This window comes from Carya illinoinensis, chromosome 4 (genome assembly GCF_018687715.1).
Source record: "Carya illinoinensis cultivar Pawnee chromosome 4, C.illinoinensisPawnee_v1, whole genome shotgun sequence".
In the NCBI taxonomy this organism is placed as follows: Eukaryota; Viridiplantae; Streptophyta; class Magnoliopsida; order Fagales; family Juglandaceae; genus Carya; species Carya illinoinensis.
In genome coordinates, this window is record NC_056755.1 from 28,142,207 (window position 1) to 28,211,457 (window position 69,251).

Genomic DNA, 69,251 nt, shown 5'->3' on the forward strand with positions numbered 1-69,251 from the left:
ATTCCATTTGTATGTACTTGGAATTTTTTGAATCCCTTTCATCCTTTTTTTTCATATAACCCCAAAACCAAGCCACATTACAACCTTTTGTGTTGACCATTCTGATCCTAAATAAGCTGTTGGAAAGATTGATGGAAGTCTCATTTGTTAGTGTTCCTATCATAAGATCAATGTTTGCTTGTTGCTTGTACATAATTGCCTAATTTTCCATGAGTGTATATACACCCATTGTCAACTCCATAGAGAGAGCCCTTACACGAAACACTATTATACCTGTGAGTTATGGAGTTGAACCTTTTGCTTAAGATGTTCTTGATGTTGCATGTGTCAAGGTTAGTGGTACGATGGTTATGGCTTGGAGAATGCACACACACTCTGTGGATTGCTATAGGTGGATTGATCTTGATGGGTTATTGGATTCCTTAGATTGTTTTGATATGTGAATCTGGAAAGTGTGACTTGATGACCTTTATGTGTGATTTTCTTTGGTCTCTTTCGTTGTTTTGACATGAAAATTGCTAGGCACTAGCAATGAGTAAGTTGGGGGGTGTGATGAGTGTGCGAAAGTGTACTCTATATACCCTATTATTGGACTAAAATGCTAAAATATGAATAGAAATCATAGGAATTAATGTGTATTCTTAAATTGAATTTCTATTTACGTTGGGATACTCTTAAACAGTTTTTTTATGTCTAATTTCAGAGTTTATAAAAGAGCAAGTCAAGCCCAGTCAAATTCAAATGAGGACATTCATGGGGTTTGAGAGCAATTTGGAAGAAAAGAAAAAGAAAAAAAATCACAAAATGAAACCACAAGAAGTCCAAGTCCGAATTAGCTAGGAGACAGTCTGGATATACTTTAGTCTTTTGACTGTATCCTTTTACTGATATATCGGATTGATGCGATTCTTGATGCATTGGAAAGATATCTGAAAGGGCTATAACTTTGTCTCTAATAAGGATTTCCAAATTCGAACTCCTGAAGGCCGTACGTGGCTGCCAAGATAAGTCCTAAAATTTAGGCGATTTTTTTATGCGGAAATCAAGAGGACATTAGGGTTTCTTTCTTACCCTATATAAGCATATCATTAGCACGAAATGGAGGGGAGGAAGAGGCACAAGAGGCAGATCTAAAGAGAGGAGAAAATCACTTCCATGGCCACCGTTCGCTTCAGTTTTCTCTGGAGATTTTTGTTGTCCATTATATTTATGGGTAACTAAATTCTCAAGTAGGGGTAGGGATGAACTTGCACATTAGATGGTATTTCTAATTTATTGTTAACTCATGTATTTGATTTTCAATTGCTAAAACTCTTTTGTTTTATCATTCTCAATTCATCGTTGATATTTTCTTCTCCGAATAATCGTAGAATTTATTGTGTTTATGGATTCAGTCATGCTTTTTCTATTGAATGGATTAGTTCTTTGATTATGTTTGGATCAATTATTTATCTATATTGATTTAGTTTTTTGCTGCAATATCGCTTTCTGAGTATATTGTCGTCATTAGATTTTATCAATAGGGGTAGTAATTCACGTTTTTTAAAGGTGGTGAATGTTTTTTCAAAGGATTACATTTGATTTAAGTCTGGTTTATAAATTTATACCTTCCGATTGGGAATTGCTGGAATTGAGTTTCTAATTGAGTTATCCAATGAATTAAGAATAATTAAAATACCAGATTTGTGTAAGGGATTCTCGACGCTCTACTGTTTGTCAAATTTGAGTACTTTTTCTGTTAATCACTTTGCTTCACTTAAATTTATATTTAAAATTAATCTTTGTTCTCTATTACTTATTTAATATTTTTTCTTTAGTTTCTTTATTCCTCTTGCTATTCTTTTAATTTGTCTCCCTGTGGAATCGACACTCCAAAGCTGTGCTACAACTACCGCGTTATTCTTTGGGTGTAATCATCATACATCTACATTCAATGAATCCGTTGGCTAAAAATGTTAAAATACAAAAAACTCAATCATCCTTGGGAGGATGAACATGTGCATGTGTTTGTTGGGGAGGGGGGGTTGGCCGAACCTTCTCATTTCCCCAGAAGATCTCTTCCTCTTCCTAGACTTAGGTGGCATGTGGGTGTTGGTTCCCTAGGCAATATTTCCTCTTCTCTAGACTTGGGTGGTGTGCGGGTGTTGATTCCCTAGGCAAGTGACATGTGGCGTGTGGGTGTGGGGTGTGTGTGTGTTGCTGAATTTGGGGACTTTACCTAGTCCCATGGTACCCTTTCCACTTCTACTCATTTGTTCCTTCTAGCAACTCCCATCTCGAATACATGTGTGACACTTGGCAAATTGCATCTCACCTTGGTCGAAACCCTAATCCTCACGGGTTAAAACTTTGCCCCTTGAACTCCCTCATGCACCACTTCCCATGCAAATTCCTTGGAACTCTCATGCATTTGACAAGTGGTAAAATGGTTTCTAGCTCTTCATTGCTAAGGGAGTAATCCCCTTTGGCCGAATCCCTATAGCCTCTTAGAACCTTGTGCTTCTGATTTTGTACCTTCCCTAGGTGCCCCAAATCATTGCATTTTCTAGGAACTCACACACAAGTGAATGTGGCGTGTGAAAACCTCTCTCTCTCTCTCTCTCTCTCTCTCTCTCTCTCTTCTTCCACTTCCATGTACAGGTTCAATGTACCTGGGTGTTGATTTGCATGTTGGCCACATGGCATCAATGTGCTATCCAAGGTGCTTCTTCCCTAGGTTCGTAATGATGGGAACTCAAGTGAAAGCTAAAAGCTTTTTCCCTTCCAAGTAAATGCCTCCTATGCCAAAACCCTATTTGGGGTTTTTCCTAAGCCCAAGGCCCTTAGTGGCCAACTTTCACTAGCCTATGATTGGCCTCTTAGTGGGCTTAAGCACCTCTTCTCTAAGATAGGTAAGGCCCTTGATGCTTTCTATATTCTCTGTATGCCAAAACTTGGATAGGTAATGTGATGCCCCCAACCCCTGTTTGGAATTGGATGATGACTGAAGCGTTGGGACATATAACGCAAGACTACATACCCCTCGTAAATGACAAATAAGATGCAATGTACCTAATAATCCAGCAATATGTAGTAGATCGTAGTGGAAAAATTCTTTTAACTACATAAGACCGGTGGTAATATAATAACATGGTAGCGAAATGTAAGCATCCCAAAAGTTTGAACTTCATTAAATACTCCAAAATAAATAATGTTTTTCAAAAGTCTCCAAAAACAAAGGACCATCAAAACTAATTTCACAAAAATCCTTAAGAAGTTTTCTTTTCTTCCACTATCTCCATGGTCCCCTTTCAAAATACAATCTTGCAAGACCATCCTTACTCGGCCTTATCCTTGTTCAAAATTCTCCTCATCTTCTCGAAGAGCTGCAAAACTTCAATAATAAATTCATCGCCGGCTTTCAGCCTATCTATAAGGATGGCTTTGATGAGCTCTCACGGCTCTTCAGGGTCTTCTTGACTCTCTCGGGGGTTGGCCCCTTGCGCTTCCTCATGGTCGTCCCCTTGCAATCCTATAATAATTTCTACTATTCCAGGTTGGGAATGATAGTGCAAACTACCACAATGAGATTTCAAGAAATCTCAATATGTAAACAAGTAACATACAATAGATAATATAAGCATATAATAGCAAACATAATGAATGCATGGATATGAACTTTGACTTCTACAACATTGACTTTTACAAAAATAACATGTAATAGAAACCTTTTGACCTTTTTCATAAAACATCTTTTTATCTTTTCATCTTGGGTTCTTAAACATGTAACATATCATTTGAACTCAAGTTCTTGGCCATTCACACATCATTTCTTGAAGCTCAATGCCTTATTCATTTCGTATAACATATGGTTAGATACCTCACAGCTCCCCTATGCACTGTGTGTTTCCGGCTAGTTACCGCATCAACCAACGACCCACTTGATCGAGGTGACTACGTCATATTCTTTAACATATTTATTACGACAGTTTGCGTATTTTGAGTTCACCATATGGAACCCACTAGCTTTAAGTTCAATCCCGCTCCGGTGCCCTTTCGACAAGGATCCATTCAAGATCCGTCGACTGTACTTCATCAACTCAGAGGCTATTACTCTATTTTAAACACTCCAGAGTGGATGGAAGAGTTCCACTAAAGCATTCCCCTGATGCAATCCTCAACCGACACGCTTTGAGACCCAACAAACAATATTGGATTACTTGTCCAAGAAAGCTAAAATTCATATTTTTGATAGAAAACCCCGACCCAACATTTATAAATGACATGCAAACCGAAAGTATAAAGTAACAAACCTTGACCCAATCATTATAATTGAATCACTATAAAATTTGAATGCGACAAGGAAGAAACCTTGATAAGTTCACAAGTTCTCTGAAGAACAAATAGAAGAACCAAACCTCACTTTTTTTCTTTTTCTTTTTTTTCCATTCAATGTCCCTTTCATTATAATGAGTGCATGTTATTTATAAAAACATGGCTGAAAATAAGACTACAAAATATTAAAATTGATCAGCCCCTTTTTAGCCCTACATGCCCGCTATAAGGAAAAGGAAACTAACTTGGTTCCAAAATAAGAAAGTAGATAAAAAAAAAAGGACAAAAAAATAGAAGCCTAAAATTAACACTAATTTGGTCTAAAATTAGCAGCTCCTCCACACCAATAATAGATTGAAATGGGCAAGGAAATCACACCTAAGGAAGGTTTGAAATAAGCAAGTCAATCAACCAATTAATTGGTCAAAAATTAGAAAGTAATCAACCACTTTCTCCTCCTAATTCCACGCCCACTCAAGCCATAATCAGCCATTAATCCACGCCATTTCTAAGGAAATCAAAACCATTAATTCACACCATTGCTAAGGAAATTACACCCAATTAAGCAAGATCAGCCCCATCAATAGCTTGAATTAAGTTTATTACGCCTTCATCTTCCTTTGGGATAAGCATGGAATGCGCCATTTTGGAATCAGCCAGAATCTCGTGAATTAGCCCATTAAGTGCTTCTTTGATCTTCTTGGATCTTGGTCTAATAATAGGCCCAATTGGAACATGCAATGGATCCTTTAATGGTTCTTGTTGATTCTCATCATCCCCCGTCCTAGCATTTAGGGTCGTGACAAAATGTTTAGTGACTCTTTTCTTAAAACAGTGCACAAACTCAATGCATGTGATATAGACTTATGATACTTTGCTATTTTCATGAATCATATAATCATGTATATCGAGAATCATGCAAATCATATACCATGTAAACATATAAAAATATACATCCCGCGGTATGACTTAAAAGTATTAGAACATGCGAATACTTTAACTTACTCACACGAACAATGGCATTCAACATTCAAACAAGAGTAAACGAATTCACAACATCAATACTATGCATGGTCGAGACATACAAGTGCTTGTATACATGATTTTTCAACAATATCATAAACTTGGAACTTCTAGCAAATTCAGTAATGCATCATTAACCAACATGGCAATATAATCATATAGATCCAAACACAAGATGTATTACAAGATATTTTATGATAAAACCAAATAGCAAACAACATGATAATATTCAACAAGTAACATGGCAACATATATTTAGGTAAAACCGATTACATAACATGATAAGAGATTTCATCCAATAAAATAACAAGCAATTCAAGTTCACACGTCATATACACATATTATCCAATAGTAGGTTAAAGGTCTTCTTACTTCCAATGATTATAATTAGCAAGTTGAAAAAATGCATGTCAAGATTCACTAGACATGGTCATCCGAAACCCTAAATCTCATGTGTGAATGTGTGTTGTGTTCTTGGCTCATAAAACACATTCCAACGGCAAAAAAGACTCTAACATTTGGACTCCACTTCTCAAGTCCGAACCTCATGAAGAATAGAACTCTAACTTAACCAAGTGTAATGGTCGTGGCTTTCCTTCCTCTTAAAAATATCATACTTTCGTGCATAAGGAAAGTGGTGGTTCAGGTCTCCATCTCTTTCTTAAAGAGAGCCCCTAGCCTCCCTGAGGATGCTTGCGTGTGTGTGCACATGTACATGTGAAGAACTCATCAAATCCGAAACCCTCTTCTTGTTTTCTCTCTTTGGCCGTGTGTGTGTGTGTGTGTGTAAGGAATGAGTGGAGGGTGTTCTTACCTCTCATGGCATTACTGCTTGGATAGTGTCTATTCCTTGGTGTACTTAGAATGGTGGTTGGGAGAAGATGGTAAAGGCATGGGTGTTGTTTGGGTGGAGAGAAAGTAGTGAAAAGTGAGAAAGAATAGTGTAGCCACGTGACACAAGAAGAATTTCAAAATGACCAAAGGACTACACATTTTCTGCTCCTCCCCTTTTATAGGCATTCATTCCCACCTTGGAAAACCAAAGACCTTGGTGCATGGATGCCACTTGGCATCCTAGCCGTGTGCCATTTCCCCTTCTTCATGATGGATTGTGTTGGAAACCAAAGATTGCTTTTGGACAAGTGGTGTGTGGCTTACCAAAACCGAAACCCTTATTCCTTTTATGCCCTTCTCATGTGATTGGTTCTTGGTGGGTGGTGTGCACAATTCCCCTTGCCCTAGCCGTCCATCTCATTTTCTTCCCTTCACAAGATTTTTCTAGAAACCTAAAGGGGTGTGCATTGTCCATTCCCAAGCAAATATTTTCCTCTTCCCCATGGTTTTCTGTCCAGGGTTTGACAAGCAAGTGACAAGTGGCATTTGCTTGAGGGAAATTGGGTTGGCCAAAACCTAGGGACTAGGTTTTCACCTCTTTCCAATGCAACCCTTCGTCTTCTCAATCATTTCATGCTTCTAGAGAGTCATGCATGAATGACACTTGGCATTTCCCCTTTGAAACCAAAAATCCATCCTCTAGTGTGCCATGCCCTTCCCCTTTGAATTCCCCTAGGCGCCACTTCCCCATGGGATCCTCTTAGAACCCACACAATCTTGACAAATGATTTGAGAGGTTTGGTGAAGGTGCGTTGGCTGAGTGATATCTTTTGTGATGACCCGCTTTCGCGTGTATTTTCGCTGAAAGGTTGCTTTTATTTTAATTAATATATTAGTTTATTTATTTTAATTTATTGTGTTTTAAAAATTAATTTTTAATTTAATTGATGTTGTGTTTTATTTCTTTTAGTCGTTTACGATTTTTAATCTCGTTTCGGCGGTTTAGTTTTGTTTTCCCGGAATGAGGATTAGACCTCATCTTTTTCCTACATCTATTTTTTTTCCTTTTTCCTTTTTCTCTTTTTTCTTTTTTCTTTTTCTTCTTCTTTCTTTTTCTTTTTCTTTTTCTTCTTCTTCTCCTTCCTCCCGATCGGCCCGTCTCTCTCTCTCTCTCTCCTCTCCCACGCCGTGAAACACCAAACCCCCCGACCCACAGCCGTCCAGCCGCCGTGCGGCTCACCGCCCCCACTGTTCGACTCCCCTCCCTCCGGCGCACCTCCCCACCAATTTCCAATCCCATCCGGCCGACCGTTTGGCCGGAAAATCCCCTTAAAGCTCCCAAGATTTTTGCCTCAATCTGCCGTCGTCGCTCCACCTCCGGCCACCATTTCTTCACCACATCATCACCGGTCCCTTGCCGTCCTAACCCACCTATTTTAGGCCTCCAATGGTCACTGGAACAGCTCCCACGAGCTAGTTTTCCATTTTGGGAAATCCGGCCTCTCTCCGCCGTTTCTGCCGCCACCCACGGCCAACCACCACTTCCAATAGCTTCATAATCATCCCTAGACCATTCTCTATCAATCCCAAGCCCTGGTTTGTCCCCGTTCAAAAGTGGGTATTTTACAACCCAGGCCACAGTGAATTTTCACTGTAACGTTGCTTTTCCTCCGCCGTTTGCAACGCCGAGTGTTTTCTAAAATTACCGTATAGCGCTATAAGTATTTTCCAAACCCTATTTTCAGATTTAAAAATATATTGCTCATTCAATAATTTTATCTGCTAGTTGGTTGATTCTGGACTGAGTCCGAGGAGTTCGGAGGTCGGATGGATGGAGGACGGAGTTGCTTGTTTTATTGAATTATGTTGGTTGATTATTTTTGTGCATTGATATAGCATTTACATGGTGCATGCACGTGTGTTTTTTTTTTTGTGAAAAACCTGTTTATTGGCGTAAGTGGACTTACGGGTGCGTGTGTATCACGACCCCAAGCCGGGATGGGGTATTATCCCGATGGAGCTCCTCTGGTCACTCGGGAGCGGAATAAACTGAGTGATGTCCCCTGGGTTGTCGCTAGGCGACGACGGGAGCGGGGGCTAGGGGTTGCTTGGCTACAAACGCGCCGGGCGCGGAACCGGGCATCGCCCTACGCACCGACTCCGTGGCCCTTCGCTGGTGAGGGTTAGAGGATGCTTGGCTATGAACACGCGGGGCGTGGAACTGGACATCGCTCGTTAGGTGTCACATGTGTGGTGGTACTCTGCGGTGTGGCACTGGAGCCAGGGTGTGCGGATGACCCCTAGGGGAGGTCATTGTGCATACAGGTAAAAAATTGGATTTTGGTTTGAGACGGTTATAGAGGCCAAATGTGACTTTTGGCGTGGTTTTTGGAAAAGATGTATTTTTGGGTCAAATGGGATTTTTGGCGTGTGTGGAAAATTATGTTTTATGGGTTTTGTGCATTGGGCATGTTTCATGCATTTTGTTTGAGTTCTATGTGTTTTTATCTAGTGGTGTTTGGGTTTTACTTACCTGCGGTACCATTTTTGGTTCCGTAGCTTTTGGTGTAGGTTTTGAGGATGAGGAGAAGGAGGCTGAGCCCAAGGATGCGGCTCCGCCGGGTTGCTGATGTTATGCTTTATATTTGGTTTAAAACTATATTAGTGTTTTGTAATATTTTATGTGTGTTTTAAACAGCTTGTAATACGTTAAGAAAAATTCTAGTACTTAGTTATATGGCTTTCGTTATCCGCTGCGTGTTTCTTCGTGCACATATGTTGCCTTTGCACACACTTGGCACTCATCGTTAGGGTGGTGACCCGGGTTGTCACCATCCGGACGTCTCGATTTCCCCGCGTCCGTGTGTGGGGATTTGGGGGTGTCACATCTTTGACCTTCCTAATGTGTCTCATCATTTCCTTCCTCTAGAGAAGTCATCTAGGCTAGTGATAAGTGTCAAATGGGCAGTTGATTCAAATGAGGTCCTTTACATGAGTGACAAGTGGCAGAAGGTATGTGAGAAATCCATTGATAGGCGTGTGGGGCTCTTAGGTTACCAAACCCTAAAGTCTCTCACCCCGCTTTCCCTTTATCGTGTCCAAGTTCATTGCACCTAGTTTAGGACACAAGTAGAAGACAAGTGGCATTAATAAGTAATGAGTTGGGCATGTGCCCTAAAGTCCTCTAGGGCTTCTAAACCCTAAACCTATGTAGTGGCTGAAATGTACAGGCCTTGTGGGATTAGATGCCAAATGCATCTAGTCCATAACTTCCTAAGTATTTTCTACCTTCTTGCATGGCCCAACAACCATGCGTAGCCCAATAGCGAAATATGAATGAAGGCTTAGCTAAGTCTTGGTCATCACATATAATTAAGTGGGTTAAGACTAAACATAATAAAAGCAATAGATGAGAACTTGGCTAAGTCCGGGTTATCACAGAATCACATCATATGCATCTACGCTAGGGGTGAGTACGTCAAAATACTGAATGAAATTGTGGTTGGCACCATCAGATTTTGTGCCTGACTTCACTCCAAAAACCAGTTATTTAGGTCCCATTCGAAAGCTGTTGATCTTTACCTTGTCAATCCAAGAAATTTCACACTAATTTAAACACTTCAGCGTGAACAATGAAGTTCTAGTAGGGTAATACCCAATCTACTACTTGGGGTCATAATAAAATAAAGTTCTAGTAGGGTAACATTCCATTCGTGACATACTCTATACATATGACATGGTACGACATGTAATTAACCGTATGACATATGACATGGCATAATATGGTATGACATGGGATGTAGCATATAAACATGAAATTGAAATAAATGAATTGGCATGGCATATTAAAAAAATTTATAATAATCATAAGTGATAGAATATGGCAATAATAAACTTACCATCATACCTACATAAATACACTGGGAGTAACTTAGAAGCTAACTTATAGTGATTAAGCGTGACGTAAAAGTAGCGCGAATTGACATGAACTGAAATGAGATATTTCTAAGGATTAGAAAATTTTCACTAAACACTTAGAAACATAAGATTAACTGATTTATTTCAAAATTACCATTTCACCCATCTACTTGTGAGAAATGACTATTTTGCCCCTAAATAAAGGATTTTGCATCCTAACTTCAAATCTTACCAAAATTTAGATTCCTAATGTAAATTTTTTCCTATATCTAATCGGAAAAATTTAAAGCATATCACAACTTTATGAACTATGGTTGGGCGGATTCACATAAAAGGTCAACTCTTATTTTTGTTGCAATTCATCCAAACTTCAACTTTCATGCTTAAACCAATTTATGCAACACGTAAAAATCATATCCTATATTTTAAAATCATGCCAAAACATATACATTCCAAAAAAATCATAAATTCCTTATATCAATAAAAATGCCAAAACACCAAGTTTTGGTCAAATAGAACAAATCATTGATGTTCTTGGTCTAATATTTTTTAAATCAACTCCAAGGACTCCAAAAGTCCATAAACACACTCTTAAAATTTTTATAACTCAAACCTAATTAAGAAAATGCTTGAACAAATGTGACACCCAGGATTTTTCATAAGGAACCTTGTTTACATTTTTGTATGATGATGATTTTTGTCTTTGGATTTTTGATTATGTGTTGGGACTTTTCTATTTTTAGGTTGGATTTGGATCTTTTGGTGTATGGTTCTCTTGCCCACAAGAAGAAATAGAAGAAATAGGCCCAAGGGAATAGGCCCATGAGGGCATTTGCTTTAGAAGGCCCACAATTTAGCCATTGGACAAGGAAGAGGCACCAATTGGCATAAGAGGAAATGTTTTGGTCTTTTTAGATGAGAAATCATCAGTTGGAACTTTGGGAAGAAGCAAGAATGACACTTGTCAAGCATGCATTGGATTTCTAGAAGAAAAGTGGAATAAGCAAAATAAGGTTTCAGAATTTGGAAGAGTTTTAGGTGCCACTTTGCAAGACTCAAGCTTCTAAAATGGACACTTGTCAAGCTTAGAGCAAAAGAAACTTTTAGAGTTCCAAGATGTGTCATACTTGGGAAGATAAAAATGCATGTTTCTATAAAAATGCATGTTTCTAGAAGAGTTTTGGTGAAAAGAAAAGGGGTAGCCGATGGCAAAAAGGGGGGGAAAAGGGTTCAAGGGTCACCTAGGGAATGAACAAAAAGTTACCTCAAGTGACATGTCCATTTCGGCACCCAAGAACACACACCCTTGAGCCACTTGTCACCCATGTATTGGAAGAATATCTTAGGAAGATTCGGGTTTTTAGTAAAATGACCTATGGACCCCTAAGTACATTGAACCTGGACCAGGGAGGAAGGACAAAATGAGAAATGGAGGCATGAGAGGGTTTTGGTTTTGAGGAAGGAAGGCCACACGACATAAGCATCCTTTGGTCTTCCCCATGCGATCCCATCATGAGGGAAATGGAAGGAGGTTGTGACACTTGTCTTTCGTGCAATGGTTGGAGAAAACATGGAGAGACCCTATATAAGGAAATAGCCAAAATAGGGGAGGTCTTTTTGCTCAAAAGTCTTTTTGTCTCCCTTGTGTACTTCAGCCACCACACCCACTCTCTCTACAGTTTCCATTTTCTCTCATTTTCTCACTAGCCAAACACTTCCACAAACACCATCATTTTTGCATACTCTCAATATTTCGAGTAGGAGCTCAACACTTGGAAGTAAGGACCTTTCACTCTTTCATGTTGGGCATGCACAGTCAAAGTGAAGAAATCACCTCTTCATTTTCGGTTTTAGTTTTTTATCACACAACCACACACTCTCACTCTAGAAACTAGGGTTTTCTCTTCAAGGAAGATGGAACCCTAAGTGTTCTAAGTCTTTTAAACGTGAGAACTCGAGTTTTTAGAGGGATTTGTGTTTCAGTTTTTACTTGGAAAAGAAAACTAGGGTTTTGAATTTCAAGAAGTTTCGACCCTAGGGTTTTGGTTTAAAGGAAAAGATTTAGAAATACGCTTACACTCACATTCACTCAAATTTCGGAATCTTTGGTTTTTGTGTATTTGGTTTCTAATATGCTACATTGTAATTTCAGATTTTGCTATTATTATCATTGGATTCTTTTAAGTAAACTTTCAACCTACTCTTGATAACACTTGTATATATTGTGTAAACTCTTGTTTGTTTATTTTGCTTGAATATTGCCATCTTATTCTATGCATGTACTCGGTTTATATGATGTGTAGGCCTTTGTATGAATTTTGTTGTTTGAATCTTGTTATTCTATGGTGTTATATTCAATTTTTGGTTAAATGTGATGAAATGCCATGTTTGTGATGCTTTGATTGAAGAAGATTTCGAATATGGTGTATAAGGGTTTTAGTTTTACCTTATATGTGCTATGCATGTTTGTTTGGATGTAAGATGGAGTAGAAATATGAGTTTATAAGTTGTGATGATGAAAATCCATGTATTGAAAGGGTTGGATGAATCGGCCATGGCCCATTTAGGTTTTAAAATTTTGTTGACAAGTATGAAATGAATATGTTTGCATGTATTTGACATCAACTGCATGTTCTAATATTTTCAAGCCATGTTGCAAGATGCATGTTATTGTTTGAGCTATATGATTCGGCTTTTGCATGTTGCATGAGTAAGATAAGTTCTTCATCATGAGTCTATGACTCATGCATTCAAGTGTATGTTATCAAAAGAAAGAGTCAATGTATGTTCTATCACAACCCCAAATGCAAGGACAGAGAAATGCCCTAGTGGAACTCTTTGTCCATTTTAGAGTATTTAAAGTTGAGTGGAGACCCCTAAATTGAATAAGTACAGCCAACAGGCCTTGAAAGGTTCCTATGGAAGTATACCGAAGCAAGGTTGTACCTAAAGCTAGTGGGTGCGTATTACGGTGAAGGCGAAATATGCAAACTTCTATACATGAATATGTTTATGATATGATGTAGTTACGTCGATCAAAAGGATCGTTGATTGATACGATAACTAGTGGGGAACACATGGTGCTTAGGGGAGCTGTGAGGTGTCCAAACATGTGAATAATATGATATGAATAAGGTATTTGAGCTCCATGGTATGATATGATATGATACATATGACATGCCATGAGATGATATGACATGATATGATATGTATGACATGCCATGAGAGGATATGACATGAGCTATGATATGGATGAATGATATGAAATGATGAAACTTGATCTCAATATGACATGCTATGAAATGTATAGAGATGGCATGATGTTATGATATAAACAAGAACCCGAGCTCAAATGATATGAACATGTGTTAAGGGTTTAAAAGGCGAAAAGTCGTTCTATGAAAGAGTTCTTGTTGCACATGTCAAAGTTTTGCATCAAAGTACATGGACCTTTTGTGATTTGCTTTTATATGCTTATGATATTTGTGGTATGTTGACTATTTATTTGCTGAGATTTCTCAAAATCTCACTGTTATAATTTTCACTATCATTCCCCTACCCGGAATGGTAGAGGTTGTGATAGGAGCTGTCTATTTTGGAAACTCTCCCGATACCTAAGGAGACTCCACAGAGACAGGAGGTCTCTTAGGAGCTATCTATTTTGGAGAGGTTGGAAGCTGCCGACCAATTCATTACCAAGGTATTGCAAATTTTTAAGCAATTGATGAGGATTTTGAATCAAGACAAGGCCAAGTAGGATTGGCCTTACTGAAGGACTTTGGTCATGGGGACCCTTTTGATGGATATTTGTCTCGATGATATATTTTGATATGGTCCCATGTTTTGGAAATCTTTTGAAAAACTTAACTATTTTGGAAGTGCATTTGCTAGTAAAAGTTTTTGGGATATTTGCACTATGTTGGTACCATGCATTTATTATTTTGCCACTGTGCTTAAGTTGTTAGAAAGGAATTTTTCTGCTACGATTTTTATTACATACTGCTAGATCATTAGGTACATTACATCTTAACTGTCATGTACCGGAAATGTAGCTTTGTGTTACATTTCTCGGTGTGTTCAATCACCGTCAAATCCGAGGTGGGAGCTAGGGGCGCCGCAACAAATAATCAAAAATCACAAAAATCATCATCAAACCAATTGGCATGCTCACTAAGGGATGCTTGGGGAATGAGATAAGATGAGAAATTGATAAATAGTAGTGAAATGATTTTATGATATTTTATTGGGTTTCGGGAAATGAGAAAAAAAATTGAATAAAAATATTGTAAGTTAAAATATTGTTGGAATATAATTTTTTAATATTATATTTGTTTTGAAATTTAAAAAAGTTGAATTATTTTTTTGTATTGTATTCGAAAGTTTGGAAAAGTTGTAATAATTAGATGAAAAATTTGAATACTTGAAATTGAAAAATATTTGTGTTTAAGTGATGTTCAGAAATGAGATCAAATGAGATTAAATGAGATGATAACTCTTCCAAACAACTTCTAAATCTAAACTAAGTATTACATGTTCTTGACTTAGGTCAAACCACTAAAGCTGGATTTCTCATGAAATAAAAATTCAAAAAAATAAAATCATACATCTCATATTCAAGTTTTAAACTTGATCTAAGCATTAAACCTAGGATCACATGGCAAAAAATTATAAAAACACAAAACAAACTTGTGAGCCTCTTGTTTATGTCCTAACCGAACTTTTCCATGCATAACAACTTATTCTATCAAGATCAAAACCAATATTCTCCAAAAATAACTTCTCAACACATACATCAAAACCTTAAGAAAAATATATGTGAATATCAAGACCATTGAATCATGTTTCCATTAAAAAAAGATTAAACCTCTCCCAAACCAGAAACTATTTTGAGACTTCCAATTTTCATCTTTCCAGAATTAGGCAAAACTCTTAATAAAAATTATTAACATGCAGCAAATCCAAAGCTAACTTTCATATTAACATGTTAAATCTTCACCATAGAAAGATCTAACCAATATTTTACCAAAAACCTCATCAAAAAATCAAAGTTTCACACAAACATCCAGACGGTAGCCCAATATGACCTTTTCATGCTCAAGCTGATTTTTAACTAATCAAACCTCCATAAAAAATTACCCAAAATATATCAATAGAAACTAGACTAATCAGATGGTGCCTACATAGCTGCTATTGGCAAGAGCAGTTTTGGCCAAGTGGATGGGCTATGATCTTGTAGTCATTTTGTCTTCCATCAAAGGACTATTGGGGACTGAAGTGAGTGGTGGTGTCAACCCATTTCTAGGCCTTGGGAGGGGGAAGAAACTTCCTCAAGAAGCCTACCATGGTGGTGAGTTTCAGTGGGCCAAAGATGGGCCTTACCGATGGGCTCAATTTTGGGGCTTCATGGGATTTCTTTAAGGGTTTTAGTTGGATTCAAGCCCAAATCTAAATTTTCTTGGCCCAATGTGATTAAAAGCATATGAAAATGATTAATCCAAGTGATTAAATATTTAATCAGAAATTGGGCCACAAAGGGTTGAAGTTTTGGTTTAGGGTTTCAATTGAAATCTAATGGTTTGGGAGTTTTACTAAAGTTGAAATCCTCTTTTGGTTGGCCACAAAGTGTTTGGTTGGATGAAATAGTGTTTGGCTTGGGTGACATGATCACAATCCTTGATTTTCCTTTCATTCATTTAAAATCTTCATCTCAAGGTTCCTCTCAGTGCCAAGTGTCCTATACTATTCACCAAGTGTGGTTAAGATCTTGCCAAATATCCAAGTAAAAACTCCTCTTAACTGATTTGGACAATTCACATACTGATTTGAAAATCAACTTAACTGTGTGCCACACGACACTGTTATGGATATTACTATCCACCCCAAAAAAGAAAAAAAATAAACATTATACCATAAAATCATAAATAATCATATAAACCTGGCAGTGCAATTTGTTTCACGAAATTTGATTCCTAAGTACTCCAAACAAATGAAAAAGCATTTCAAGCACTTTTCATCCGAAAAATGAAAAATATATTATTGTACCATAAAATCCTAAATATTCATCTAAGATTAATAGCGCAAGCATTTTCTCAATCTCATACTCCAAGGTACCTCAAATAAATGAAAATAAACTTTTATCACCATAACGAGCTAGAAATTGACTATGTTGACTGACTAAAACTTAAATAGTCACTTGATTCGTGAAATCTTTTCATGATTTCAAGGTGTTCCCAAGGTTTAAAATAAATCCATCTACTGAATTTCTGGCAAGCTATTACAACATTCCTAGAGTCATTGACTTTTAACAAAAAAGTCGCATACATACTTGTAGCATGCACACATTTTCTTGGGTAATATTTTAATTCCTACTTATGCAGACAAATAAGCATATTCAAGCAATTATTAGAGAAAAAACTAAATATAATATATATATATATATGATAAAGATAATTTGTACGAAATGATCCCGATCACACTTTTTGTCAATCAAAAGAAACTCAATTTCACGCCTGACACATATGTGGCTAAGCATCCTCTAGCCTATATAAAAAATAAAACCTATATTATAAACATAATTTATTTGATATGACTCCTGTCACACTTTTGTCAATCAAAAGAAACCCATTATTCCTAGTTATTTAGATTTTGGCCTCTAAGTCTAAACCACTATCTTACATCTTAGACGACCCCAATTACTGATATATCATTTAAAATAAATTAACTTTGCCTTCTGAAAAGTAGAGAGATGCCAACTTTTTTTTTTCGTTAGTAAGATTCTTGTTGTTTTTATCTTAAAAGATCAAGAACCATCCAAAACTAATCTTTGTTCAAAAGAAACATTGAAGAATCAACAATGACTAATCTGGATTTCATTTGGTCATCCAACTTTCCAACCATTAACTTAAGAATTTACCTCCACTTTAGACTATGTTCTAAATTCATTCAGGAAACTAAAAGATCTATAAAGCCTACTTAGACCCCTCTAAATGTCACCAAAAACTTCACCATGGTGTTGGCTAAATATTTTTTAAAAAAATATGATTAAGTTGATCACAAAATTGAGGACCAAGCATTGTCCAAAATCATGTGGCACATTGCAAATGTGGTGCCCTCCACCCCCGGTTGTGGTTTGGCAAGGAATCATGGTGCTCGAGAAGCATATCAAACAGGCTACATCCCTTAACACAATGTAAGAACCTTGTGTGCTCGTATGCTAAGCACATGTGTGTATAAGAGTCACAGTAGAAAGTAAAAGGTATTAGTCATAAATTAACAATAGTTTCAGAGGCTTGTACATTACTTGCCCAACAATAACAATATACATAAGTCACTATCACATCATCATTAAAATAATATAGATCAACGTTTATTCATCGTCTAACTCAAATATTACTACACCAAAATTGTTCGTAGCCCAAATACAATTTAAACATCCTAGATTTACAAGAGATTATAAACTTAAGGGGACAAGCCCCCATGGTTATTCCTCAGATTGCATTGGTCCTTCCTTCTTGAAGTAATCTTTCTGAGCTATATCTGCATCAAAGTCTACGATTCGAAGGGGCGAAATCGTAATGAAACTACCACAGTGAGATTTCAATGAAATCTCAATAAGTTAAAACCAAAGACAACATTATCAATGTAAGAAAATGACAATGAATATGAATGTGTAAGATTTATGTAAATAAAAGATGAAATCGCATATATCATAAGCATACCAAGGAATCAATCCTCCGAGTAAAACAACATAATCATGAATCATCATAAACATCATTGAGCACACAAGCCCAAATCATCACATAACATATCATACCATTTTCTAGAGCCCAAGTGCAAATCAACATATGGAATCTCTCCACCACTCACACCCATATTCGTTCATTAACATATGTCACTATGGCTCCCCATCACTAGTCGGATACACATCTTGGTTCCCTTCCCCACACCATGGGTAACGACCACGCGAATAACTTTATAACAAGCAATGCCTAATTTCACGCCTGACACATTTGTGGCTAAGCATCCTCTAGCCTTCACCAGTAGAGAGGCAACGGGGTTAACCCGAGTGTTACCATCTCGCCTAATCTCGCTGTCAACCGACAACAACTCAGGGGGCGTTACTTAATTCTTAAACGCTCCCAAGTAACCGTAGAAGCTCTACTAAGATAATGCCCCATTCTAGATTGGTGTTCATGATATACACACATGCACCCATAGACAAATCATCAAAGTAATCAATAATAAAAATGAGAAAATATATACTTTCATGAGAGAAAGAGATTTAGAAGTAGAAGATGAACATCCCGAACATACCCATAGATATTTACACCCACATTACTAGCTTCGTTGTAGTAGTGAACCTACTTGAACAATGAACTAATAGTGAGCATTACACTGAAGTCATTGGCCTACTTTTTGATGAAGACTTCGAGCCCAGCTTCCCCTTTTGTGGAGTTCAGGACATATGAGAGAGTCTGTTTCTAAATTGCTTAGAGATCTAGAGTGATATGAGTCCATGGGAATAAAATCCCTTGAACCCACAATCAATTTAAAAACTCACCCAAGAAAGTCAAAATCAAGTCAATGGAAAACCTAGACCACGTTAAAAAACTCATTTTAAGAACCTAAATTATAGAGAATTTAGACCCATTGAAAAATTTGTCTTAAGAATCTAGATTAGAGAGAATCTAGATCCGTTGAAGAACCTATTTCAAGAACCTAGATTACAAGGAGGAAAACCACAAAGGTTGTGATTTACTTTTGATAAGTTCAAAAGTTCATTCAAGAATAAGGGGAGATATACTCAACTCACAATCAAAATAATTCATCAAATTTCATAAAACTGTGAATAGTGCGGCTATAGTAACTCAAATATGTCTCCCCAAAACAAACCCTAACAAAATACATTCCCTAAAATACCCTTGGATGGGCGCCCCCTCTAATAAACCCTATACCGAAAATCACATAAATAATTCCCTTATGGCCGATGCCTCCCTTAATCCCTACATAAAAAGTTCTCTTAAAAATCCTTGTTAATGAAATAACTTTCCCAATAAGCCATTGGTCAAAAATACAAGGCCTTCTAAAAAAATCCTAGTTCAACAAAAATAAGACATGTGGGCCGAACATACTCAAGCCCAAATATTCAAAAAGTCCAAAGCCTCAAAAATAATAAACATAATAATAACCCAAACAATAAATCCTAAATCGTGTCTTCCATAACTTGTATCATGTGGATGAAAACTAGATCTCCTTTTTTCAAGCTTATCTTGAATGCCGGGCTCTTACTAGACTCGTCCCAAGTGGATTGCACCAATTCTTATATTGCTTTCTTGCTCTTCTCAACTCTCAATTTTGTGATTGCCCCATCTGAAACTTACAAAAAATCTTTAAGATTTGGTCCACTTTGGTGCCCGTCATAGAGTGTGAGGCGAAAACTCTTGTCGAAATATCTTTTATACATGCAGTCTTTTTCGTCACCAAGTCGCACCCAAATCTAATAGATGGATACCCGATCCACCCCCTCCTACATTTCTTAAAGCGTGTAGCTACTTAGTCCCATGAGTTTGGCCCCTCAAACTTATCACTAGTGCAATTGAATTTCTCTTTCTTTTTTTTTTTTTAAATATCTTTAAATTTTTTTAAAAATAAAAAATATATAACTTCACTAATAATTGCTTTCTTAACTCTTAAAAAAAATAAAATAAAAGATCCAAACAAAAACTTTGAGGATGCAAACTCGTGGGACCAAATTCATTAAGATGGTGATGACCGTGCCATCGACCAACCACTAGCGAAGCGAACATAAATGCCCGCCAAGCCGGGTACGGGCCACGCAGCACACCGAGGGAGGAAGGGAGTAAGAGTGGAAGGTTCCTAGCAATTCTACTCCCAGCACGATTTTTTTGAATTATTTTATATGCTTTTCACTTTTTGATTCTTTCCACTTTTTATTTGTTATGCTTATTTGTTTTGTATTCGAGGTTTAAGTAATTTTTTATATTTTATATCACATTGAGATTTCTTTTAAACAAATGTCATACACATGGCCTGTTAATGATCACTAGTCTGCTTTTTACGGCTAAATAACAAATTTCTGAGAGAACCACATGAAGTAAAAAAAAAAACACTAATTTATTTTGTAGCTATAGAAAAACACAACATAATTTGATTTTGGGACAAGCCACAAGTTCACAACAACTAATTTTGTATTTCAACCTTTATTATTATTATTATTATTATTATTATTATTATTATTATTATTATTATCGTCGTCGTCATCATCATCTTAATGACATCTTAATAATCATTATTAAGAATCGACCTTTACTTCCACCGGTGGCGCATGAGCTACATGCGCCTCCACAGCCAGTGATTGTCTCTCATCAACGATTCATCTCATTTTGTAGTTTCTACTTTTCTGTACTGCTACTTTCCCTAACCAAATATCGAGATAAAGCAGTCATAAAAGTCTACTTCAGCCAATCCAGCCCAATAAGATGTTACACACTTTTCACTACGACTAAAAGTCGTAATCTTATAGTCTATTTATCAAACTATATTAATACCACTTCAAGCGGCTTCCCCTAATAAGAAATGGGTAAAAGCCAAACTTTTAACTCCAGATCTCTCTTTTTTTTATTTCACTTGTATTGTATTTGTTGGTTTTGGAATGATTATTGGGTACTTACACCCCATTGAATCTTGTATCCTGTAACTCCTTAGTTTATATATGATATGCTTGCTTGCTTGAACAAACCAAAAAACAAAAATACTCCCACTACCATGAGAGGAACAAGCATGTGATTGCCAAGAAAAAAAAGTGGTTAATAATTAAAGATATTTCTTATACTTCCACATTATTTAAAGCTACAAAATGATAGTTCAGCTTATACATGACTCAATCGCTACTACTAGTTCCAATGTAGACATTCAACAAGATTGTTCTAGTTACAAAATGACACCTACACCTGAGGCAATATGTTTCAAAAACCTTTAGGGTTACTCACAGTTAATTTGCACTTGATATCAGTCCAAAAGACACAGCAAACTGCTACATGACTACATCACAAAGTGCACTTTAAATAAGCCGCACGTCCCCCAGCTTAATCATATACGAGTTTTGAAAACCACTGTCAAGCCAAGTCCGTTACATGCCTAAAGAGCAACTATGATAATACCATATATCGACTCCGCAAAATACATCATACCCTAGCAGTTTAACCTCAGAGAGTTGGCAGAATTTCTGCGAAGTCAGCCATCTTTAGAGCCAACAATAAACTTGGCTATGAAAAACCCAATTGTATCGAGTGGACCTGATGGATCAAACCTCTGCACGAGCTTTTCCTCACCTGGTCTTAGCCACTCCCTGCAGTCAAGCAGGGCAACTAATCATACAAAGTTCATTACCTTTCACCAAAAGTTCCTGTTATCACCCTGCGATTAAGTGGTGTAGGAGTAAAAGAAAAGAAAAACTGGCAGACACCCTTATAATTTGTCCACAAGAAGAGCAAATTAATAGAAGGCCAATCTACATCAAAGAAAGCATCCCTGAATGAGCATTCACACCAAAATATGACTGGACAAAAGTACTTACTCAGTATATCCATCAGGAAATTCACAACCACCAAGAAGACCAGGTCCTCCAATGCTTGGATGCTGAAAGGTATTACAAAATCAAACTTGGAAGCCCTCATATACAAAATGCTACTCCTACCTTCTTTACAACAATGATGCATTTTCTACTAGAGGTTCTAACGCAATTGGTATGATATATATATTATATAAGTGTATGATATATATTTCACATTTAAACTGATGGTTTAAGGGATATGTGCTGTAATATCATATTCAATAACATTTTTCTTTTTTCCAGGGATTGAAAAATCAGTGTCATCTTTCTCCCAGAAATATATTTTTCAATTTTGTAACAATCAAGTCTAACTTCAGTCATCATCTCTAGAATCCTTAAAAATAGAAGTAGAATTAGGCATCTAACCTGCTGCGCCAGGGAGAGAAATTTGTATGTATCCAAAGCATATCGCACCAAGGCTTCATTCTCACCAGGATTTATTGTACAACTAGCAATTCAACCACACAATGTAACATTTCGGTCATGGTAAGATGAGACACATACAACAAACTTAATGGTTCCAATAATATGTAATACACTTAGTTTTTGATAAATAAAGCAAGAGATTTGACGTTAATATATCACTAGGAAAATCATATGCAAACAGTTGCCTGTGTAACCAATGTACCCAAAAAGTGGCATTTGTTTTCAGAGATGAAATAAGATGAGTTGAGATTAAAGTTGAAAGTTAAATAAAATATTATTAGAATAGATTGTTTTAATATTATTTTTGTATTGGGATTTGAAAAGATTGAATTGTTTATTTTATTTTGTATGGGAATTTGGAAAAGTTGTAATGATTAAATGAGATGAGTGAACGAGATGTAAGAAACTGGGAACCACTATTTGCAGAGTGTATTCCCGTACCATACTAGGTAATCATCCCCATACATGCTTATAGACATTGACAGGTACTAAAAACTAATTAAGGACCTAGTTACATTTTTTTTTTTTGTTTTTTTTTTTTTCTTAAGACTGACATAGTTACTAAGATGAAGAACATTACACCTGAGTATTATCAGCTTAGAAGTGCGTCAACCTATAGTCCATTAATACAATGAATGAGACAAAAGCATACTAACGTTGAATACACAATTACTCCACCCGGGCGAGCTAACTGAACAGCCTGGTCAAACATTCTTCTCTGGTACTTTGCATGGTTTCTTAAGGATTGAATTGTTTCCTGGCAAAAAGAACATATTAAATTTTTTCCATCTATTGTTAAAAAGAAAATAAAACTCTACAACACATATAACCTAATACTAACATAAATTAAATGTTATAATATGGTGAATGGCAGGCACTCTAAAAATCTAATTAACTTCTTAATATTATTTTTTAATAAAACATCTTATTTGGAATCATCAAAAGATGGAAGGCTTCAGTCACAGAACCCTAGCACATAGGGGTATACAAAAAACCAACCAACCAGTCGTGACCGACACAGACCAACACCGGAGGCTGGAATCGGCCAGAATCGCCAGCGAACCAGTCGGCGGGCGGCAATATTTTAACAAAACCGACGGACGTCGGTTCAGTCACAGTTTGAGGCCGACTCAAACCGTTGAACCGGCCGACCCCATATATACTTATTTTTTTTTTTAATTTATACCTATCTAAAACGACGTCATTTTATACCTGAAGTTTGTGTTTTAAACATAGCTAAATGACGCTGTTTGGTGTTATGACAAACGTCGTCGTTTTATCTATGAGGTACGAAAAAAAAATAAGTAAAACGACGCCGTTGGATTTAAAACCAAATAGCGTTGTTTGATTATTACATTGTCTTCTTCCTTGAGTTCTTCTTCCTAGTGATTCCATTTCTGTTTCTCATCCTCTCTCTCTCCTCTGAACTCTCTCTCTCTCTCTATTCTCTCAGAAGGATCTCGCATCTACACAAACCGAACTCCGACCGAGAACCACCGTGGTCGAGACGGCTGGATTTCCTCCTCCCCATCGACCGGTTACAGTCAGTTGTCCTGCCATTTTCAGACGTCAGTCAGCATCAGTTTTGCCCAAAAACCGCACCAAAAACATCGGTTTTCACCCCTACTAGTAGCACATATAGTCTAATTTTCTTTCAAGCACTGGGGCAATAAGATGTTTTGGAAACTAATTTGTTGTAGTAAAATTTATATGCTAGGGTCTATAAAGGCATACACTTTCCTTGGGATGGTAATCATCATCTTCATTATTGTCTAGCACGCATCAGCCTCTAGATCAAAGATTTCAACTTAGTCAAAATATCTATTTGAAACGTAAATCAAGAGTGTGTACATCTAACAAACCCAGTCGTAGTTTAAGAGAGTTACACCTTCAAGACTCATTAGATTCAATAATCCCAGCTCCCAACCCCCGGGGACCCAGAAAAAATGAATGAAATAGAATAGGGAAAAATACAAGCTAGTTGGTCAGAATTCTATAGCCACAAAAACTATTTCAAGCATCCTTTCTAACTATAAACCAGCATTTCTAGAAACGCATCATCAAGAATGCATCTAGACCAAGTGTCCGGTCCCTATTTAACAATTCTTCTCGCAGCTTCAGATGAGCCGCTCAAGCCACCTTCTGCTCCACGCAAAACACATGTGAAGACCATCCAAAAAAGGCAACAAAGGATGGGCTGTAAATCAAGCATTTCACTAAAATAGAACGCTTAGGCGTTATTTTTGTATATGTCCCAGATACTTGAGCTCTTGGTTACTCTTTTGATCAATAAAAATTTGTTTACGGATAAAAAAAAAATTATAAAGAACAATACACCCTCAACGAACACGTGTGACTGAATTTGCATTTTAGAAGTAAGAAGCTAGAAAAGCCGGGCAGGAAATATCTTTTCTACCACTATGGAACACAGCTGAAACCAAAGATTAGGACAGAATGTTTCTCTGAGAAACCAGGTCAGGGCAAGCCGAATAATCCTAATGTCAAATACTCTCCTGCCTCAGACACTCTCCTGCCCCAGACCTACCTGCCACACCTAACCTCACCATCCCCTTTGTCCTTTTATGTCGTCTTTTGATTGATAAAACTTGGACCTAACACATTTCTCATACCCACCACACAATCTAATCCACTGAGCCAAGTCTCAAAGGTAAGTATGCCCCAACCAAATGCATGACCCAGGCTACACCCCAATGATAATTATATCATTTCTCTTCGATTTTGTAACAGAATATAATTATTTCCTTTAGGCAAACAGGGTGTAATTATTTTTTGATAAGTAGAATAGAGATTTTATTATTATTAATAAGAAAAAAGTGTCTCACCCAGCACACAAGTATAGGAGAGATCCACGTAAATAGAAAGGAAAAAAAAGAAAAAAAACAAGAGCTAAAAAGTAGAAATAGAAAGAGCAACACCATGTTGGGTCACCATCCAATGATTTCTGGCAACACCATACTCATAAAAACTTTCTAGCAATCCTTGGAGCTATAAAGAACCCATAAGAACTCAGGGCAACAAAACTACAGAGAATCCAGATAAAAATAATAAGTAAATCGAGACTGGATTAGATTTTCCTACCTCTCCAGCAAACAGTCGAGGTCTCAAACCAAGGGCAGAGCACGGAGCATCAAGAAGGACTCTATCAAAGCTGTGAGGAGAGAAACCTTTTGAATTCTGAACCCTACCACCACTGCACTGATTTCTTCCTGGCCCATTCCGCATTCTTCGTATATTCTTTCTTATTTCAGCTTTGCTTACATAAGTTCTCTCATTCGCTGTTTTATTGCAATTCCTAACTAGGATGTGAGTTAATTAGAGATGAATTCATAATTTCCATAGAGAAACATTGCACATGTTCATAAAAAAAATCAAGGTAATGTATTGTATACTCTGCAGAATCCAAACTCTAGAAACATAATTCAAAGCAAATATCATATGCATTTTTTTTCAATTGCAATCCTCCATGATCATTTATTATGCTCGAGTTTTTACACCTCAAAAGGAAACAATCTGGTCACAACCTGACAACTGCCTATGGAGTTGACTGACAGATAGTGTATGCAATTTACACACAGTCCAACCATGAATCCATGGTAAAGCAATGGCCATAGAGTTCACATAAATCGCAGACAATCATTTCCACAAGTAGCATTTGCTATCTTTCCAAGGATTTAAGAAAATGATTTCAATATATCAACTACTAGAAGTCAGAGAAGCAACAAAACCATCACGAATTAAAATATTTATGAAAAGTTGGTGCTTATTGTTCTCTAGGGTTTTTGAATGTCAATAAGCTATGTAAATCAAGTATATGGGAAAATTTACCTGCCATTTTCACAACTCTTGTCAGCATTCATCTCTTCCGTCAACTCTCTCTCCACATGCAAACTTGGCAAGTCAGAACTTTGAATGGTGACACCATTATTCTTTTCATTGCAACAGAGATTGGTTGTTGCGTAGGAATCATTACTTCGAGAAACAGCTTTAAGAGCATCAAGCTTATATGTGGTTATACAATTCAAACCCATTTCAGCAGCCAATTTCTGAATATCTAGGACCTTATAAGTTAACCACAAAAGAAGAAAGTTAAAATTAATCAAACCATGAAACAGAAATCGGAAAGAATATAGATGGTTGACATTTTTACCACTAAAAGAATAAATTTCATTTGGACAATGAGAATATAAAGGAGGACGTTAACTTTGTCTATCAGCAAGAATTGCAAAGAAAACCAATATTTACTTTTTCAAAAGCAGGCTACCATTATAACAAAAATCATGTTTCTATTTCTTTTTCAAGGACCACCTATTGATCTGATTACAACTTTTAAGTAATCATGAAATGCATGGAACAAATTTAATGCAAGTAGTAATAACAATAAAAAAGAACTCTAATGTAAGGGAACTGTAGCATTAAGCGATTAAGCCTTTACAAAGTATACTTGGAAAGCCTAGAATTTAAATGACATAGATGTAATAAGCCCTTACACCAGAATCAACACTGACAGAGGGATATGCTCTTCCGAAGACTGATGACCGTGGCCAATAAGACTGAAAACAGGGTGTCACAAGTTTAAGGTAGATCCACGTAATTGATGGGTTACTATGAATCAGCAAGAAGTAGGAAGCTGAAGGAAGAAAAGAAATCCGTGGCTTCGTTCCTCACTTGGAACCAATTTAATTTCATTGCTGGATCTAATGTTTTATTGCACCTCACTGAAAATTGCATCTCACCACAGTTGAGGAATTTATTGCAATTCTTGAAAAAAAATGGAGAAAAAAAAGTAGCACATGCAAGAATTTATTGTTTTATTGCACATGCAGTTTAATCAGCAAGAATTTATTGCTTGATCATGAAAATGGAGAAAAAAAAGTAGCAGATTAAACTGAGATAATATGTAGCTATTGCTTAGGTCAAAAGCACGATCACATCCGCAAACAAACTAGTTATAGCCCTGTGCTTCACGTGTGCAACCTTTTTCTTTTTCTTTTTTATAAGTGCATGTGCAACCTTTTCAATTATAATTTGTTATAAACTAATATTTTATAGGTAATTTGATCTATCGGTAAAACAAATACAAGTTGTTAATGTTCTATTCAATTAAATACCCATTACAAATTACAAAAAATTGTTTGCTAATGTGATAGAATGGCTCGAGTTAACCCGATGGTTGGTTCTCATCATACGTTAGTTAAATTTTTACATTTGTATCTGAAATTAAGTTTCTAGAATGACCTACATCTTCTATTTAATTTACAGAAGAATGTCCCTGTTTAAGTATTTGACTTTTTTCAGAATTATTAAGTGTATCCATTTTGAGATTGCCACTGCCTTATGGAATGACTTCATCAGCCCAATTCAGTTGGCTTGGGTTATGCACAGAGGGATGGTAGACGTCTCTATCAATTAAGGATTAGTTGTACTGTTATAGCGTAATGCATCTGGAGGACATGAATGATTTGGAGATCACAAGCACACAATAGAAGAGCTAACTTTTTCCTTCAAGACTCTGCTCCTTTGGACAGCCTATATATAATTTCTAATTTTCTATGTACTCAGGCTGAGTGTTTTTTAATAACATCTTCGATTACTTATCAATAAAATTAAGGTTATCCCTCCTGAGCAGGAGGTTAAAAGGCTCCCCAGAGATCCCAATCTGGGCGAGGAAGGCATCGAAAGGAGACTCTACAGGTGGGTTGCTCCTGACTGATCTCTGGTCCTTGCAAACAAGGCACCACGGTGAAGGTGACAAATTTGCTGGCAGAGACGTCTTTTACCTCGGGGATTAGTCGAGAACCAGAGCCTTATGCAAGGCAGTGAAAGTTCTCGGATACCTCGTCATAAAAAAAAATTAAGGTTATACTTTTCTACATAGTATGTATATGCATATACTATTATCAATCATTTTTACAGACTAATTTGAGCTATAATATTATGTGTACGTTGAAATAGGCAATTATCTAACAGGATAATAGCTGCTCAAAGCTAGGAGGCAAGTGATTATGAGCACTTCGAAACACATATTTTCCAAATTATATACCTGAATACAGTCACGCTCTTTTGAAATTGCTTTACATCTAAATTACGTGATTATGAACGTGCTTTTTTTTAATAAATGAAAGGCTCATTGCTCAAATCATATCATTAAGTATATATGCAAAGCCTATTCCATGATAGCCCCATCGATATAACCTTTATCATAAAAGCATGTGAATGTAAATGGATATGATTGTATGCTTCCATTTTGTCATGACTTGCATATGTAGTAATATTATTGAAGGAATGAAAGAAAGAAAAGGAAAAGGAAATGAAAAAGATACAAAAAAGAAAGTGACTAAATAATTGCATGTGATGACCGATAATGGATAAATAACGAAGGATAAATGATGATGGATAACGGGCGGATGGCAATGATGAAATGGCTCGCTAGTTGTGCACCTAGCAATGTCCATCTCGTTTTTTATGGGATTTCACCTGAGGCTTGGGTGGAATCATCATCGTCGAGATCGCCAACCCATGTGCACATGACGTAATTGCATGACTGATGGATTGTATGTAATGGTATGTATGATAAATATTTATGTTTTTTTTTTTTTTTTTTTTGATAAGTATAGGTAAAACTTTACTGATAGTAAAAGGCATAGCCCAAGTACACTGGGAGTATACATCGAAAATTCCTAAAATATTTATGTTGCATTTATGCATGATGATTTAAAGGAAAAGCTTAGTTAAGTATAGTACAAGCCTAGACTTTGCCAAAGTTTATTTCATTAATAAGTGATTCTAAGATTTTTTTTTTTTTTATAGGTAACAAGTGATTCTAAGAATTGCAAGACCCAAACAATAAAAACTCTTTTATTTAACAAAGTTTAATTTTGATAGGTAATAAGTGATTCTAAGAATTGCAAGACCCGAACAATAAAAACTCTCTTTTATTTAACAAAGTTTAATTATTTTATGGGATCTTTTCTACCTGCCTTGTATGACATTCTTTTTTTGTTTTTTTAATGTCACTAGCATTCCTAACCCTAGAGGGGATGGAATGTTACAGATTGGTTATTTGGGGAGGCAACACAATGCTCACAACTTTGAAGATCAAGAGAAACCAGCTAGTGTTAAAAATCTCTATGGTTAAATCTCTATGAACAGAAGGCCACCAACAACAATACTAGCTTGTCGTTTTTTTTTAATGTAAATTTTATGAATTGTTTTTCTTCTCCTTAATCAGGGTCCTCTCATTCATATAAGCCATGTGTATTTGAGTAATGCCCCTACGGGCTCTTTAATAAAATTTTCTTATTTACTTACATAAATAGAAGTAGTCAATATATACCGATGAAACTCAATTCGTCAAAGCATTGAAATCTGGTCAAAGCTCTTTGGGGTTGCATTCAAAGGTCTTGTATCAAGTTATCATATTTACAGCCTATTAATATAGCATTTCTTTATCAATGCAACAGCCTTTCCTTCAACTGCAACAACCTAGTGCCTATTATTTATCATATGATAAGGGCAGACTTGATAGCATTTGATAATGACAAATCTAGTTCAAAATATGTACCTTATTGTGAGATCTATCAACTGCAACAACCTCTCCTTCATCCTTCATGAGGATTGCAATTGCAGTTGTTTTCCCTCCTGGTGCCGCACACATGTCTAGTATTCGCTCACCTTTCTGAGGATCTAAAACATAGAAAGACAAATTTAAAAGAGTCCATTAAAAGTAAGTGTGAGCATCACGTAATGGCTAAATGCCGTGTAAGGGATATGATTAGAGTAGTTTGTTTTATTTATGATGAAGGGCTGGGCCTGGATGGCTAAAATTATTTGTAATACATTCAATGAGACTTGAGAATTTCTATGGCCACTTAAAGAGTCATTGAATTCAGCCATTTTCCTTTGATTTATGGAAATCCAGGTCTGAAATTTTTCTTGGGTCTTTACTTATCAAAAATAAATAAAAATTCTTGGGTCTTTTTTTTTTTTTTTTGTTGATCAGTAATATTGGGTCTTTTCAACCTAGAATGGTTGTATTGTTTTTTTTTTTTTTTTTTTTTTTTTCCAGAATAGGTCAGTTTCATCTTAGATTCAAATTCTTATTACTAAATCAATTAGCATGATGTTTCTTCAGTGACTAATTTCTAAATCATAAACCCCTAGGGGAAGTGGTAAAGGCCTTGGGTTTAGGGGTATGCTCCCCCCAGATCTAACGTTCAAATCCCCTTGGTGCAAACAATCTCTATGGGCCACAGACTGGGGGATTTTCCCCTTGAATTACCCGAGGTGCACTTGTGGAAAACTCCTTACCAAGGGCCTGTGCACCCCTGGGATTAGTCGGAATGATGTTCCTAGACACCCGATGCCAATCAAAAAAAAAAAATCTAAACCGTGTATGAAGCAACCATTGTAGTACTTCGCTATTAATAGGCAAGTTTTGAGCTACACACCTCATATCCAAGTTATATGAAACAATTTAGAAGATGAATGCCAAAAATCCTATACCAAGAATCACAAAATGGCAAACAAATCACTTTAGATGAATTTGACATGGCAATGCATACCTAGGGCATGAGCAGCAACAATGCTTGGAAGATTTTGTAGAAAAATTTCACCCTCGAGCACATCTGGGGATCAAAACAAAACAACATCAGCATGTCTAAAACTAAGAACAAAAAGTGATTCCAGGAAAAGTGAATAACAACCTATTAAGAATATAAGTACACAGCAAAGGGGGAAAAGAATAGTAGCTTAGAACATCTTTTTTTTATATAGGTAATAAGAGATTTTATTCCAAATATGTAGGCATAGCCCAAGTACTAAGACAAATATTCATGTCCCTTACAAGGTTTTTCACCCAACAATTTAAAGTGCTAAAGAAAAATCCCTAAATTCCCCCATAGTACGTTCACAATCTTCAAAACACCTCCCATTTCTCTCTAGCCATAAACACCAAAACAAACCACAAGGGAACCATCCTCGATTCTGCTGCACTGCCTCCACATCCCACTGCACCTTGCCAGCTAGCCAAGAAGTCCACCACATGTAAAGGCATCACCCAAGCAATGCCTACTCTTGCAAATAACTCATTCCACAAGACAGTCACCATCTCACAATGAAGGAAAAGGTGGTTAACAGATTCACCATCTTTTTTACTCATAAAGCACCATCTCAAATTAACTGTAGTTGAAATTTTCTCAAGCAACGCCAACCAGCAGAAAAATACAACTTTACTGGGCACTCTCGCTCTCCAAATCCATTTCCAGAGGTATCTTATATCACCATGACTATTTAACACCCTGTAAAAAGATTTCACAGAGAACCTGGAATTATGATCATGTACCCACTGTCAGTTTTGGTCTAACTACCCTTTCTCTCGGATTTCTTTCATTTATATAGAAATTATATATACGTAAGATGCTCACGCATGTCAACTATTTACAGCAGTCGGCTACCTAATTTACAACCACAAAACTAATCCTATAATTCTCTCCGTAATCATCTCGTAACACCCTCCCTCAAATTGATGCTTGTTGATCTATCAGCATCAATTTGTCAACCAAGAACTGATGTCGGTGCCGAGAAAGGGCTTTCGTAAATATGTCTGTAGTTTGACGTTCGGTGGAGATGTGAGGAAGAGTAATCACATGTTTGCAAATGATTTACAAATGGAATGACAATCGACTTCAATATGTTTCGTACGTTCATGGAATACAGGATTAGCAGCAATTTGAATAGCACTGGTATTATCAACATGAAGAGGAGTGGAATGCAGTTGAGAAAAACCAAGTTCTCCTAATAACCCACGAAGCCAAGTGATCTCCGAGCATGTTGAAGACATAGCACGATATTCTGACTCAGTAGAGAACTTGGAAACTCTATCTTGCTTCTACATAGCACGATATTCTGACTCAATAGAGGACTTGGAAACTCTATCTTGCTTCTTACTCTTCCAAGAAATAAATGCATTCCTTAAAAACATGCACCAGCCAGTAACAGAGCGACGAGTATCCGCACAACTGGCCCAATCAGCATCACTATACCCTACTAACTGTAAGGGAGAGTCTTTAGAAAAGAACAACCCGCATGTAGGGGTTCCCTTCAGATAGCAGATAATACGGCGGATAGCAGCTAAATGAAGATGTCGTGGAGCCTGCATAAATTGACTAACTTGCTGCACAGCAAAAGAAATGTCAGGGCGAGTAATCATCAAGTAGTTCAAACTCCCAACAAGCTGTCGATATAAGGATGGATCTGATAAGAGCTCGCCTTCCTCCTGACGAAACTTAAGGAGGACCAAGATCTTTCATGTGAAAAGAGGCATGGAGATGTTGTAATTGCTCAATTAACTCATTATTAGAGCCAGTAATCACAATGTCATCAACATATACTAGAAGTAATACAATTCCTGCAGATGTCTTGCGCAGAAAGAGAGGAATCAAACTAACTCTGAGTAAAATGAAAAGCAAGCAGGGTAGAATGAAATTTATCAAACCATGCACATAGAGCCTGTTTTAGTCCATACAAGGATCGGCGTAGCCGACAAACCTCTGAGGAAGGTGTAGCAAACATGCCAGGAGGTGGTCACAGAGATTTTTTCCTTCAAGTCCCCATGTAGAAAAGCATTCTTCACATCCATCTGCCGAAGAGACCATCCCTGCGACGCAGCAAGTGCCAAAATAGTTCACAATAGTCATTTTGGCAACAGGTGCAAAGGTCTCGTCATAATCAATACCATACTCTTGTCGATTCCAAAGAACCACGAGACAGGCCTTATATCTGTCTAGTGACCCATCAGACCGAAACTTGACTAAGTACACCAACTTACAACCAATATGTTTGACACCAGATGTACAAGTCACAAGATCCCAAGTGTGATTTTCTTGAAGAGCTTAGATTTCTTCTTGCATGGCTTGTTGCCAACATGCTTGAGTGGCTTTCTAGGTATATGAGTAAGGAACAGAAATAGTGTCGAGAGTGGCAGTAAGAGAAGTATGTGGAAAACCATACCTATCCTATGCATGTATATCCCGGGTGGAGAGTGGGATATAAGAGTCGCAGAATCAGATGATGGACCAGTATCTAGAAGGGGCGTTGAAGTAGGAAAAGGACATCGATAGTATACCAAACCTAGTTTAAATCGCTTGATAGAAGAAGACACATCATCAAAAACAGGAAGAAGAGTGATAGTAGGATCAGAAATAACCTGAGACTGAAAGAAATATTGATTCTCAAAGAAAATTGCATTTCGTGAGATTCGGAATTTGTTTGCATGAGCATCATAACAAACAAATCCTTTCTGTATAGGACTATATCCCATAAAGGCACACGTGACAGACTGTGCAGCAAGTTTGTGATGCTCAACAGGTGGCAAATGAACAAAACAAATACACCCAAAAGTATGAATGGATTGATACTCAGGAGATATGCCAAATAAGCGAAAATAGGGTGAATCAAAATCTAAAGTGGTAGTAGGCAAACGATTGATCAAATAGACAGCAGTAGATAAAGCTTCTACCCAGAACTTAGAAGGTACAGAAGAATCAATCAACAAAGTACGAACATCTAAAAGATGACGATTCCTTTCTGCTCAGCAACTCCATTTTGTTGAGGAGTATAAGGACAAGAACGTTGGGAAATGATCCCCTTTTCTTGAAGAAAATTTTGAAAAGAACAAGACATGTACTCCCCTCATGAGTCGAAGCATAAAGTTTTGATACACGTATTAAACTATGTCTCAACAAGCACAACAAATTTTTGAAAAACAGAAAATACATCAGCTTTAGAACGAAGAAAATATATCCAGGTGAATCGACTATAATTATCGATAAACGTCACAAAATAACGATATTGACCATGAGAAATAACAAGACTCACCCCAAACATCAGTATGCACAATCTCAAAACAGTGAGAAGCACGACTACCATGCGCAGGAAAAAGTAAAGTTTTACTTTTACCAAGACAACAAGTGGCACACTCAAAAGATACAAGAGAAGAAGAATATGAGTCTTTATTGCCCAAAAAACCATGTCTCAGAAGATGAGTCAATACAACAGAATTAGGATAATCTAATTTCTTATGCAAGATTTCATGAGTATTGGCAGTAGCCGTAAAAGCAAGAGAAACATTATTAGGAATAGAAAACTGTAAGGGAAACAAACGTCCTACTTTAGGCCCATTCGCGATCACCGTCCCCGACGCCTAATCCTGCACAAGACAACCACCACGAGAAAAATGAACATCACAATTACTATCTACCAATTGTCCAACAGAGATTAAATTGGTAGATAATCCAAGAGAGATAAAAATATCTCGAAATGAAGAGCCCAAATTACCAACAGCAATAATAGGAAGAGTACTGCCATCAGCGATCTGAATATTTTGCGAGCCTCTATACTTACGAACACCATGGAGACTCGTCATATTACCAGTCATATGATTAGAAGCGCCCGAATCAACAATCCAAGAAGTTGAGTTAGTGCTCGTACCTTGAAGTTGATTGTCATTCCATCCGTGAATCATTTGACAAACATGTGATTACTCTTCCTCACATCTCCACCGAATGTCAAACTATAGACATATTTACGAAAGCCCTTTCTCGGCACTGACATCGATTCTTGGTTGACAAATTGATGCTGGTAAATCAACAAGCATCAATTTGAGGGGGGTGTTACGAGATAATTATGAAGAGAATTATGGGATTAGTTTTGTGGTTGTAAATTAGGTAGAATTAGTCATAAATTAGGTAGCCGACTGCTGTAAATAGTTGACATACGTGAGCATCCTATGTATATATAATTTCTATATAAATGAAAGAAATCCGAGAGAAAGGGTATTCAGACCAAAACTGACAAGTAATTACAAACTTTCTTAGGACAATTGCGAGCAATATGACCAAATTCCTTGCAATTGAAACATTGTAACTTGTTCCTCCCTCCCCCTTATGCTGCATAGGCTACATTTACAATCTCAGAAAAGACCTTCTCAGAAGTCATACTCATCTAAGTGGATAGTTGTTGTTCTTCACGCAATAAATCTCCCAAACAAATGTCCAAAGAAGGAACTGGATCACGGTTCAATAAACCAGCTCGAACAAGCCCAAATTTGGGTCGAAGTTTCATTAATAACTGATCGCGTTGACTCTCAGCATGAACTGCTTGAAGAGCCGCGAGGGCAGTAGGAACCTTTGCATGAGCAATGGCAGAATACTCACTCCAAAGGTTAATAAAACCGGAATAAAATTATGCGATAGGTAAATTGCCTTGACTATAATTACTAATTTCCAACTCTAATTGAAACTTTCGAGCACTATGATCTTGGTGGTAAATACAATGAAGATAATCCCACATAGCCTGAGCCGTAGTAAAACAGCGAAGATTGGTTACAAGGTGAGACTCAATGGTCCCCAATAGCCAAGAGATTACCTTGGCATCCTTGATCTCCCATTGAGCAAATTCTTTTTCATCAGTGGGAATTTTAGCAGAATTTATGAATTGATAATTCTTTTCCTTTCAAAAATATCTTAGACTGAAATTCCCATATAGGAAAATTTTTGCCAGTAAATCGTACAATAGTATTTTCAATAGACATTATGAAAGTCTATGAATAAAAAATTAACCCAATAGGAGAGGCCCAAACACGTATTGCAACACAAGGTTCCCAAAATGATAATAGGAATATCAATTGGGCCGACGCAAAATGATCCACTCAAAATAATAGAATTCCACTCAAAATTAGCCCACGGAAAGAATAATAATAATTTAAAATAAAACTCACCGCTAGAAGCTCTTCACTATTGGGCTTACATGTATTTTATTTTCTCTCCCATTGAGCAAAAGAGAGACACGGCCCACAAAAAAAATAAAAAGACCCACAAGAAAGAAAAGTATTGCCCACGAAAAGGAAACCTGAAGATGCTTCTTGAGAGAAAAAGAAACCTGAAGATGCCGTAAACAATGATAGGAAAAAATATAAAACAACAATATGACCCAAAAAGAAAACACTGCCGATTGCCACACAGAAGTGGTCGACCACCACACAGTTGTACACAGAACCTGCCGATGGCCTCAAAGCCACCCACAAATGCCGTCAACCACCACAGGAAATGTATATTGTTGCATAACCATCACCTGCAGCTGCCAACAGCCACTAAGAGGACAAACCCACAAGTTGGAACCCCACAAGCACCGAGAAAACACTCACAACAAACTCAGAAACTCACCACTGTGTGAGAACAGAAAATTATTGTCGCAACTCAGAAATTCTCAAGGATTAAGACCACAGAGAAATGATAATCAGAATAGAAGCTCTGATACCGTGTCAGTTTTGGTCTGAATACCCTTTCTCTCGGATTTCTTTCATTTATATAGAAATTACAGATACATAGGATGCTCACGTATATCAACTATTTACAGCAGTCGGCTACCTAATTTACAACCACAAAACTAATCCCATAATTCTCTCCGTAATTATCTCGTAACACCCACAGCATCCTATCCTCCTGTTCTGATCAATCTTCGTATCATATAATGTTACAAAAAAATCAAAATCAGCAGCTTCACTCACTTCCCAGTCCTGTAATTCTCTAGTAAATTCGACATTCCAATGCAACATATTATTAGAAAACAAATAAGAGTCAGCCACTGCAGCCCCTTTGTTTCTAGCAATCCTGAAAAGGCTAGGATATGCAAATTTAAGAGCTAAATCTCCACAACAAACATCATGCAAGAAAAAAATATTTGTCCCGGTCCCCACTTTGAAATTAATGTTTTTGACAAAGTCCCCCCATCCCAACCGAATGGACTTCCATAATCCCACCCCAAACACCCCTTTTATTTCATTAGTACACCAATTCCCGCACATCCTTCCATATTTAGTATCTACAATCTGCCTCCACAATGCATTACTCTCTAAAGAATAGTACTTCAGAACATCTTGTAAGGAGGTGATAAATGATCACAGGAAATGCTGAAGTGGAAAGAGAAAAACAAGACAACCCTAAGTGTGATGTCTACAAGAACTAGTGCAGTATGCGAAAAGGGAGATACATATTTTTTTATTGGAGATATATACTTCACTTTCCCATCCTTACTATTTGGCAAATAATTGTAGGACAGTTCTAGAGATTTAAGTTGATAAGTTGAGGTGACCAAGGCTCAGAAAATAAGGGTCTTTCAACTATGGAAGCAGAAGTTTAGGATTAAAACGATTTGAAAACAAGTTGTTTATGGCTTGAAAGCTAGTATACCATTCCAGGAAATTCACTTAGACATTATAACAATTTAAAATTTCTAGGAGATGAAAAAGGCAGGAGACACTACAATATATCAGTTAAACTTTCATTTGTCATACAAGTTGAGCTCAAAAGCTTGATAGAGAAGGTAGTAGTTGCATGAAGCCATACAAACACGATCATATAACACCCTTATGTTTTCAAGCCAAAACCAGATCCTGCATCAAACAAGGAAGTTAAGACAAAGGGCACTTCCCAATGACAGAGCTAGGAATTTTTATTTGGGGGACTGGATTAGTAGAGCATGAAGCTCCGAACATTGATTATTTTGGAGATGCCGAATATAATTTTAGATTTACCCTTCCATTGATGCCGAATATAATTTTGTGCTTATATATGCCTTATATAATCTCCTAGACCTCGTGCCGACACACTGTTAGTCGAAACCCTAGCCTTCGACCCTTAGGTTCCACCACTGTTCTTTCGGCAGTCTTACTCAGGTAAGACAATTGCACTGCCACCGCCACATACAAGATTGACAGGCTCCGGCGACTCCTCTAAGGGCACTCCAGCGTCGGTTCCTCCCTACGACAATAGGGATTTTCTCAAGAAACCTTTCTTTTGGTGTAGTTTAAGCTTAATAAGCATCAAACATACATCAAATCTGCATTTTATTCCCATACAACATTTTTTTCTCCTCGAGATGATAGCACGAGATGATCCTATGATTTGGGATCAGAGGATGACAATGTGCGACACGGAATTGTCTCAAATGGAAGGTGAGAGGTGGTTAAAGGTGGAATCAAAAACTTTCATTTTTATAAAAGGGGGAGGAAATAGCTTTTGCATCTCAGAACGTAGCAAAAGGATGGCTAAGTTCATATGTCTATGCCGGTCATCGGTTTCATGGGTTGCTAAGGGGATAGAGGATTGCTTAGACCTCCTCAGTCATGTCGGATTCTTCTGGGAGCTAAGGATAAGCAATGGAGTTCTCATCATTCAACACCATATTAACGCAAATGGCAATTTTCTACAACTCCGAAAATTCCATAATGGAAGGAGGAAGGGTTTGTTGGTGATCCCTGAAGGTGCAAATGGCATCAGATAGAAAGGTTTTGTGCATTCCATTCAAAGCGTCAGTAGGTCCAAAGTCCCTGTTCTAAAGCATGCAAACAAAGAGGAGTTCGTTGATGGAAAGACAGTGAGAAGGCCTTTCACGGTCAAAGGTGCCTCATATGCCTCAATGTTGAGGTCACCAGCGTGTATTCTAGTCGAGGGTAGCTCCATGGTGGAAGGAAAGGGTAGGCACTTGTAGGAGGAGACAAAGGTTGTCAGGTGACATTGGGACAAGTAGAGGGTAAGCACGCTCCTCATGTGTTGCATGGTGGAATGGGTGCCCTCTGTCGAGTGTTTGAGGGTGGGAGAAGTGGAGGGGGTCTTGTAGGCTGTTAGAGCTCAATTGACGGGAGTTATGGAGTATGTGAGAGATCTGATGATTAAAGTGGATAGGGGGTTGGACTTGGTCATGGGTTTGGATGGTAGGTCGAAAATGGACAAGGGGGCAAGGGGTCGATCCTACGGGCTTGAAGGCCTCAAGTTCACCGGCCAAGGGCACCTCAACACCTTCATAGATAGGGTCGTCGGGTGCCAGCATCACTATTCATTGCAGCTTGCATTCTCACTGCCCTCAGTCACCAGTTGCAAAAGGGGTTGGTGCTTTTTTTCAGGGTTCACTTTCAATTGAAGATGGGGGGATCCTTCTAGGTTTTTGAGTACTTTGGAAGAAACGAACAAGTCTCTTTTAGAAGATTAAAATGGTGTAACAGAAGGTAATGCTTCCCCTCTTGTTTCGGAGGTGGGGATGAGCCTAGCCTTATCTGTTCTATGCCTCCTGATGGAGCAATAGGGTTGTCGAGGGTAGTGCACCTACAAGTAATGTTCTTGTCGATGGAACAACGACACCTACGCCAAAGGCAAAGGAACCTCCAATGGTGACAGCAACAATATAGCTGTTGAGGAGATTCAGGATTTGAATGAAGGAGATGGTGGGGAGAAAATTATGAGTTTGTTGTGGGTGCCTTGTGAGGAGGAATGTTTAGGGTCAGGAGTGATGTTGGGAGCTGTGTATGGGGAAAATATTGTTCCCCCGGTATCTCTTCCTCTAATAAACAATATAGCGGGTTCATCATTGGATTGGGTTCTGCATAAGGTTAATGAGATTCAACAATGTTTGGGGATTTCATATGAAGGATGTGACGACCAATTTACAGCACTACTCATTGCGATTGAGAGGGTTAAAACATCTTTTTTGGGCAATCAACTACAACTCTAAGGGAGGTTCAAGTCAAGAGAAGACTAGAGGGAGGGCATTATGAAGCCGTCCTCGTGGAGGGAGTTTTAGGTGGATTATTAATCTTATGGGAAACAAGGGGTTGGGGTTAGGGTTGGGGAGGTGTGTTCTATTCTCATTCAAGCTTGATGTATTTTGGATAGATTTCTAATTTTCACAAGCTTACTGGTCATTAGAGGCTTTCTAGTATGGGCTAGGTGTTTCTTGTATACGCCCAATATACTTGGTTACTTCTATTGATATTAATATATATAATATTTTTACTTAAAAAAATTGTATATATGAAAACAAAAAGATTCTTTAAAATTGTAGGTTCCAAGTTCCAACTAAACTCGCAATGTTTTATTTTTTTTATAAGTAGGAATTTTATTAAACAACATAATTAGGCATAGCCCAAGTACATAGGAAGTATACAAGAGAAAACCACCTAATTACAAACTAAAGCTAAAAAACAATACAAAAGTCGTTTAGACTAGTCTCATCCATTACAATAATCGAAACCCAAAGCAACAAAGTATGATAAAAGAAGTCTTTAATCCCTCCCACCGAGTGTTCTCTATTATCAAAACAGCGCTCATTCCTCTCATTCAAAATACACCACATAAGACAAAGTGGTACCATCTTTCAAACGACCCTTATTTGACAATTGCCTTGAATCCAAATCCAACAAGCCAGGAGGTTCACCACCCTCTTAGGCATCACCCAAGCAATGCCAAGCTTAGCAAGAACCGCATCCCACAAAGCCTTCAACACATCACAATGGAGAAGAAGGTGATCTGACGATTCACCACCCCTTTTGCACATGAAACACTAGTCCATTACAATGATACCTCGCTTTCTCAACTTGTCGATAGTAAGCATTTTCCCATGAGAAGCCAACCAACCGAAGAAGGCCACCTTGAAAGGTACTTTGCATCTCCAATTAATTTTCCAAGGAAAAAAAAAAAATCAGTAGAAGAAGGAGATGCCAAGACCTTGTACAAAGATCTAATCGTGAATATCCTATTACCAAGCTAGTTCCAAAGTAATCTATCATCCCCTCCAGATTTTATTTTGAAAGCATAAAGCAGGCTGTAAAAATCAGTAATGTCCCCCACCTCCCGATCCTGGACAACCCAAATAAAGCTAACTGACAAATGAATAAGACCAGTATCAATATTAATCCGCCATGGAAGCATCTTTATTCGAGGCAATTCAAAAAAGAGAAGGAAAAGTATTCTTCAAAGCCTCATCTCCACACCATAAGTCGTGCCAAGATCTGATTCGGTTACCCCTACCCACCTCAAATCTGAATTTTTTTTAGACCTCCCCCTATCCATTACAAATGAATTTCCACACTCCCACACCGTATGCCCCTACTTCGTTAGAGCACCACCCTCCCCATATGCTCCCAAATTTGGCATCAATAATGATCCTCAAAAGAGTATCCCCTTCGAAATGGTACCACCACAACCATTTCCCCATGAGTGCCGTGTTGAATGTTTTCAGCTATCTAATCCCTGAAACTCCCAAAGGTAAAGGAGTGCAAATCTTGTCCCATTTAAGCAAGTGGAATTTCTTCTCATCCTCCAATCCACCCCACAAGAAAGCACAAAAGATATTTTCCATTCTATTCGCCACTCCTACAGGCAAAGGAAATAGAGGAAGGGAGTAGGTTGGAATATTAGATAAAGTACTCTTGATTAGAGTGATTCTTCCCCCATTAGACAAATAGATCCTTTTCCAACCAGCCAATCTACATTCAATCTTCTCACTAACCCCATCCCAAATTGCCTTAATTAGATATAAAGGGAGTTCCCAAAGGAAGCCCAAGATACTTCATAGGCAAAGTGAAACCTTACAACCCAAAATATGAGCCAAATCCCCAAAATTATTGACCAAACCAACGGGGACTATTTCAGACTTTGACAAGTTAACCTTTAAGCCAGATACAGCTTCAAAGCATAACAAAAGAACCTGTAGTGAACAGACCTGATCAGAATTTGGCTCACATAGGATTAAAGTCTCATCCGCAAAGAGTAAATGAGAAACATTAATGCAGCCATGTGAAGAACTGCCTACTAAGAAGCCCGAGATGAAACCCCTATCCACTACCACCTCCAACATTCTGCTCAATGCATTGATGACTAAAATAAAAGGGAAAGGGGATCACCTTGTCTCAATCCCCAAGAGCTGTCAAAAGTTGGCAATGGAGCACCTCAATGGCATTATTCCTTCAATGATAGTTGGCAACTTCACGGAAGAATTTGGTGCACTAGTCTCCTTCCTTCAACCAAAGAGCCTAAGACTTTTGACATCAGGAAATCTCCTCCATAAGGGCAATTTTTCCCAACTCAGCAGCAATGCCAAGTTTTCTTTCCTTCTCATCAACCGAAAGATCCCCAACAGCCTCCTTTTCATCAAAGTAATGAAGATCCTCAAAAATAGACTTTTTCTGATCAACAATGTTGCCAAGAACTTCCCCATTCCATTTCTTCAAATCATTCTTCAAAGCTTTAAATTTACCAGCTAAAACAAAGTTGGGTGTACCTGACAACTTATAAGAGGACCATCACGCTCTCACCTTATTTTATAGAAAATGCATTTCACTGTTCGTAATTATTATTGCTGTGTTAGAGAGAATCCTTACTATGAAAATCTGGGAACAATATAATATCAATAATGGATTGGTGTTGCATGTGTAAGCCCCTACAGTCAATTACTTATTGCTGCAATGTTAAGTAGCTAGAGAAGTTTGGGCCTTGATGTCCAATATTTTTGGCATTGCATGAGAGATGCCCCCAAAGCGTACTGAAGTTATTAGCTATTTGGAGGAGTCAGAGTCCAGGTCACTGCAACATGGAAACTTGGAGGCTAGGTCCTCCATATTCAAGTGCATTATCTTGTTGTATTTGGGTTGCCCCTTTGTAATGTTAATGACTTTCTCTTTTATTGGTACCGAGTGCCCGAAATCAAGTCCCAACTAATCCCAAGCGAGTGTAAATGAAATTTAAAATACTATAAAAAACCTACTAATAATTTCTCTCACACTCGAAGGAAAAAAAATAATAAATTCTTTTATTGTTAAGACAAATTTTATCAATACGAAAATAAGGCATAACCTAGGTACACAAAATGTATATAAGAGAATAAGAATTAAAGAGCTGAACATAAACAAACAGAAGATGCACCTTATCAGGAGCTAGAAATAGATATAAGGAAGTCATGAAAACTGAGTCCATTGAAGTCTATAGTTATAAGCCAAAGAACTAATGCATTGATGAAGAACTTTTAAGATCATCCAGAGAGCATTCCCAATCTTCAAATCTCTAAATCGTTCCTTTCCATCCAAATGCACCCTACTAGGCAAACGGGAGCCATCTTTCACACAGAATTTCGCTTCCTAGAGGAAATTTGAAGTATTGTGTCTACCTCTTCATTACTTACTACTGATGAGTACAGCAAATTGAAAGCTTTTGTGATGGCCCCAATTTCCCATTCATGGGTATGAAGCTAACATTCCACCATCGTGAACCATTAAAAATTTCCCTTAACTCAATCATTGAAGCCTCCTGCTCATTCGCAATCCTATAGACTGATGGGAAGGCATCCTTGGCTTGTTTAGGAGGGAATGGAATGGAAAAAATAGATTTATTTATAATATTCTATCATTTCCTTATTTGGGAGTTTATTAGAAGGGAATGGAAATCGTTTGGAACTTTAGTTAAGAGGACATAGACTTGGTAGAAGGATCTAAATACAAACTGAATTATCAGTAATTTATCTATCCAAAAAGGAGAAAAGCAAGAAACTTTTAGCAAAGTATATAGTTTATGCTGTCAAAGGATGTGTATGTACACCCTAGAAGACATGACAAATTTATTTTAAAAGGAAAAGGGAGCCAAATCATCTTGTCCAAGCTAACAATAAATAGCCCAGTTTGGTTACGGGTTTTATCAAAAAAAAAAATCACCTTCAATCCAAACATCTTCCAATCTCAAAGAATTTCTCTACTTCAACTTTTCATCTAATCATTTGCCTAGATTTCAGTGAATAGTCAAAAACACAAAAACCAAAGAGGGTTTTACAAAAACCAAAAATAACTGCCCTAAATAAAATTATATTCAAAGAACTTTTCAACTCTACCACCCACTTTTCCAAACCCCAATTTAAATCATATCTCATAAAAATCTTGTATTTAGTTTTTTTCTATCCATGTAATGCCCCATGGAAGACCCAAACCACATGGCCTATATTCTAAAAGGACTAGTCAATAATACAATTGGAGCCCCATTAGAACCTTATAAAGAGCAAGAACTTCTCCTTCACAAGCAATGTGAGATTTCATACACCACTTACCATTATCCTTATCATATGGGGTATCACAATCTAACCCCCTTAAATTCCCGACATCCTTGTCAGGCCAATACTGTTACAAGAGAATTACGGAGAGGATTTTATGGGATTAGTTTTGTAACATTAGGCTGAAAGACGCGGTTGTAAATTAGGTAGAATTAGGTACCGACTGCTGTAAATAGTTGACATACATACCTTCCTATGTGAGCATCCTATGTAAATATTTGTCTATATAAATGAAAAAAAAAATCCGAGAGAAAGAAGAGGGAGACCAAAGTTAACATGGTATCAGAGCCCTTACTCTGATTCATCGTTGTGGTCTAAATCATTTTTTGAGTCACGACAGGAGGAATTATTTTTCTGTGTTTCTGCAAGATTTCTTCTTGCTTTCGGTAGTTTTGTTGGAGTCATAGCTGTCTGGGTTGTCTCAGCCTGTGGGCTCAATCATTTGGTGGTTGTCGACCATTTCTAGCGTGGCTGACGACGGTGCTGGTCACCATTTTCCTCTCTGACTGCTACCGGGCAGTGTAGTTTTTGGTGCTTGTCGGTAGATTGGTCCTTGTCGGCACCTTCTGGATTGTTTCTGGTGGCCGTAGGCGTATGGTGTCTCCGTTAGTGCTGATAGGCAGTTTCTGTGGAGGAATGTGTGGGTGTTAAGTGGTTGTCGGCATTTTTTTAGGAGTGTGGTCCTGTTCTAGGTAGTCAGCATTTTCCGTGGTAGCTGAGTGGTGTTCGACGACATCTGTGGCAGTGGAGTGGCTGGGCTGCTTCTGGTGATTGACGAACTGTTTCTCTCTGCTGTGTCGTTTTTCACACAGGTCTGATTTGCCGATTCCTTTGTGCTGGGTAGCTGTTTCAATTGCTGGACAGGTGCTTTTTTTTTTTTTGGTCTTGGCAGTACGTGGGTTCTCAGCAGAGGCATTTCTGGTTTGCCTCTCTGTTTTGTGCTTATTATTACCTTACCTTTGGGCTTACTTTGGGCTTACCTTGGGCAGTACATGGGCTGCCAATTATTTGGGCTATTTTTTGGATCATTTTGATTTGAGCTGCAAATTATTTCCGTCCTCTTATTTTATTTGCATTACGTGCTTGAGCTTATTTTAGTGGACTGTTCATCATGTCTATTGAAAATACTATTATTCGATTTACTGGAAAGAATTTTCCTACATGAGAATTTCAAATTAAAATGTTCTTGAAATGAAAAGAATTATCAAATCATATTGATAGTTCTGTTCAAGTTCCCAGTGATTAGCATTTGCTCAATGGAAGGTCAATGATGCTAAGGTAATCTCTTGGCTATTGGGGACGACTGAGTCTCATATTGCAACCAATTTTCGTTGTTTTACTACGGCTCAAGCAATGTGGGATTATCTTCACCGTATTTGCCACCAGGATCATAGTGCTCGAAAATTCCAATTAGAATTGAAAATTAGTAATTATAATCAAGGAAACTTACCTATCGCCCAATTTTATTCTGATTTCATTAACCTTTGGAGCGAGTACTTTGCCATTGCTTATGCTAAGGTTCCCACTGTGGCCCTCGCAGCTTTTCAAACAGTTCATGCTGATAATCAACACGATCAATTTTTAATGAAGCTTCGATCCGAATTTGAGCACGTCCGCGCTGGTTTATTGAACCGTGATCCGGTTCCTTCTTTGAATCTTTGTTTGGGAGAATTGTTGAGTGAAGAACATCGGTTATCCACTCAGATGGGTATGACTTCTGATAAGGTCTTTTCTGAGACTGTGAATATAGCCTATGCAGCACAAGGGCGAGGGAGGAACAAATTGCAATGTTTTAGTTGCAAGGAATTTGGTCATATTGCTCGCAACTGTTTTAAGAAAGTTTGTAAGTACTGCAAGAAAGAGAGTCATATCATTAAAGACTGTCAAATACGGCCTCAGAATCGCCAATTCCAAGCTTTTCAGGCTGCTGTTTAGTCCTCTACTTCTTCTTCTATGCCGCCTACTGTAAGCTCTGCTTCATCTGTTCTCACACCAACAATGGTCCAACAGATGATTGTGTCTGCTTTTACAGTCGTAGGCCTGCAAGGTACAGGTACTAACTCAACTTCTTGGATTGTTGATTCAGGCGCTTCTAATCATATGACTGGTAATATGACGAGTCTCCATGGTGTTCGTAAGTATAGAGGCCTGCAAAATATTCAGATTGCTGATGGCAATACTCTTCCTATTATTGCTCTTGGTAATTTGGGCTCTTCATTTCGTGATGTTTTTGTCTCTCCTGGATTGTCTACCAATTTAATTTCTGTTGGACAATTGGTCGATAATAATTGTGATGTTCACTTCTCTCGTAGTGGTTGTGTTGTGCAGGATCAGGTGTCGGGGACGGTGATCTCAAAGGTTCCTGCCCTTACAGTTTTCTACTCCTACTGTTGTTTCTCTTGCTTGTACGGCTACTGTCAATACTCATGAAATCTGGCATAAGAAATTAGGTCATCCTAATTTTGGTGTATTGGAGACATGGTTTTTTGAGCAATAAAGACTCATTTTCTTCTTCTCCTGTATCTTTTGATTGTGTCACTTGTTGTCTTGGTAAAAGTAAAACTTTATCTTTTCCTACGCATGATAGTCGTGCTTCTCACTGTTTTGAGATTGTGCATACTAACGTTTCGAGTGTGAGTCCTATTATTTCTCATGGTCAGTATCGTTATTTTGTGACGTTTATTGATGATTATAGTCGATTAACCTAGATATATTTTCTCCGTTCTAAAACTGATGTATTTTCTGTCTTTCAAAAATTTGTTGTGCTTGTCGAGACACAGTTCAGTACGTGTATCAAAACTTTACGCTCCGACTCAGGAGGGGAGTACATGTCTTATTCTTTCCAAACTTTTCTTCAGCATAAGGGGATCATTTCCCAACGTTCTTGTCCTTATACTCCTCAACAAAATGGAATCGCTGAGCATAAAAATTGTCATCTTTTAGATGTTCGTACTTTGTTGATTGATTCTTCTGTACCTTCTAAGTTCTGGGTAGAAGCTCTATCTACTGCTATCTATTTGATCAATCGTTTGCCTACTACCACTTTAGATTTTGATTCACCCTATTTTTGCTTATTTGGCATATCTCCTGATTATCAATCCATTCATATTGTTGGGTGTGTTTGTTTTGTTCATTTGCCACCTGTTGAGCGTCACAAACTTGCTGCACAATATAGTCCTACTCAGGAAGGATTTGTTTGTTATGATGCTCATGCAAACAAATTCCGAATCTCACGAAATGTGATTTTTTTTTAGAATCAATATTTCTTTCAGTCTCAGGTTATTTCTGATCTTCCTATTACTCTTCTTCCTGCTTTTGATGATGTGTCTTCTTCTATTGAGCGATTTAAACCAAGTTTGGTATACCATCAACGTCCTTCCCCTACTTCAATGCCCCTTCTAGATACTGGTCCGTCATCTAATTCTGCGGCTCCTATACCCCGGCACTTCACCCGGGATACACATCCACCAGATAGGTATGGTTTTCCTCATACTTCGCTTACTGCCACTCTTGGCACTATTTCTGTTCCTCACTCATATACCAAGGCAGCCACCCAAGCATGTTGGCAACAGGCCATGCAAGAAGAAATCCACGCTCTTCAAGAAAATCACACTTGAGATCTTGTGACTTGTCCATCTGGTGTAAAACCTATTGGTTGTAAATGGGTGTACTCAATCAAGTTTCGGTCTAATGGGTCACTAGACAGATATAAGGCCCGTCTCGTGGTTCTTGGGAATCGACAAGAGTATGGTATTGATTAAGAAGAGATCTTTGCACCTATTGCCAAAATGACTACTATGCGAACTATTTTGGCACTTGCTGCGTCGCAAGGATGGTCTCTTTGGCAGATGGATATGAAGAATGTTTTTCTGCATGGTCTCTATGTCTCCACCTCCTGGCATGTTTGCTACACCTTCCTCAGAGGTTTGTCGGCTACGCCGATCCTTGTATGGACTGAAACAGGCTCCGCGTGTATGGTTTGATAAATTTCGTTCTACCCTGCTTGTTTTTCATCTTACTCAGAGTCAGTTTGATTCCTCTCTCTTTCTGCGCAAGACATCTGCAGGAATTTTATTACTTCTGGTATATGTTGATATTGTGATTACTGGCTCTGATAATGAGTTAATTGAGTAATTACAACAGCATCTCCATGCCTCTTTCCACATGAAAGATCTTGGTCCTCTGTAGTACTTTCTTGGTCATGAGGTGCAACTTACTCTGATCGGTACGTTGTTATACCATCACAAATACACACAGGAAGTGATTTCACTAGCTGGTCTCCAATCAGGTAACTCTGTTCTTACTCCCTTGGAAGTCAATCTTAAGTTTCGTCAGGAGAAAGGCAAGCTCTTATCAGATCCATCCTTATATCAACAGCTTGTTGGAAGTTTGAACTACTTGACGATTACTCATCATGACATTTCTTTTGTTGTGCAACAAGTTAGTCAATTTATACAGGCTCTACGACATCTTCATTTAGTTGTTGTGCGCCGTATTATCCGATATTTGAAGGGCACAATTTATGCAGGCTCTACGACATCTTCATTTAGTTGTTGTGCGCCGTATTATCCGATATTTGAAGGGCACCTCTACACGCGGGTTTTTCTTTCCTAAAGAATCTCCCTTACAGTTAGTAGGGTATAGTGATGCTGATTGGGCCGACTGTGCAGATACTCGTCACTCTATTACTAGCTGGTGCATGTTCTTAGACAATGCACTCATTTCTTGGAAGAGTAAGAAGCAAGACAGAATTTCTAAGTCCTCTACTGAGTCAGAGTATCGTGCTATGTCTTCAGCATGCTCGGAGATTACTTGGCTTCGTGGGTTATTAGGAGAACTTAGTTTTCCTCAACTGCATTCCACTCCTCTTCATGCTGATAATACCAGTGCTATTCAAATTGCTGATAATCCTGTATTCCATGAACGTATGAAACATATTGAAGTCGATTGTCATTCCATCTGTGAATCATTTGACAAACATGTGATTACTCTTCCTTACATCTCCACCGAACGTCAAACTGCAGACATATTTACAAAAGCCCTTTCTCGGCACCGACATCAGTTCTTGGTTGACAAATTGATGCTGGACAGGGGGGTGTTATGAGAGAATTACGGAGAGGATTTTATGGAATTAGTTTTGTAACATTAGGCTGGAAGATGCGGTTGTAAATTAGGTAGAATTAGGTACTGACTACTGTAAATAGTTGACATAAGTACCTTCCTATGTGAGCATCCTATGTAAATATATTTTCTATATAAATGAAATAAATCCGAGAGAAAGAGGAGGGAGACCAAAGTTAACAAGTATGTTGTAGGTGGCACAGCTCAAGTTCCACATAACACCCCAATGAAAGGCCCAAACCACATGACCTATACTTCAAAATGACTAATCAATGATGCAATTGGAACCCTATTTGAACTTTATAAAGAGCAAAAACTTATCCTTCCCAAGTAATGTACTTTCCCATAACCCAATAAAAACACATCTAAACATTTTCAAAGATATTCTATAAAAATTAAAACATTCTCAAATTTTTCCTCAACCAAACACACCCAATTATTTTATATGGAAAAATATGTAAAAAGTTTTGTAAGGAATGAACTATACCATGAAAGGAAGGCAGTTTAAATACTCTATTACTCATATCCACAGCAATTCCTTCTAAAGCACGGAACATCCCAGCCCTTGACATCATCGCTCTTCCTTGGCCAATATACAGGCCATTTCGTTCGACATAATATGCATCTACAATGATAATAATAGCATGTGTTAACCCGCAATATTGAATAACTTTGCACAATGTAACTTAACTAAACTTTTAAGTTTTCAAACCTAAAGCATGCAAAAGACGAGAGAACATTTACAGCAATACCTATTCATAAAGTTTTTTTTGATAAGTTATACCTATTAATAAACTAAAACCAACATTAAAAAAAAAAAAATGAGACTTATGTCCAGCATAAAATCGATAAAACTACCAGCAGTCCAGATTCTAGAATGAACATTACAAAACTTAGACAGACAAGTTCAAACTCACGAAACTACTTATTATGATGGCTCTGCCTGTCCTAAATTGAATCTGCAATCCTTGCTTTTAACTGTGATAACCATGCATCAACTCCTCAACATGATCTTCACCCTGATTCCTCAATGATCTTCATGGAAATCCACCAAGCAAGAGGTTCACATTAAAGCTCATTCCAACGCTGGAAAATCCACGAAGCTACTCACCCTTGTGGAAAGCCAATTTCACATGGGTCGTTTCTAAAACATGGAGGATGACTAGTTTTTCACAGGTAACAAGGAGGACAATATTTTAAAGTATCAACATCCAAAATCTACTATTCTCTTAAAAAAACACTTCTTTCTTTTCTTTTTTTCTTTTTTTTTTTTTTTTGGTGTGGTCTAGCCTTTGGAATGTGATGAACATATTAGCATGCAAAAATCTTATTATATATTAGGAAATATTCATTTAAAGTGGGGAAAAATCTTGGAAATCCATAAACGTGAAACGCCGACTCATTAGAACTTAATTATAATACAGTTGGTTTGGGCTTTTTAAGCACCGCATGCAAATGCAGTTTCAAACATCCTTTGGACATCACAAGCTGTTTGACCATTTTTTACTAATAGAGCACTCAAACAAGGGTTAAGCTGTTATAAAATATCATTCATACAAGATATCATACATGTTCCAAATAAAGCTTTCAGTTTATCCCATGTACACAGTTTGAATGATACATTATTCGAAAGTCAAAGAACTGTTTTGTAATATTCAAGGCATTTTTGTTAAAAATTTTAATTAAGTAAATAGTCGAATTTATTAAAAGTGAAAAGGGCTGTAACTCTAGCATATGGAAGGTATTTGAAAACAAAGTGACTGTGTAGGGAGAATGAGAACAAAAATTCATAAAATTAATAAGAAAAACGAGCACTATTGTAAAGGCATTTAATTATAACGTCGTCCCTCACAATCTTCAAAATTGCAAGCATTGTGTTCCTTCCAAATACAGCATATTAAGCACAAAGGGGTCATCTGCTAAATGGTTACCCCACTCTGCTTGTGTCTACAATCTAATACATCACCAATTATCTATGGTTAGGATCTTTCCTGGTGATGCCATCCATGGAAAGAAAGCCACTCACGAAGGAGTCTTAGGGTATGTTTGGGTTGGGAAAATGTAAAGAAACTTTAAGAAAAGTTAAGCCTTTGGCCTCCTTTAGATAGTTAGATGAGATAAGATAATCTGTGAATAGTAATAAAATGATTTGTGAATAGTAGTGAAATTATTTGAGTTAAGATGTTTTATGGGATTTTGAAAAATGAGAGTGAAAAATGGGAATAAAAATATTATAAAGTTAAAATATTGTTAGAATATAATTTTTTAATATTATTTTTATTTTGAGATTTGAAAAAGTAGAATTATTTTTTGTGTTTTGTTTAGAAGTTTTGAAAAAGTTATAATGATTAGGTAATGATTTGATGAAAAAATTGAAAATTTGAAATTAAAAAGTATTTATGTTTATGGTTTTTGGATGTTGAGATGAGATGGGATGGGATGAAATGAAATGAAATAAGTGGATCTTGCAATCCAAACGGGGCCTTAACCATTTCCCTAGAAGGGCTCGATTAAACAAAAAGGATGACACCATTTAATATATATATATATATTATACGTAATATATATATATGGTCCAAATGCATGAAATAGTTTGTCCTAATGATTAAACACCTTTGTTCAACAAATTTTGTAGACATCCATACCAATTATGTCTACAGGTGATATCAGGAGCTTTCAATCTGATAACAATATGCCTTTTGCATGAGATAACAAGGTATCTGAATTTAACAACGGAACCTTTCAGTGCACTCTAAATCTGAACCTCTAAACACTTTGGACCTAATGTTTCCTATGCTTAATTTGCAGTCCAGCAATACAGTACAGCAGTTCCAAGGAAGTAATAATTTGATTTGATGCTTACCAAGTCACTCTGCTTCAAACAGCTTGTTTACCTTTTTATGGGTAAAATAAATAAAAAATAAAAAAACAGCTTGTTTACTTATAAACTCCAAATCCAATAATACTTTTCATTCTAACAACCCACTGAATTTCTATGTAAATTGAGCAGGGAACTTCAGGAAATGCAACACACCCGTCAGTAAAGTCATGATCAATTCATTAAAAGTACTTGTTAAAAGAATAAATGGTGAAGTGTTTATGCATAAGGATGTGGGATGAAGTCCAAGAGAATGTGTGTGCTTGCCTGTCTCCAAGCCCTGAAGAACACTCCCACGTGTTATACCAATATGCCATCCACCATCCAGACCAGGCTGCTCTACAGCTGCTGAAACTGCAATCCTATCCCCTTTCTCAACATGAGCACTGCAAGCCATTACACCAGGAACATAGACCTAAAGATAAATTACAATTAGATCCCTCATCTACAAAATAATCTGTTCCCGATTCAAAATGTACTCCTCAACCCACCATCCATTATTTGATGAGAGAGAGTTAAATAAAGATAATAACTACAAAATAAGGAAAAAAAAAAAAGTAATGGAATCTGTCACAAATTATTTCCAAGGTTCAATAAAATAAAATAAAAAATATTATTAGATTACTAAATATCTAGATTATTAGAACATTAATTACATAGTAAATTCACTTCTTTCATGAGCATAAACCTTGGAATAATTGGTATCTAGCATGGTGTCAGAACTTGAGTTGTTGGTTCATACCATGCTTCAAGTTCGCACACCATGTTAGTTAAATATTCTACTCTATGTGCTCACTTATAAAAGTCGAGTTTGACCCACACCTAAGAAGTTTTAGAACATTAATTAAGTTATTAATTTCACCTTTTCCAACCCCTAGGGCCTAGGGGTTGGCTCAAGTGGTAAAGACCTTAGGCTTGGGGCCTAGGGGTATGCTCCCCCCAGATCTAAGGTTCAAATTCCCTTGAGTGCAAACAATTTCTAGGGGCCATCGGACAAAAGATTTTCTCCTTGAATTACCCAAGGTGCACTTGCAGGAAACTCCTTGCCAAAGGCCTATGCACCCCCAGGATTAGTCAGGGTGTTGTTCTTGGACACCCAGTGCAAATCCAAAAAAAGAAAATAGAAATCACCATTTCCATTAATTTAAGCTTACGGAATAAGAAATTATTGAATGGAGATCATATTAATTGCCCATTCTAGATCTCTATGAATTTATTTCAAACATCTAAATCTTACCGAAGCCCAAAAGTACAGGGGAAAAGGATTTGGACTTTAAGATTTTCAATGACAAAAAGAGGGGGAGGGGGAGCGGAAACACATGGAAGAAGAGCTAATATTTTAAGATTTTAAACATACAGTCAGCCAACTCTAGGCACGAAAGTGGAAAAAAATAATCATAATGAATTGCCATGAATTTGGTACATGTCAAATTAAAATATTACATGAGCTGCAATGCAAATATAGTCGCAAAAATATACTCCTCCAATTTTAGAAATTATATATTGTGCTAACCTGAGCACCCCGAAGCACTGCCTCAGCACATTTACGACTCACAATTACCTCCTTAGAGGGTCTATCATGTGTATGACCATAATCAATCATGTGGGGTCCTGAACCCTTAACAAACACTACATAATCTAACCCAGGAATCTGACACTTAGATACAGGACAAGTTTGTATGTCTTCTTTCAGAGCCTCTGCCACCTTGCTCCAGTCATTCAAGTTCTGGGGAACATCAGTTTCTTTCAAACAGCATTCTGGTTCCAGACCTGTATCAGCATCAACATTGGCATCACATTTGCTTATGTTATCATTGGTATTGTCATGCCCTGTATCATTCATAATTGCCGCTAACTTCTGAATAACAGCATCGCTAGTTGATTGTAGGGTATTCACACGTATACAAGAGTAGCAAGATGGGCGCCTAATCCAAGAATGCAAACATTGAAATAGAAACAAATAAAAAAAAATTATTAAAGCCAAGAAAACAAACTAATAGCACATACAAAGAAAAGCATAAACCAAACTTTAATAATTAGAATAATCACTCAATGCTGTAGAATTTCCATTTTTAGAAGATTTTTTTTTATTAAGTAAAAATATTATATATATATCAATAGGAGTAACCAAGTACACTAGACGTATACAAGAAAACACCTAACCCATACTAAAGAGCCCATGAAAAACTACCCAAAATACACTTAAGCCCGAATTAGAATGGAACACACCTCTCCAACCCCAACCCCTTGTTTCCCGTAAAACTAATACTCTATCCAAAACTCCCTCTACAGGAATGTCTTCACAATGCCCTCCCTTTAGTCTTCCCTCAACTTGAGCTACCACCCTTAGCGTCGCAGTTAATTTCCCAAGAAATACACTATAACTCCTTGCTTTTCTTGAAACTTAATTTGGTTTCACGCGCATGGCCCTCATCAATCGCAGTGAGTAGTGCTTTAAATTGGTCTTCACATCCTTCATGTGAAATCCCCTCGATATGCTGAATCTTGTTAACTTTATTCAAAACCCAATCCAGTGGTAAACCCGCTATATCGTTTATCGGAGGAAGAGAAACCAGGGGAATAACATTATCCTCAATCACAGTACCCAACTACATTCCCGATTCTAGACATTCCTCCACACAAGGCACCAACAAAAAATCCCGAATCTCCTCAATTGTTTCTATCACCATTAAAGGTTCCTCCCCTCCATCGATGAGGACATTGCTTCTTTGTGCACCCCCCCTGACGATCCTTGCAATGCCACTTTGTCAGACCCTACTACTCCCTCAGGAGGCATAGAATAGGTAGAGGAAGCACTACCTTCTGTTATCCCATTTTCGTCTTCTAAAAGAGGCTCATCTGTTTCTTCCAAAGTACTCAAGACCCTGGAGGGACCCCATCTTCAACTAAAAGAGAACCCTGGACAACAATACCAACCCCATTTGCGACTGGTGGCTGACGGTCTACTACTCCCTCAAGAGGCTTAGTCGACAAGCTGCCGATGTCCTGGGTGACACCGGCATTGACAGAAATGCCGAAGTCCGACGACCCTATCTATGATGGCGGAGAAACACCCTTGGCCGGCACTCTTGAGGCATTTAGAAGATCGATAGAATGAGAGTATGAACTTAGGCTTTTAACATAAAGGAATCTGACCGATTAAGAACCCAATAATAGGCCCAGCCCAAAGGCCCATGAAATGATGAGCAAGCCCAAGGATTTTGCTTGCCAGCCCACAACTCCGCACCAACTTCAATCCATTTTATCAAAGTCAAAGTCGGATCAGAGTCTATGTAAGAGTCGAATTTTCAAGATACCAACTCCAACGTAGTTGGTGCTCAGTCCTAATATTATACATATTTATTAAGTTATACTTAATGTTAAACTAGTTAACAGTATTTCTATTTATAATGTAACGCCTCAATGGAATACCCAAGCCACATGGCCTATACTCCAAAATGACTAGTCAATGATACAATTGGAGCTTTATTTGAACATTATAAAGAGCAAGAACGTCTCCTTCCCAAGTAATGTGGGATCTCATACACCACCTACCCTTACACATCATATGGGTTTTCACATTCTCCACCCCTTAAATTCCCAACGTCCTCATCATGCCCCGTCCTTCATAAGTGGCACAGCTCAAGTCCCACATTTCTGGTTGGGATATGCTCTAATACAATTTGTAACGCCCCAATGGAAGGTCTAAGCCACATAGCCTATACTCTAAAATGACCAATTAATGATACAATTGTAGCCCATTGCAACATTATAAAAAGCAAAAACTTTTTCTCAAGCAATGTGAGATCTCATCCACTACCTACAAGGACATATCATATGGAGTATCACAATTTCCCCCATTAAATTCTCGATGTCCTTATCAGGCCCGTCCTTTGTAGGTGGCACGGTTCAAGTCTCACATTTCTGGTTGAGATTGGGTCTGATACCATTTGTAACACTCCAATAGAAGGCCTAAGCCATATGACTTATACTCCAAAAGAACTAGCCAATGATACAATTGGAGTCCCATTGGAACATTATAAAGAACAAGAACTCTTCCTTCCAAAGGAATGTGGGATCCCATACACACATTACGATACTCCATATGATGTGTAAGGGGAAATCTCATATTGTTTTGGAAGGAAAAATTCTTGCTCTTTATAATATTCCAATGGGACTCCAATTGTATTATTAACTAGACCTTTTTTAATATAGGTCATACAGCTTAGACCTTCTATTGGAGCATTACAAATGGTATCAGACCCTATGCCAACTAGAAATGTGGGACTTCAACTATGCCACCTACGAAAGATGGGGCCGATAAGGACGTCGGGAATTTAAAGGGAGAAATTGTGATACTCCATATGATATGTCCTTCTAGGTAGTGGATGGGTGTTCCAATGGGCTCCAATTGTATCATTGACTAGCATTAACTAATTTTTTTAGAGTATAGGTCATGTGGTTTAGGCATTCCATTGGAGCATTACATATAACAAGTTAGAAAACTAGCCGGTTAAAAAAGCAAAGGCCCTAATCTTAAACTTATATTTATAAAATAGCTAGAACCTAGTGGTCATAATATCAACATTTTACATGGACCATAATTGATGCAAGGATTAAAACAACGCATTGAAGTCATTAGTATCAACACTATTAAATATGCAAAATCACACCCCACTAAACTTATCATTCCTTCTATCCTTCACAAAAAACAACAATCATCATACAAATTGAGAAAATTGCATTAGGCTCAGAAAGGTAATTTCAGAATTTCTCTTCTTTACGAGTCCTCGGTAACAAAGTAGACTTATATTGACAACGTGAGATAAAGTCATACATTCAGAAAATGAATAGAAAATATAAATGCATTAATGTTTCTTATTTACTCTTTGCGGATGATACTTTGATCATGTGTGAGCCTAATTATGATCAGATCCGCTCATTTCGGGCACTTTTGCTATGTTTTGTAGCTGTTTCTGGTTTCAAAGTCAATTTTTCTAAATCTGAAATGGTTCCTGTAGGTTTGGTCAATAATCTAGGAGGTTTGGCTGATATTTTGGGTTGAAAGATTTCTACTCTGTCATGAAGTATCTGGGTCTTCCCTTGGGGGGCACCTTTTAAATTGAAGGCAATTTGGGACAGGGTTTTAGAGAAGATTGAATGTAGATTGGCTGGCTGGAAGAGGATTTACTTGTCTAAAGGTAGTAGAATCACCTTAATCGAGAGCACTTTATCTAATATCCCAACCAATTTCCTATCTTTATTTCCACTGCTTGCAGGAGTGGCTAATAGAATGAAAAGGATATTCCATGACTTCTTGTGGGACAAATTGGTGGATGAGAAGAAATTCCACTTGCTCAAGTGGGATGAGATTTGCTCTCCTTTACATTTGGGAGGTTTGGGGTATAAGGTACTCTTAGGGAAATGGTTGTGGCGGTATCCTCAAGAAGCAAATGCCCTTTGGAGGATTGTTATTGATGCCAAATATGGGAGTATTTGGGGTGATTGGTGCTCAAAGAAGTTAGAGGGGCGTACGGAGTGAGAGTGTGGAAATTCATTCACAATGGATAGAAGGAATTCTCCAAAAATTTCAGCTAGGGGTGATAAAAAAAAAACCAGTAAACCGGTGAACCGAACTAAATCTGTGGGTTCAGTCCGGTTCAAAACTAGATCAATGTAGTACCGATTTTATTTTTCTCAAAACCAGTCGTAACAGGTCCGGTTCCAATTTTTCTTTTTCTAATACTAGACCGGACCAATTCATATTTATATATATATATATTTAATTTTTATAATATATAAAATATTTTTTATATTATATATAATTTTATATATAATTATACATAAAATAATTTCATATTATATGCTAAATTACTAATTAATTTGATATTAAATTTTAAAATCCTATTATTCATGTATAATAATGATCTAATAATATAAAATTGATATAACATTGAATATAACATAAAATTAATCTTATAAATTTTAATATAACATTTGATATAACATTATCATTAAAAAATTTAATTTTATGGCATAAAATTAATATAATATAAAATTTTAATCTTAAACATGAACATTTGATCATATGTTATTAATATATACTATATATATTAAGGATAAATACACTTTATAGCATAATAAATTATAATATATATTCTTTTTGATAAATTCATTTCTATATATTTGATCATATACACTCATATAAATGTGTATGTAACCATTATATCATCACTAACATACATGTAACCAAGCATATTATCACTAAAATATATAATCAAATATATAAATAAGTTAGATACTAACATATTATCACTAGCATATATGATGGTTATTCATATCTCAAAACTGGTGTATACCGATTTGGTTCTAAAATATGTCTAAAATTGGCACAAGCCAGACCAGTTGCACCCCTAATTTCATATTTGAAATGGATAGGGGTAACTGGATAAGTTTTTGGCATGACATATGGTGTGGAGACATGGTCTTGAAAATTGCTTTCCCTTCCCTCTTTAGAATTGCTTTGGATAAAGGCGCTTTTGTGGCTGATTGCATGGACAACACTTCAGGCTTTACTCAGTGGTCAGTAAGTTTTATTAGAGATGCTCATGATTGGGAGGTGGGGACCATCATTGATTTCTACAGCTTGCTCTATGCTCTTAACTTAAAAGTTGAAGGGGAAGATAGATTAATATGGAATCAACTTGGTAATAAGAAATTTTCGGTTAGATCTTTGTACAAGGTTTTGATGTCACACCTTTCTACTGATTTTTTCCCTTGGAAATATATTAGGAGATGCAAAGTGGCACTAGAGGTCCATTTCTTCGAGTGGTTGGCTTCTCATGGGAAAATCCTTACTATTACTAAGCTGAGAAAGCATGGTATCGTAGTAATGGATTGGTGCTTTATGTGCAAAAGGTGTGAAGAATCCACAGATCATCTCCTTCTTCATTGTGAAGTGTCAAGGGCTTTGTGGGATGAGGTCTTTACCAAGCTTGGCATTGCTTGGGTGATGCCTAAGAGTGTGGAGAATCTTTTGGCCTGTTGGAGAGGGATTCGAGAAATCATCAAATAGCAGCCGTTTGGAAGATGGTTCCTCTTTGCCTTATGTGGTGTATATGGAATGAGAGGAATGGTTGCTGTTTTGACAATAGAGAATGCTCAGTGGATGGGATTAGGGCTTTCTCTTTTCATTCTTTGTTGCTTTGGGCTTCTGCTTTTGCAATGGGTGGGTTTAGTCCCAATGACTTTCCTACTGTTTTTCAGTTTTAGTTTGTAATTAGGTGTTTTCTCATGTATACTTCATGTGTACTTGGGCTATGCCTAATTACATGGTTTCAATAAATTTCTTACTTATCAAAAAAAATATATATATACAAATGCATGCCAAGCTTGTTGTGAAAAGATATATTTACAAGTTATATCATACAAGTTATATCATACTAGATTCGGGACTTGTTTGGACACTTGAAGTACCTCAAAATTCTATGAATAATAGTAACATAGTTTGAGATAAAATATTTTATTAGATTTTAAAAAATGAGAGAGAAAAAGTTAAATAAAAATATTATAAAATTCAAATTGAATATAATTTTTTAATATTATTTTTATCTTGAAGTTTGCAAAAGTTATATTGATTTTTTGTATTTTGTTTTGAAATTTGTAAAAATTGTATTGGTTTTATATTTGGATAATTATTAGATGAAAAGGCTGAGAATTTGAAATCAAAAAGTGTTCTGTGTGTAAATAATGTTTGAGAAGAAAATTATGAGAAATTTTGAAAATTTCATGTCTCATTTTTGTGTCCAAACCCTCAGATATATAAGGCTGTGTTTGTATGCTAAAGTAATCTCAGATGATTTCAGTTTATCTGTAAATAATAATGTTTTGTGAATCTCTTTGAGATGTGTTTGAATGTAAATAGGTTAAGATATGTGTTTGAATGTATGAAGTAGATTTAACTTTTTATGAAAAGTTGAAAAAAGTAGTAGGTTTAATCATTGTTTGAGATGGGTTGAGCTGATCTTGACATCCAACATAGCTTAAGATTCTAGAATGTTGAATTTCTTAGTTTCACGCGCTTTATCAGTAACCAAACAGCTCTTGAGAAAAGATCGATGCAGCATAAAGAACTGGTTTTTAGGACAATGAATGGATAAACATTGACAGTACAGTATGAAAAGAGAAAGAATTGCAGTAGAGATACAGTACGTTAGTGCATCGGAAACGCGCGAGAAATGGTCGGCTCCGTAGGCCTTGACGAAGTACTCCTCAACCTGAGAATTCCATCGCAGAATCGGGTTGTAACAGTATCGCTCCGACATATCCTCCATCTGTACCCAAAGACGTTCGGCAGCTTCGGCTACCAGTTTAGAAAATCACGTCTGTGTGTGTCTATACTATATATATATATAGAGAGAGAGAGAGAGAGAGAGAGAGCGCGCCTTGGGTATTTTAGGATTTGGGAGAGAGAGGAAGCGCCTGCAGGAGGTTTGAAGCAAATCCCTCGCTTTCTTCATTCAAAGAGGCGGAAGGAGAAGCGTGTGCTCCATCAGTGCATCACTGCGAGGAGAAACGGTTGTGTTGGGCTTTCACATGGTAAAAAGAAGTTATATCTCAATAAGTTCATATCACCAGGCTTCGGTGTGGTGAGCCATTCTGTTTGGATCATCTAGGCCCATTTGCCGACTAAACCATGTGTAGATATGAAAAATATATCAAATATTTAAAAGTTTTGAGAATTTGGGTTAAGATTATGCTTTGGGATAAAAGTAGGGCCGGGCAAAAACTCCACAACTCCGACTCTGTCCGACATTCATTTGATAAATCGAAGTTTAAAGTTTAACAAGATTTTAAACTTCCAACTCCGATTTTATTAGATATATTTTATATTATAACACAAATAATAGAAGCCTAAGTTATGAGTAGCTTAATGGTTTTGAAGGTTTTTGTAAACCACATTACCAAAGTTCAAGCCCCCATTGAATGAAATAATGCAACTTTTTATTTTATATATATATATATATATATTAAGAAAATCTTAAAACGACGCCAATTTGCTCCTCCCATATATTTATCTCTTTTAGTTAATCCTATGCCTTTCGTACTCCTTTGTTGTTTTGTTTTCTCTTTCTACTTCCCCTGCTTCTTTGTTCTCTCTCTTCGCCTTGCATTCTCTCTATTTCTTTGATTATCTCATTCTCATCTTCTTCATCCTGATTCATGCTCTTGTTGTTGTTTAGGCATGGGGTACATATACCAGCCATCTTAACTTCTTATCAAAGATTCAAATGAGAGACAAGCTATGGGATTCCAATTATTGCTTTGATTATTTTGTGTATTTGAAATCTATGAGATTCTTGTTTTTTTAGAAATATAGAAATTTCTTAATCTTTGTTTGGATGTTAGTAATGTGCTAGTGGGTAAGAAAGTTTCTTAATCTTTATTTAGATATTGTGAAAGTGTAAGTTAGGAAAGAATAAACCCAACTTACGAATGGGAACTTCGGTTCCATTCCACTACCAAATAAGCAAATCAGAATTGGGGTTAGCTTTCTCTTGAAGTCAGAATCAGAATTATTTTTGGACTCCGACTGTTATTGGAATCAAAGCTCGGAGTCAAGGAATCCAACTTTGTCAGAGTCAAAGCTGACCCTTAGAGCACTGGCTACTTAGCCAAACGCTAATGGATCTATAAATCTAGCTAATATCATCAATATTTGGACCACATTGGATTAGTCAAATTAAAGTCATCCACCATATGAGTTATAGTAAATCTATCCCACAAGTCATATATGACTTGAACTGTAGCAAAGTCGTATGTATTTTTTATTATTTCCCACAAGTCAAATGTATAGATTGTTGAATTGTGAAAATTAAAATGAAAATAATTGTTGGAGATTATTGGAAATTATGAAAATAAAAATAAAAAGTTTTTAAATAAATAAAAAATTGAATGAAAAATAAAAAATAATAATATTTTATTACTATAGAAAATGCAATGACTAATCCTGTGGAATTCAAGTGTTTTTTTTTTTTTTTTGATAGGGGAGTTCAAGCTTTTAATGATTAACCAAAAGCTAAAAAATGAAATATTAATCAAATTTTGACTTTTGGGATAACTAACCTGATGCTAGTGCTCTTCTCGATTGTTTATCCAAATCTAAATTATATCATTTTTTCTCATCTCATTATTACAATTTTTTTAATTCTCATATAAAATATAATAAACAATTTAACTTTTTCAAATTCTAAAACAAAACTAATATTAAAAAATTATATTTTAATAATATTTTATTTAATTTTCAATAAAATATCTCATCTCATTTCATCTAAACTGTATAACCAAATGAGGCAACTAGAGAGAAAATTCTAAACAAAGAAATTTTCTAAAATAAGTGTTGCAAGTTTGTATTTGAATAATATTTAGAAATGAAATTATGAGAACAGTTGAGAAATGTTGAAAGATTTTAAAAAACACCTTGGTTGTCAAACATGCTCTTAAGTCTCTTATAAACCTCCATCAATGGAAAGTTCCAATTTCAAAGAAAACAGAAATAGAAGGGAAGAATTTCATCTCTCGGATCATTTTTAAATTAAAAAACTAGAGTTAGACTTACGAAATACCAAGAGATTAGTAGATGTGTTCTAATAAAAAATAGTGTTGGGTCTATAAAGAATTCTCATTAAAATAAGTTTACATATTAATTTGGATTATGATATTCGTTAAATTTATTTTATACTTAAATATGTTTTACAATTTAATGCACAATGTTAGATCACACCAGCTTGTTTAATATTTTTGCCCTTTTTAGATAGTATTTCTCACAAATAGATAAGAACTATAGAAAAATGGAGAAACATAATGGAGGAAATTGAATGTAAAATTGACAAAATAATGACACTCTCGTGAGGGTATTTGTTCCACAAGTTGGTGATAAATAAAGGAAATTAAGTAAGTTAAATTGTGCACCAATAATCACTATTTATAAGCCATCATGTACCGATTGGCAAATAGCACAACTATTAGTAACTCAATGGTTGGAAAATGACAAAACCTTAAGAAGTGACACAACCTTTTGACTAAATCAAAATGTTGTCTTTTAATATTTCATTAGTCACATAACCCAAAAGGTTGTACTTCTTAACACTTCTTTAAACATCACCCATTATGGGAACCATCACCATGGAGAGGGTGTCATTCCAAGGGGAGCACCGTTTGGTGATCACGCCCCTTAAAATTACATCTCTCACTTGATCACACAAAACGGTGATGATCCAGTTGAGTAAAATTACCTTGGTACCAATATGAGCTTTCCACTACTCAACTCTCATCTGTATACTTTTGCAGATCGACGTCAAAACATGACAAGCCTCTACGTGCACATGTTTTTGTCATTACCTTATCTGACCACACCCTTCATTACATGTGCTCTCACTGACCACATACAATGAGTAACTTCAATTCACCAAAAAAAAAAAAAAAAATAGTGAATAGCATCAATTCTCCGCGACTTGATCAATAATCAATAATATTGTCACAATTGACGACTTCAGCCAAATACATAACACATGTAAAAACTTGAGCTCAGTTTTTATTAAGTACTTCATCAAGAGGCTATTCCTAAGGTTTTCCTTAATCACCTTATCAACGACTTTGCAAATGATTAACCGCTTACTTGAGTAATCAAATCACATATCACTAAAACTTTAGTGAATGGCATTGAATTTTCATTAAGCACTTCCTCGGCGAAGTCTTTCCTTAATCACCTTATCAGCGATTTTACAAATGATCAACTTGTTACTTAGTTAATTATCTTGCACTGAAATTTTATCAAGTACTCACCCTAAGGCCATTACTGAGGTTTTTCTTGATCACCTTATCAGTGATTTTTCAAATTACCAAAATTTTTATTTGGGTATTACCATGACTCCAATTTTCTAGGCGTCCCTAGAATTTCTTGAGTTATATATATCGACCATAAGATCGCTTCTCTTAGATTTCTCTCAATTTCATTCTAGTCATATGCTCTTTGAATTTCTCTAGAGATAAATCTTTGGTCATCAGATTTGCTACCATCTCGATCGAGGAAATAAAATTAACCTTAACCTCACATTTTTCCATTATATCTAAATAGTGATAATGCACATCAATGTGTTTTTCTTTAAAACTCTGTGTTCCACTTTTTATTAGTGAGATGGCAAATTGATTATCAGAAAACACATTGATTGGTTCTATGGATGTACCCAAATTTAAACTTTCAATAAAGCGTTTCATCCATACCGCATTACTCACTGCATTACTACAAGAAATATATTCTACTTCCATAGTAGACTTAGCAACATGGCCCTATTTCTTACTCAACCAAGAAACTGTTGTTCTACTAAACAAAAATATGTGTTCAAATATCAATTTTCTATCATATACATCACTTCCAAAATCAGCATCACTGTAGTCGATTAATTCTAAATCACTAATTTCAAAACATAATTTTAAATTTTTGGTACATTGTAAATATCTTAATATACACTTCATTGCTTGTCAATGTTCCTTACCTGGATTAGATTGATATCTACTTACCAATCGTACTGCATGACAAATATCTAGTCTTGTACTTGTCATTGCATACATGAGGCTTCTCACAGCTTGAGCATAGAAAACATTAAGCATTTCAATTATTTCTTCTTCATCTTTGGGCATATACTTTTATTAAAGCATGACCTTGGCAAACAGATGTACTTAAGGACTTAAGAATTTTCCATACCAAATCTTTTAAGTAATTTTTCTAGATATTTTTCTTGATCTAAATACAATATATTTGAATTTCTATCTCTAGAAATTCTTATACCAAGAACATAGGTAGCTTTACCCATGTCTTTCATTTCAAATTTAGATTTTAAGAATTCTTTTGTTTCATTCATCATATCAAGAGAATTACTTGTCAATAATATGTCATCAATATATAATGATAATAATGTTAACTTATTATCATTTTTCCATATGTATACACAGTGATATAGTTGACTCATTTCATATCCCATTTCTAAAATCGTTTGGTGAAATTTCAAGTACCATTGTCTTGAAGATTGCTTAAATCCATACAGTGATTTCTTCAACCTGTAGACTTTTTCTTCATCTCCTCTAATTTGGAATCCTTCTAGTTGAATCATAAAGATATCATCTTTTAATTCACCATTATGAAAAGTTGTTTTTACATCTAACTAATGTAATTCCAAATTCATCCTGACAACAACATACATAATAATCCTTACGGATGTAAACTTCACCACAGGTGAATATGTATCTACAAAATCTACACTTGATTGTTAGGTATATCCCTTGGTCACTAACCTTACTTTATATCATTCCAAACTACCATTAATTTTAAATTTTCTTCTTAAAACTCATTTGCAACCAATAGCCTTTCTATCTTTCGGAAGATCTGTTAACTCCCAAACATTATTTTTGTTTATTGATTCTATTTCATCTTTCATGGCCTCATAGAAAAAACTAATGGTGCGCCAAGTCTCATAACCATAATGTGAGCAAGTTAGTAATAATTTTTTAAAATGCTCTCAATACTGAAAAAATGTTTCATTTTCTTTTTGAGAAAAATTCATAATATTTCTGCGAAGAGTGTTGGTCCTGTGAGTAGGAAATTTTTTTTAGAAATTCTCTTTGCATTTCTTGCCATGTGCCAATAGATCTTGGTTTCAAGAAATTCAGCCAATTTTTCTATTTTTCTTTCAAAGAGAATGAAAATAACTTTAATTTAACAACATCATCATTGACAGTTTGGTTTTGTAAAGTTGTACAAATTGCTTCAAATTTTTTCAGATGCAAATAAGGACGTTCTGAGTCTAAGTCATGAAACTTGGAAAGTAATTAAATTACTTCTGATTTTAAATCAAAATTCCATATATTTATGGAAAAAATATGCAAGATGGAGTATTTGTCATTGTTGGCTGCAAATACTCATGCAAAGTTATCATTGGTGGATTATTTTGTGCTTCCTCATTCTCGAGTTCATCATGAACACTATAATTGTCAGCCATGGTATTAGAATTAGAATTTTTAGAATCACCACACAACCTATCAACCAATTCTTTTAAAAAATTTTTATCTTTCCTCAATCTATCATTTTGATCACGTTGCCATGAGATCATTCATCATAGAGGTTCAAACACATTCAAATACTAAAAGGTATAGACAGGTCTCAAAATTAATTAATGCATGCACCACATAAAGTCTTCTATTCTAAATACTAAATGCAAAACAAGCAAGAAAGTAAAATAAAAAAATCGAACGAGATTACAAATGATATGAATATAAATGCAATGTTACTTGATCCCTTTCCGTCAAAATAACAAAAATCGTACCTGCAAAAATATAAGAGAAAGTTAGCAAAACATTGCTATTTTTTTTAAATATATATATATATATATATATATATATATATATATATATATATCTTATCACACATTGCAATCCCTGACAACGACGCTAAAAACTTGTTGCACCTAAATTTTGACTTAAACTAGTGAACCAAAAATTTAGTGTAGTTTTACCGGCAAGTATATAGGTATTGTAGTACCTAACAAGGTCGAATCCACATGGATTGACTTATGTGATGAAGAAAATAAATTCAAACAAAAAAAATAAATTACTAAAACGAACATGCAATCAAGTTGACATAAAAATTATTGAGATGAAGATTTTTAAAATAATAGAATAAAATTAAAATGATAAAATAAATTGATATGGAGAATAACTAATGTTTCAAGGATCCGTCTAATAATTTAGAATATTATTTTCGATCGATTTATTTCAATTAAACTAGAATAACGATTCATTTTAATTGAAAGATTTAGCATTTAAGGTTAAGAAAAAGAATCACTAATGATTAGATATGAACAATTGATGGTTAAAACATTCACAAATCTATCTATTTGAATATCACAGAGATTCTTCAAGTATTCACTATATTTAGAAATCACAATTAATCAAGATAAATATATAGATAATCAAAATATCCAATAATAAGATCATTCAATCGATCAAGCTCACAAAATAAATTCAAATGTTGATCCGAAAATAATATTTAAATAATTAAACTTCACCTCTAACCTTAGTACAAAAGTTTAGCCAACCATGTTCATCAAAAGAGTTATGGAAATCCAATAAATATTTTCCATGATAAAATTAAAATAAAACACAAGCTAACATTAGAAAATAACTTAGACCATAGAATAAAACTGGAGAAAATATAGAACTTCAAAAAACAAAAAACAAAAAACAAAAAAATCCCTCCATTTCGTCTAGCTCATGGTTTCACCTCTAATTCGCGTTCAAATCCCATTACTTGGCCTCTTCACAAAGCTGTTTTTGTCTAGCCTCCAAGAAAGAAAAATATTGTGTGGTGCCCTCTTCTCCCAAGCTGTTGCCCTCTTTTTCTTCTCCCAAAAGACCCCCTCTCCGTGAATCACTCCTTTTATTATGTCAATCCAGGACCACTACTTGCATGCGATAAAAAGGATTGATGGGGCTGTATGCTGTCCATGAAGAGAGTTTGTTGTCCACAAGGTTTTAGAGATTTAGTCAATGGTTTTTGCAATGACTCTTTACCTCATATGTGACCAAGATCCAAAAGCTGATTTCCCTCTATGTACTCCATGTGATGACCCGCTTTTGCGTGTATTTTCACTGAAGGGTTGTTTTTAATTTAATTAATATCTTGGTTTATTTATTTTAAATTATTGCATTTTAAAATTGGTTTTTATTTGTTAGATGTTGTGTTTTATTTAATTAGTCGTTTTACGGTTTTTAATCTCGTTTTCGGCGGTTTTGTTTTGCTTTCCGGAGTGAGGATGGACCTCATTTATTTCCTACATCTTTTCTTTTCCCTTTTTCCTCTTTTTCTTTTTCCTTTTCTTTTTTTTTTCTTCTTTTTCCTTTTCTCTCTCCCATGCGACGACCCTCTCTCTCTCTCTCTCTCTCTCTCTCACACACACGCCGGATTCAGCCCCAGCCCCGACCCACCGCCGTCCGGCCACCGTGGTCGACACCACCCCCGACGATCGAACCCCCTCCTGCCAGCGCACCATCCCATCGAACCCCAGCCCCATCCGGCCAGCCGTTTGGCCGGAAAACGCCCAAGAAGCCCCACGGTTTTTGCCCCGATCCGCTGCCGTCACTCCACATCCGACCACCACCTCTTCACCACTTCATCACCAGTTCCTTGCCGTCCTAACCCACTCATTTCCGACCTCTAATAGCCACCGGAACAGCTCCCACGAGCTAGCTTTCTATTTTCAGAAATCCGGCCATCAACCACCGTTTTCGCCACCACCCACGGCCAAACTTCACTTCCACTAGCTTTATAATCATCCTTAGACCATTTCCTATCAATTCTGAGCCTTGGTTAGTCCCCGTTCAAAAGTGGGTATTTTATAACCCACGGCCACAGTGTAAATTATACTGTTACGTTGCTTTCCTTCCGCCGTTTGCAACGCCGCGTGTTTTCTAAAAATACCATATAGCGCTGTAAGTATTTTTCAAACTCTACTTTTAGATTTAAATATATTTTGCTCATTCAATAAATATTTATCTGTTGGTTGGCTGATTCCGGACTGAGTCCGAGGAGTTCGGGGGTCGGATGAATTGAGGACGGAGTGCTTGGTTTTGGTTGTTTGTGATTGCTTGATTTTATTTGAGCCATGAGGCGTGAGTTACATTTTGTGTAGATCTACATTTTATTTATTTGAGAAAATCTCATTTTTTTGGCGTAAATGGTTTTTGGGTGCGTGTGTTACACGAGCCCAAGCCGGGATGGGTTATTATCTCGGTGGAACTCCTCTGGTCACTCGGGAGTGGATAAAATTGAGTGACATCCCCTGCGACGACCGGATCACACGATACGATAACGCTGTCGTGTCGACTCCGTGGTCCCTAGAGTGGCGGGGACTAGAGGATGGCCTGGCCAGGTACGCGCGAGGCGTGAGTCTGGGCATCGCTCGTTTAGGTGTCACATGCGTAGTCGTTACCTGCGGTGTGGCATAGAGTTAGGGTATGCGGGTAATCCCTAGGGGAGATCATGGTGCATGCATAACCGGATTGTTTTTATGGTTTTCAGATGTGGGCCATTTTCTGGGAAAATGGCGATGC

General features: G+C 36.7%; 1 protein-coding gene across 5 annotated transcripts; it reads right to left on the bottom strand.

The window, feature by feature from the left end:
* Window positions 1-20,912: 20,912 nt before the first annotated feature.
* Window positions 20,913-60,686, bottom strand: LOC122307702 (rRNA (cytosine-C(5))-methyltransferase NOP2C). 5 transcript variants are annotated; one of them, XM_043120746.1, is made up of 14 exons: window positions 60,533-60,686; window positions 60,300-60,421; window positions 53,602-54,013; window positions 52,356-52,503; window positions 49,698-49,835; window positions 30,730-30,792; window positions 29,730-29,851; window positions 26,656-26,718; window positions 25,994-26,226; window positions 25,247-25,460; window positions 22,804-22,904; window positions 22,088-22,169; window positions 21,686-21,747; window positions 20,913-21,457 (listed from the first exon to the last, which is right to left on the bottom strand). In XM_043120746.1, the coding sequence occupies exons 1-14, from the start codon at window positions 60,605-60,607 to the stop codon at window positions 21,343-21,345; spliced, it is 1,950 nt and encodes a 649-aa protein (XP_042976680.1). In that variant the 5' UTR covers window positions 60,608-60,686; the 3' UTR covers window positions 20,913-21,342. The 5 variants fall into 5 exon arrangements, with proteins under 5 accessions (XP_042976680.1, XP_042976681.1, XP_042976682.1 ...); XM_043120749.1 differs by having other exon boundaries at window positions 21,436-21,525; XM_043120747.1 differs by lacking the exon at window positions 26,656-26,718.
* Window positions 60,687-69,251: the final 8,565 nt, after the last annotated feature.

Bases quoted from the DNA above. Each gene is read 5' to 3' on its own strand.
- LOC122307702 (XM_043120746.1), bottom strand. From the start codon at position 60,607: ATGAAGAAAGCGAGGGATTTGCTTCAAACCTCCTGCAGGCGCTTCCTC. The intron at 52,504-53,601 runs GTTAGCACAATA...ATTTATCTTTAG, and splicing joins CAGTGCTTCGGGGTGCTCAG to GTCTATGTTCCTGGTGTAAT. The intron at 26,227-26,655 runs GTAAGGGCTTAT...TTAACTTATAAG, and splicing joins CTGTCAGTGTTGATTCTGGT to GTCCTAGATATTCAGAAATT.